This window comes from Oryzias latipes, chromosome 17 (assembly GCF_053564925.1).
Source record: "Oryzias latipes strain Hd-rR chromosome 17, Olatipes_Hd-rR_3.1".
NCBI lineage: Eukaryota > Metazoa > Chordata > Actinopteri > Beloniformes > Adrianichthyidae > Oryzias > Oryzias latipes.
The window spans coordinates 13,711,347-13,783,435 of NC_136253.1; the positions used below are offsets into that span (position 1 = coordinate 13,711,347).

Genomic DNA, 72,089 nt, shown 5'->3' on the forward strand with positions numbered 1-72,089 from the left:
CATGGAATGCATTGCCTGCATGCTTCCTGGCCCCACCCCAACTGTTCTGGCTGTGGTTTATCGCCCTCCCAAGAAAAACTCTGACTTTTTAAATGAACTTGGAACTCTTCTCTCCCATCTCTCATCCCTTTCACCCAATGTCATAATGATGGGTGATTTTAATGTTCACTTTGATAATAGCCTTCTTCCTCTCACCAGAGACTTCAACTCATGTTTGGACAGCCTTAACTTTACCCAGCACTTCAGTTCTCCTACCCATTCTAAAGGGCATATTTTAGATTTAGTCTGCTGCTCTGGATTAACCCCCTCTTACTTCTCTCCTGATGAAATTCATGTAACTGATCATTTTCTTGTGTCATTTAACATCTCCATCACTTTATCTGTCACTAAACCCTCCCGTCTCATCTCTTTTCTTAATGTCAAAAATATCAATGTGAACGCACTTTCCTCACTCATACATGATATTCCGATCCCTAACACACCAAACCCTGATGAATTCGTCTCCTCTTACAACAATCTTCTTTCTGATTCTCTCAACCATCTCGCTCCTGTCAAAACTCGCCCTGTCTCCTTCTCCAAATCTGCTCCCTGGTTCACCCCTGAGCTCCGTCACATGAAAGCCAAAGGTCGCCAGCTAGAGTGACTCTATAAAAGAACTGGCTTAACTGTTCACAAAGAAATCTATAAATCACATCTCACTCAGTATAAGGACCTGGTTTCTACCACAAAAACAAACTATTTTTCTGAACTCATCTCCACAAACAAAGGCAACTCAAAAACTCTCTTCTCTCTGATGAACACTATTTTCAACCCCCCTGACTCTCTCCGTCCCCATTTCTTTTCCACTGAAACCTGTAACTCCCTCGTGTCATTTTTTAACCATAAAATTCATGTCATCCATCAACAGCTTAGCTCTTCTCTCCTCCCTCCCATCCCTGACTCTTTTCCCCTCAATCATATGTTTTCCTCCTTTCAACTGCCTGACCACGAGGACATTTCCTCTCTCATCCTTAAATCCAAACCGACCACCTGTTCCCTCGATCCCCTCCCAACATCTTTAGTTATAGCCGGCCTCCCATCTCTCCTTCCGCTCATTACTGCCATTATTCACTCCTCACTCTCATCTGGTACTGTCCCATCACTTTTTAAAATGGCAGCTGTTAAACCCATCCTGAAAAAACCTGGTTCAGATCCCAACTTATTCAATAATCTCCGTCCAATTTCCAACCTTCCCTTCATTTCCAAAATTCTATAGAAAATAGTCGCCTCTCAACTTTATGATCATCTGAAACACAATAATCTTCTGGAACCTTTTCAGTCTGGTCTCCGCCCCTCACACAGCACTGAGACTGCTCTCCTGAAGATCACCAATGATCTTCTTATTGCAGCTGATTCTGGCCTCCTCACCATCCTCATCCTCCTTGACCTGAGTGCAGCCTTTGATACCATTTCTCACTCCATCCTCCTCCAAAGGCTCTCCTCCCTCGGTAGCACCTCCACCCCCCTCCGTTGGTTTCAATCCTACCTCTCAGACCGAACCCAATTCATTCATCTTAAATCATTTAAATCTCAGCCTTCCTCTGTCTCTTCTGGTGTCCCCCAAGGTTCTGTCCTTGGTCCTCTTCTTTTCATTACTTATCTTCTTCCCCTTGGCAATATCTTCCATAAATTTAATGTTAATTTTCACTGTTTTGCGGATGACACCCAGCTCTATGTATCAAGCAAACCTGACTCCTCTCTTCCACCCTCCTCCCTCCACTCCGGTCTATCTGAAATCAAAAACTGGTTCACCTCCAAACTTCTCAAACTCAACAGTGATAAAACTGAGCTACTTCTCGTCAGTTCCAAATCCACCCTCTCCAAAGCCTCAAGTCTAACTCTTTCCATTGATTCATCTTCTGTCTCCCCCTCTCCTCAGGTGAAGAGTCTGGGTGTCATCCTTGATAGCTCACTATCTTTTCAGTCCCACATCAATAACATAACTCGGTCAGCCCACTTCCATCTACGTAACATTAATCGTCTACGCCCCTCCCTCACTGTCCCCTCTGCTTCTATCCTGGTTCACAGTCTGGTCACTTCCCGTTTAGATTATTGTAATTCTCTCCTCTTTGGTCTCCCCCAAAAAACCCTCAATATGCTCCAATTGGTCCAGAACTCAGCTGCCCGCATCATCTCCAGAACCCCCTCCTTCAGTCACATCCCAGCCAGCAAAGCCAAGTGGGCCCCATATGGTTTAAAAATGGGCAGAAAATGTGGGCCCCGAATGGTTTTGTCCGCAGTTTCCGTGGTGGCCCCAACTGTGTATGCCCAAATAGGCTTGAAGTGGGTGCTGAGTGGGTGTCAGATAGGCCCGAGGTTGGTAAATAATATTAGAACCCATGTAGGGCCCATATTTTTGCCCATGTGGGCTGGAAGTGGGATTGAAACAGGGCCCATGTGGGTCCCAACTGGGTAAACTACCCAAGACCCACTTTGGCCCCACTAATGTGTCTATCAGTATCTTATATGGGTTTTATGTGGGACCTAAATGAGCTATAATGTGGGCTATAAGTGGGTTTGTCCGCAGTTTCCGTGGTGGCCCCAACTGTGTATGCCCAAATAGGCTTGAAGTGGGTGCTGAGTGGGTGTCAGATAGGCCAGAGGTTGGTAACTAATATTAGAACCCATGTAGGGCCCATATTTTTGCCCATGTGGACTGGAAGTGGGATTGAAACAGGGCCCATGTGGGTCCCAACTGGGTAAACTACCCAAGACCCACTTTGGCCCCACTAATGTGTCTATCAGTATCTTATATGGGTTTTATGTGGGACCTTAATGGGCTATAATGTGGGCTATAAGTGGGTTTGTCCGCAGTTTCCGTGGTGGCCCCAACTGTGTATGCCCACATAGGCTTGAAGTGGGGGCTGAGTGTGTTTCCTGTAGGTCACAAGTGGGTAAGTAGCATTAAAACTGACATTGGGCCCATATTTTCACCCATGTGGGTTAGAAGTGGGATTAAAACAGGACCCATATGGGTCCCAACAAGAAAAGTACCCAAGACCCATTTTGGCCCCACTTATGCATCAATTAGTATTGCATGTTGGGTTAATGTGGGACCTAAATAACCCCCCATGTGGGCCATGAGTGGGTTTGTGCAGTGTTGCTATGGAGGTCCCAGCTGTGTTTCCCTACAGTGCTATATACCAGTGAACCATTATAGGGTCTTCTTTTCCATCTAGCTTTCCTAAAACCCAAATGAGAAGATTCTGTAAAATCCCACTGTTTCACAACATCATTTTCCAAATGCCATCAACAAAATGCTTTTTAAAATGCTTCAATTTAATAAAAGAAAATAAATTATCCTGATCCTGCATTATGAAAACGATATACAAGACCATGGCAAGGTCACCCAAAGGTTTAACAGATAACACACAGGATCTAACATACTACAGTTACTTAATAAAATAAAGAACAACTTCACTTGGTACAGTACAATATCAACAACCTTAATGTGTGCCAATTATGTGACGAAAAAAATAAATAAATCCAGTAAAACAAAATACTCATGGCATCCTTGACGGTTCCTGAGAACAAGCTCCATCGGCTTGTTATTCAAGCTCTCTTTGAGTCCTTATAGCTCGGTTTCCTCCACTGTCACGAGCTCCAACAAACCATTTGGAAAGGCCCTTCTCCACTTCCTTTAGTGGGACTGGTTGGGTGCCGGCATTTTTCTTCACTGCCCCTAAAAAGAAATCACAAAAAACAAAGTATTCATTTTAGCCTGGGATTAAACTTACTAAATCATTTGTCAGTGATGAATATAGATTGATAAATTCAAATCCAATTACCATAGAAGACATCAAAAAGACACAGCTAGCAGAACTTATTCTCTCCATGACGTCCAAACAGGTTATATTGCAGAGCCAACTCATTGGACATGAGGAAGCCCATCATTCTCCTGGTTGCATCGTCCAAGAGTCCCCAATTACTCCAACCACAGCAACCTTTTTAAATAGAGAAAATATCACAAGATAGAAAGATGTAGTTAAACGTTAACAGCTTAATTACATATATAAATAATAAAACGTTACTTTAAGAATAAACTTACAACTGCTGACATGAAATCTACATCGGCGAGTCTGTCACGACAACTTGAGTGAAGCTGCAGGTGACCTGACCGACACAAGGGACAAAATAACTAAACTCTGAAATAACCATCCCCTGAAGTAAGTGTTCAAGTAACTCTAGGATGATAAATAAAATTAAGTTTACTCTAAAAATTATATATATATATATATATATATATATATATATATATATATATATATTAAGCATAATTACAACTATTAAATACTTCCAGAAACTCAATAAAGGGGCCTATACCCTGTTATTTTTAATCACTTAATAGTAAGCAACTGCCATATGATAATATTACCTTTGGCACTGTCACGGTGCCTGGCGGTCTCCTCCCCCCTCCAGCTCTGCCCTAATGTTCCTGATTGCCACCAGCTGCCATCACTCTCCTCATCATCTTCTGTGGATTCAAAAGGAGATCAACGCCACTACTCAACGCCAGTTTGTTACCCCTTATGGTGACTGCTCTGGTTCTAGCCTCGTTACAGCTTTGTTCCAAGTCTCTGACTCTAACTAATTCTTTACTCCCTGTCTCAGGATCCTACCGCTCACGAGTGACGGCAGCACGGACCTTCCATTCTACGCCTCAGGAGCACGGAAACTCTCGGCAGCCGCTAACCGCTTCAAGACCCTCCAGCCACGCCACAGCCATGTCTAACCTGGACACTCCTCAAACCAGCCATCTTCACATCTGGAGCAAACAATAAATCCATTCTCATCCTCCACTTACCTGTCTTCCTTCTGGGTTGCAGCATCTGGGTTCCTCATCCTTGTGAAATCATGACAGAACAAACTGGCCAACTTCCGGACCCAGCTGATCCAGAGGGACTTCGTTTTGCCGTCAGCCAGCAAGGCATCGCCCTGGGCCGCCAAGCCGACGCTCTGTCGCAAGTATCCTCTGCCCAACAGGAACTTTTTCGGCGCCTGGATGGTCTAACCCAAACTTTGATGAATTTAACTGTCCAGGGGGCTACCCCCGCACCATCACCTCCCACTTCCAGCATCGCCGCAGTTTCCGCTTCCGGTCCGTCACCTGAAAACTACCGACTGCAGCCGGAACCATTCTTCGGCGACGTCGAAGCTTGTGGAGGGTTCCTGCTGCAATGTAGTCTCCTGTTCCAGCAAGCCCCGAGGTATTATGACTCCGACCTCAGCAAGATTACCCTGATCATAAACTCACTCCGCAATAAAGCGCTGCAGTGGGCTCAGGCTTTCCTGGCCGCCAATCCTGTCACCCACCTATCGTACGAGCACTTCATTAATGAATTCAGGCTGGTTTTTGACCAACCCCGTAAGCGGGAGGAAGCCTCACGAAAGCTTCTGGCTCTTAAGCAGCGAAGTCGCTCAGTGAGCGACCACGTCATAGACTTCAGAATCCTGGCGGTGGAAGCCGGCTGGACGGATCCAGCATTGAGAGGGGTCTTCTATCAGTCTTTAAATGAAGTCATTAAGGACCACCTGTGTTCGCAACCAGAAACCCACTCTTTTGAGGAGCTCGTCACGGCGGCTCTCCGTTCGGACACCCGCTTACGTGAACGACAGCATGAAAGACCTCAGCCTCCACGCAGAAGTCCTGCTAATCCACCACAAGGTACGGCGGCACACATTTCTCCTATAACCCAGTCTGAAACCTCTCGCAGTCAGACCGTGCGTAGATTATCGAGAACTAAATCAGATCACGGTAAAAGACAAGTATTCCCTTCCGCTCATCAGCTCTGTCTTTGACTCGATTCAGGAGACCCGTATCTTTTCCAAGCTTGACCTACGAAATGCTTATCATCTCGTACGGGTCAAGGAGGGTGATGAATGGAAAACCGCTTTCAAAACTCCTCTCGGTCATTATGAGTATCTCGTCATGCCATTCGGGTTAACAAACGCTCCTGCCGTGTTCCAGCGCCTCATAAACGACGTTCTACGGGACTTTATCGACCGCTTCGTTTTTGTCTACCTTGAAGACATACTGATCTACTCTAAACATCCTAATCAGCACAGAAACCACGTTCGTCAGGTACTCCAACGATTGTCTGAAAATCAGCTTTTTGTCAAAGCCGAAAAATGTCTGTTTCATTCCACCGTCGTCCCCTTCTTAGGGTACATCTTCGAGGCAGGTAGCATTCGACCCGACCCCGCTAAAATCGAGGCTGTCTCCAAGTGGGAACCCCCTACCACGCGTAAGAAACTTCAGCAATTTTTAGGGTTCGCTAATTTCTATAGGCGGTTTATTAGAAATTACAGCTCCATCGCGGCTCCCCTCACGCGACTCACTTCCACTGTTCGGGCCTACCAATGGAACTCGGATGCCCAAGAAGCTTTTGACACTCTCAAGAACCTCTTCGTTACAGCCCCCATACTAATACAACCCGACCCAGCTAGACAATTCGTGGTCGAGGTTGACGCCTCCGACTCAGGCGTCGGGGCAGTATTATCTCAGCGGGAAGAGTCCTCCAACAAATTGAAGCCCTGCGCTTTCTTTTCTAAGAAACTGACCCCTGCTGAGCGCAACTATGATGTGGGCAACCGTGAACTTCTCGCTATTAAATTAGCATTGGAAGAATGGCGACACTGGCTGGAGGGTGCGGTTCATCCATTTATTGTCTGGACTGATCACAGGAACCTTTCAGATCTTCGCTCCGCCAAGAGACTGAATTCCCGTCAAGCCCGCTGGTGCCTGTTCTTTGACCGTTTCAATTTCACTATAACCTACAGACCAGGAAGCCGCAATATTAAGCCCGACGCCCTCTCACGGAAGTACTGCTCCTCTGATGACCAGGACGGCACCACGAACCCCATCATTCCCTCCACCTGCATCGTTGGAAACGTTACCTGGGACATTGAGAATAAAGTGATGCAAGCTCAAGGTGAGGAACCCAATCACCCAGAACCTCCTGACGGAACACTTTATGTACCCCGATCTCTCAGGTCCGACGTCATCACGTGGGCCCACGCCTCACGTCTTGCCTGTCACGGCGGGGTCACCAGGACTCTCTGCCTCCTCCGTCGGCGTTTTTTCTGGCCCTCCATGACTAAGGACGTTAAGGAGTATGTGGCTGCCTGTACCACCTGCGCCCGCTCCAAGACCTCCAACTCACCACCGTCTGGTCTCCTCCATCCGCTGTCCACTCCCGGGCGTCCTTGGTCCCACATTGCCCTGGACTTTGTAACCGGTCTCCCTCCTTCTCAGGGAAACACGGTCGTCCTCACCGTCATAGACCGCTTCTCTAAATTTGTCCTTTTCATCCCGCTCCCACAGTTGCCCACGGCCACCGAAACCACGGAGATCCTGGTCCAGCATGTATTCCGTCACCATGGTATTCCTGTGGACATTGTCTCGGATCGGGGCCCCCAGTTTGTCTCCCAGGTTTGGAAGGCTTTCTGTGGGGCCTTGGGGGCCGCAGTCAGCCTGTCCTCAGGCTATCATCCCCAATCTAACGGCCAAGCTGAAAGAGCTAACCAGGAGCTCGAAACATCACTGCGTTGTCTCGCCGACCGGAATTCCTCTGACTGGTCCAGGTATCTGGTTTGGGCCGAATATGCGCACAACACTCACCCCTCTTCTGCCACAGGCCTGTCCCCGTTCGAGGCTGCTCTGGGGTTCCCGCCTCCGCTGTTTCCTTCCCACGAGTTAGACCTCGCTGTCCCCTCTGTTCAGGACCATCTCCGCCGATGCCAGAGCATCTGGCATCAGACCAAGGCTGCTCTGCTCCAGACTAAGGAGACCAATCGCCGTACGGCCAACCGTCATCGTGTGGTGGGTCCTACATATCACCCTGGTCAGAAAGTCTGGTTGTCATCCCGTAATATTCCTCTTCAGGCCACCTCCCGCAAGCTCGCCCCCCGCTTCATCGGTCCCTATACTGTGGAAAAGGTCGTCAATCCCACCTGTGTCCGCCTCCGCCTCCCAGCGGCTCTCAAAGTCCATCCCACCTTTCATGTCTCTCAGGTCAAGCCTGTCGTTGACAGCGCGCTTTGCCCGCCATCCGCCTCCCCTCCACCCGCCCGGCTCATCGATGGTGCCCCGGCTTATACGGTCAGTCGGATTTTGGATGTCCGCCGCCGGGGTCGCGGCCACCAGTTCCTCGTGGATTGGGAGGGTTACAGTCCGGAGGAACGCTCTTGGGTCTCCCGTTCCCTGATCCTGGACCGTGCCCTCCTTGCTGACTTTTTCCGTGCCCACCCGGATCGGCGTCCCGGACCGCCTGGAGGCGGTCGTTGAGGGGGGGGTACTGTCACGATGCCTGGCGGTCTCCTCCCCCCTCCAGCTCTGCCCTAATGTTCCTGATTGCCACCAGCTGCCATCACTCTCCTCATCATCTTCTGTGGATTCAAAAGGAGATCAACGCCACTACTCGACGCCAGTTTGTTACCCCTTATGGTGACTGCTCTGGTTCTAGCCTCGTTACTGCTTTGTTCCAAGTCTCTGACTCTAACTAATTCTTTACTCCCTGTCTCAGGATCCTACCGCTCACGAGTGACGGCAGCACGGACCTTCCATTCTACGCCTCAGGAGCACGGAAACTCTCGGCAGCCGCTAACCGCTTCAAGACCCTCCAGCCACGCCACAGCCACGTCTAACCTGGACACTCCTCAAACCAGCCATCTTCACATCTGGAGCAAACAATAAATCCATTCTCATCCTCCACTTACCTGTCTTCCTTCTGGGTTGCAGCATCTGGGTTCCTCATCCTTGTGAAATCATGACAGGCACACACACAAAATGATTTTTTTAATTAAATATCGGTTATTATCCTGAGTTTCTTTCCAAACTGGAAATAACAGGACTCATCCTCTGAGTCACCGGCTTTCGCTCTGTGTGTGTGACGTCAATCTCGGCAGATGGAGCCGGCCTCAGCAGCGTATCTGCGTTTCTCCCAGGAAAACAAAAACACATTCAAACTTCTGCAAAGATGGATGTGCATATTGTGCATATTAAAAATAAATCGCTTTTGACAAACATTCTTGCTCTGCGGAGAAAGTGGGTGTGTGTCTGTGGGCGGTGCCGGCAGCGAAGACTCTTCATGAACGGGACCTTTCTCAATGTGTCCGTCACGTCAGCTCATGAGAACCCGCTCGATTTCAGAGGAATACTCAAATGCTTGAATGGATCGAAATACCGCTTGGGTGTCTTTTTGTGAGGAATAAACATTATAATACACTAAAAAGCAAAAACAAAAAAGATTTTGCATTTTATGGATCTAAACTCGCCGCTGGACTGATTAGCATTCATTCATTTTTACCGAGAAATTCCGGTCATTTTTCAAAATAAGATCATTCAGACTCATAATCAAACGAACTAAAAAACATTTCACACAAAACCTGGCCAAATTATATCTGACCAAAACAAGTTATCCCCGCAAGATCCAAATCAAAACCACTAAATTGGACGGAAACCCGCCGAATCTGGCAACTCTGTTACTAGGATGCGCTCTTAGTTTGACGGCTCGGTGAAACGCCGACACACACACACTGGCTGGATGATCGGTGACGCGACCCACCACTACTTGTCATCATGTCTGCAAATAAACCTGCTGCACGTGGAAACTAGTCGTCTGCCCGTTTGTGACACCGGCTTCTTTCAAATGCAAAAGCCGCTGTAACGTGGATAGATTCAACTGCAGAACAGAACAACACTCCCGAGCTGCTCATGTTTTTATGAACCACATTTATCATTGCCAGTTAGAGCTGTAAGCGAAACACAAAACCAGAAAGGTATCTTACCTTGATATCAATAAATGGCCTGGATGAATGGTGCGACAGAAGTGCAGAATCTCCTTACGTTGACGGACCAGGACGACTGACTGAATCCGTATCAGGAAATGAGCGGGAGATTCAAAACGCAGCAACCATCCAATCAGCAACGCCTGCTTACCACTTTGAACTCCTTAAACCACCCTGCTTGCCCTTCGAGAAAAAATTAAAACGTTCATTCTATTTTTTTTTTTACTTTTCGACAGTCAAAATAGGTTTTTGTAATAAGGCAGGTTTCTACTCCAATATAAAAGTCATTTATTTACATATTAAAATTTTCTATAAAAACAAGACTAAACCAATCCAGCATATGAACACATATTATTTCAGTAGTAGTAAAAGAAAAAATAGCAAATTGCTCTTTATGCTGTTGGAAAATATAATCTGTCGCTTTGAGATTACTTTCCTTGTTGCATGTTCAATAAAGTCGAGAAGGAGAAAACCACGGGATTCCACCGGATTAAGTTTAACAAATTTATTCCCTAACAATATTTCTAAATACAGAGTAAAACAAAATAAAACAGATCATCTGGGTTCCCAAAGTTTCAGAGCTTACAGAGCGCCGAATTACAAACGTCTTAACGTGTCAGCCTGTTGGGAACAAAGAAAGGTTCCCCCGTCCAGCTGTTTTAACATATCGGTTTCAGCCGCCTCCTTCGTAACACAGCATGGCGTCCAGACTCCTCCTCTGGACGCTCGGATTGGCTGGCAGGGAGCCTGCCTACTTCTGTCAGTCCATATGAGGAGTCAGCATCCGTTCCCCGCGTCTGAAGTCACCTCCCAGACTGACATGGTCCCGCAACCAAATGGCTCCCTAGGTGGCCCCCCCATGTGGCCGGATCTTCTTAACATACAGTAGACAATACACCTTTGTTCCCCACACGGGAGCAGATGCCTGTGGCGATTCCCAGGGATGGAAATCAGTCTCAGAGATGATTGATTTATGATCCAAGTCAGACCTACAACCAAATGGCCTCAGAAGATCAAAGACCGTTTTCTCCTGAAGGGGGTTGGAGGTTGGAGCTGCATTCCTGAGACCTCTCACATATAAAAACTTAAAGAAGCTTCTTCAAGGTTTTAAGGATGTAAAAGCACACACTTCAGCAAATGACTTATCTTCAACGTAGTAAAATTTAAGACTGAAAACCCTAATGAATTTACCAAAAAATATAAATTCCTTCAATGCTCATTGTGATTAAATGGTAAATGGTGTATACTTAGCGCTTTCTACCTTCTTTCAAAGGCCCAAAGCGCTTTACAGTCACAGTCCCATTCACCCATGCACACACTGATGGCGGCTCCGCTGCAGCACACTGGCGCCAACCTCCCACCAGAGGCAAGGTGGGATTCAGTGTCTTGCCCAAGGACACTTCGACACATGGGCGTGCAAGGCGGGAATCATACCTGCAATCTTACGATCATGGGTCGACCGCCCTACCGCTGCACCACGGCCGCCCCATATTAGTGCAAAGGTGTTACTACAAAGGGGAATATTCTGCTGTGTTCCAACCAATTTCACATTTAACACTTTAAACAGAATTCCAAAAAAATTAATTAAAATTGCACACACTAAATTAGATGAACTAAGGGAATTATTAGATATTCACCAGACCCAGCTCACTCTGTTAAGACAGAAACACTGTAAAGCGTGATACACAGCGCAGAGGACAGCATCATGACACATTCACCTTTTCCACAGCTAGCCTGCCACAGTTAAACTAATATCAAAAATTAATAACTGAAATGCAACCAAAGACCACCATCCAAATAAATGTCTAATGTCTTGTAATCTGCAATGTAATTGCTTGCAATTCTTATTCAGCTGGCCTGAGCCCACTGATGAGTTGCAAGTGCCCTTCTGCAGGGCCCTGAGATTAAATCTGTGTTGTTTGTTGATTGCAAGTTACAGGGAATAAAAGTCTTGGTTCATTTTGTATGCACTAAAACTGGGTGGATTAAAAAAGGTTAAAAACTGCTATGTTTCACAAAACATACTGTATATAGCATTAGTTTTCTGTGTTTTAGAATTTAAGGTAGGATTTAGTAGGTGTAGGTACCAAAACTATTCAGCCTGCAATTACCGTTTGAGGTCCTTCAGGGTCCTGGGACTAATGCTGACGTCACATTTTTTGATTGGCTGTCCGTTGGTCCGGTGACGTGTCAGAATGTGATAGGACAAATTAAAATACTGGTAAATGGTAAATGTCGTACACGGATACAGAGCTTTTCTACCTTCCTTGAAGGCCCAAAGTGCTTTACAGTCACAGTTCCATTCACCCTTTCACACACACATTCACAGACTGGTGGTGGCTCCGCTGCCGAACACTGGCGTCAACCTTAAAAAACAGAGTTAAGGTGGGGTTCAGTGTCTTGCCCAAGGACACTTCGACACATGAGCGGGGCAAGGCGAGAATTGAATCTGCAATCTTCCGATCAGAGGTCAACCAACCTATCGCTGCACCACGGCCGCCCCATACTACCATAGAAGAAGATATTATGAGGGGCCCTGTGAACATACAGAGATCTGACAGCGCAACATTATCTTTTAAACTTGCACCTTCCCTGCCTGCAAAAACAAAGTTATGAGACTCCAGCTGCTCTGCACAGAGACACGGTTCTCTCTGTGGAGCAGCAAGTTCATTCTAACAGCCACAGATCTTTTTACAAAGTGGGTTGTGGCAAAATCTCTCTATAAACATTACAAAGAATAATAGGTTACAAAAGGAAACATAAAATGAATATTATAGAGCTTGAGCAGATTTTGACGCAATGTAGTTTGTCCAAGTGGGGTTACCGTAGTGTGACGTTAACCTCAGTTGAAAGGACCCCAAAGGGTAATTGCAGGCCGAATAGTTTTGGTACCTACACTGGAGTGCTGTCATTAAAAAATGTGCTCCAAATTAGTGTATATCTCCCTCTATTCTTTTGTTCTTGCACTCTCCAGCTCTCTTGTATGCTTATGTACATTTACCAGATTGAACATTTCTTTGATCTTATTGTTTAAACTTTTACAATGATTCTTCTTTTTCAAAACGTTACCTTGAGACCTTTGCACCCCTAAGTATTGACTGCACATACATACATGGCCAATAAAAAAATCTTGAACCTTGAGGCCAGGCTTGTTCTGAATAGGACAGCAACACAACAAATGTGTTATGTTCAAACAAAGTTACCACTTCATTTTAAACTGTGTCGATAAAAACTTGAATCTGTGTTGGATCCACTGAGCACCACTGAAAAAAGTAAATATTTTTAATAAATAGGAAAGCCAGACAGAAGACTAGATGGCTGTATGGTGCCAAAAGTGGGACCAGTGGTCACCCTACTTGTATATAATTGCTTAATGCTACATCCTCAAAATCTCAGCACTTCCTCTACAAACTACCAAAACTCTGGACAGGAAAAAATAAATGTCATAATTGCCCAATATTGCAAATGCAGGTTGCTCTGGGTAAAACATGGTAAAATATTAAAATGTATGTCTATTTGTGGTTCATCAATTTAGCCAATGTTAACAGCCGGACTTATCAGAATTAGAAAAGCTGTGATTCATATTCAATTTGGAAAGAGTCTTCAGGGGTTCTGTCATTTTACTCATCTTCTTGGATTTTAAGCATATGTCTAGTAACAGAATACAAAAATAACCTTTTAAAATACCTGCCTAAATGGTTAACCCATTAGCACTCTTAATGTGGTACTCATTTGTAGCAAACCATGTGGGTCCTACATACAGTGGCCCAGTTACAGACCAGGTCTTCTTCGCCCACCTAGACCCTTTATTGGGCCTATATGGTTAGCCCATGAGGGCTCCTCATGTGGGACCAATGTAAGTTATACCACATCGGTCCTACATACAGTGGCCCAGTTACAGACCAGGTCTTCTTCGCCCACCTAGATCCTTTATTGAGCCTATTTGGTTAGCCCATGAGGGCTCCTCATGTGGGACCCATGTAAGTTATACCACATGGGTCCCACATACAGTGTCTCAGTTACAGACAAGGTCTTCTTCACCCATCTAGATCCTTTATCGGGCCTATATGGTTAGCCCATGAGGGCTCCACACGTGGGACTCATGTGGGCCAAACCATATGGGTCCCACATACAGTGTCCCAGTTGCAGACCAGGTCTTCTTTGCCCACCCGGGCTCTTTATCAGGCCTATATGGTTAGCCCATGAGGGCTCCTCATGTGGGACCAATGTAAGTTATACCACATGGGTCCCACATACAGTGTCTCAGTTACAGACACGTGGGACTCATGTGGGCCAAACCATATGGGTCCCACATACAAAAAAAGAAGTAGTTAAAGTCTTCACTTAAGTGAAGACTTTAACTACTTCTTTTTTTTTTTTTTTCAACTTGTCCTGTCCAACAGCTAGGCAGGCAGATGAGAGCTGAGGGCCTCTTGTGTTGGACATATTTTACTTTAACAAGAGGGGTTATTAATCTTCAGACAAACCAAAGGTATGACTGAATAAACCCCTTTTGTAATTGAGGCCAAACTTTATTAATTTCAACCATGTTTGAAAATCTTTGGTGTTGGACCGGACGGAAAAGGAAAGAAGGGAAGAAGAGAGAGGGACGTTAGAGAGGGGGGGGGGGGTGATAGTGAGAGGGGGGGTAAGACCATGAAGCAACATAGAGCAGACAGGTTTACTGGTTGTTTATCATTACGGTACGGTTCAAATGTAGTACAAAAAGGGTGGGGCCTGTCCACACACACTCAAATGTTATCAACACACCTGCTAGCTGCAAAAATGTCCACATGTCAACATGTACACAAAACAGATAGTGTTCACGAACGCATACCTATGCCTTTAAACCAACTAGTGTGAAATCTTTCATTCATTAAATCATGCAAACTATTAGTGCAAAGGTGAGCTAACACCTGTGTTCAGGTGAGTGTTTATGTTCTTCTAAAATGGATGGTGGAATGTGAAAAGAAGGAGGAGGAGCGCCCAGCCACCCCCACACCCAGACCCCCGACGCAACAGCAGCGGCAGCCGGAGTCCCCCCAACGCCACACGGGAACAGGCAGGGAACAACCGCCCCCCGGGCGACCAAGACCACCACCCAGTCCAGGGCCAGCAGGACCGCCGCGAGACCCCCAGAGCCAGAGAGCAGGGAGGCGCGGAGGGAAAGAGAGCGCCACCCCAGCCCAACCAGGAAAGCAGCCCCCCCGCCGCGCCGGGAGAGCCCAACGCAGGGCCCCACCAGAGAAGGACGCCCACAGCCCCAGATGAGCACCCCACCACCACCCAGGAGTTCCGGGCATCCCCCCGCCCCAACCCCAGGTACGAGCCAGGACCCCCCAAGGGAGACCCGCTCCGCACTCCAGGCAGCCACCCACCCGGCCCACGGTTGGTCCAGGGAGGAGCAAGGCAGGGGCCCGCCGCCCCCGCCCAGGAGGGGGGAACTGCGGGGGAAAAAGGGGGCGCACAAGGGGTGTTGTTAATATGGCCCGACCATGCTCGGCCACTGTTGGAAGTTTGGCGGGGCCCAGCGCTCAGGGGCAAGGACCAGGACCCACCCCCCAGGGACACGAACACCCCCGGCTCAGGTGTAATGTGAACCCCCCCACCGTGCGGAGAGAGCACCGCCGGCCCCAGGAAGCCGGCACCCAGGGGACACGGCCGCCGTCGCCAAGGGGCCAGCACCCCCCACCAGGGAAGGGGTAGGGGACAGATGGACCCAGGTCCCACCTTCCTTGCAAAATGTGTGTGCGTGTATGTGTGTTTGACAGGGTGTGTGCGTGCATGTGTGTGTGTTTATGTTGGAATGTATATATTGAAGGGGGAGGGGTGTGTGTACTAAGGGGGGTGCAGTTAAAATTGGCGAGTAGAGCACTTAGGGGACATGTCCTGATTACTCACAGTGATGTCCCCTCACCCTCCCCACCAAGGGGCCCTAAATGTCTAAGGTGCGGTTAAAATTGGTGGGTAGGGTGCTAGGAGGACATCTGCTGCTTGCTGGCAGTGATGTCCAAGCACCCCACCCTACCAAGGACCCTACATGTCTAAGGTGCAAATAAAACCGAAAGAGAGGGGGCCCACTCCATACGGCAACCATAGGAGGGGGGCCACTGCCAAGTAGCTCCCCCCCAAGGCGCATCGCAGGCTAGACCCCCCACCCCCTCACCTTAATATGAGGTTATATGAGGAAGGGGGTAAGTTGGGGACAGCTGGTATACTGTCCCCCGGTGGTCAAACAGCTGTCCCCCAGCTCCCCCCCCCCAGCAAACGGGCCAGGCCCACCCAGCCCAGGGGCCCCACCCCCGGAGGCGCCAACACCCCAGGCCCAGCACCACCCACCCCACACAGAGAGAGAGGAGCCAGAAAGCGTCCCCCCCCGGAGCAAGCCCAGGCCCCCACCCCCAAACGACGGCCCTAGAAGAGCGCTGGTCAGGCCTTGACGGGACCGAGGGAGCCAACTGGCCGAGGCAACCACCGATTGCCTCAGCGGAGACCCCGACCCGTCAGCCCCCCCGCCCCGTACCCATAATGGGCCCCCCCTCCCCCCCAGAACGCCCCCCCACAGGACAGGGCCGACAAGCCCCCCGCCCCACCCCAGACCCCGCAGCCGAAGCGGATGACACCCAGAGCGACCGGAGGCCCCGAGAGGGTTGTCCCGTCCCGTCCCAGAGCCAGGGAAGGGCCGATCCCGGCCCCAGGCGCAGATGGGCAGCCCGTCCAGCGCCGCTGGGCCCCCCCCCCCGAGCAGTTTCCCCGGCCAACCCCCCCCAGCACAGGTAAAGGGACCACCCCCCCAAGCCAAGCCAGACCACCCCCCCACCCCCCCACCACGTACACGCAAGCCCAGAGGACCACGCAGAGCCCCAGCCCGCCACACCCAGGCACCAGACCCGACACCCCGACAAACGGAGCCCCCACCGCCCCCGCCAGGCACCGGAGGCCCCGACCCCCACCCCAAACCACGGCAGAAGGGCAAGGAGCTGCGACGACCAAGCACCCCACCCCCTAAGTCATGGAATCAACCACAGGAGACCAGAGAGACTGAATTCTTTCAAAGTTACTTGAACTTTGGGCTGACATTTTTTCTAAGCTGATATGATCAAACAGCAGATTTCTGTGTTGACTTATGTTTATATTTTTCTTGTATTTCCAATTTATTAAAATAGTTTTTTTGGCAATACAAAGAGTTATGAAAATGATAGATGCTAATCCTTCTTCTACATCGATGGCACTCATGTCACCAAGCACACAAAGTGACGGTGAGGCCGTGATTGAAACCTTAAGCCAGACTGATAAATCGGCACATACCTGCTGCCAGAGAGCCTGGACAGGAGTGCAGAACCACAGTGCGTGCATGTAGCTGTTGGGTAGATTACTATCACAGTGCTCGCAAATGTCTGAGTTATTGAGACCCATCTTGAACATCCTCTGTCCAGTGTAGTAAATTCTGTGAAGAGTTTTGATGGACTTTTTGTCAGTTTAAAGGTGTTTAGACAGAGTTCTGACCAGAAGCTTTCATCTGTGCTTTAACTACTTCTGATTGGTCAGACTGATGATGTGTGATTAAGCCTCCAAGAATGATTGGTGGAGACGGTTAAAGGGGCGGGACTTTTCCAAAACAGCTGACGCTGTGGCTAAATCGCGGTACCATCATTGTTATCAAAATGTCTTTTATAGAATCAAATAAACACCAAGAAAAATATTTCTGTTTGGATGAACACAGAGCTGATATCCTGGAGATGGAAAATGTTTTTATATCAGTGAAAATGGGTGATTTCCCACGGCACACCTGACCATCTCCCACTAGATTTAGGGAAAAGCCAACAAACTTAATAAAGAAGGAGGCGACAGAATATGCGCCAGAGAGGAGAGAGACTGTTGCTGGGTATTATCTCTGTCTGTTCTCCTCGTAAAAAGGTACCTTTGGTCTGTTGTCTTTCTTTCCTTATTGTTATTCTGATGTGCTTCTCAAATAGTGGGGGGCACGATGCGATGCCAGGGGGGCCGCGCAGCAGTAGTGAAACATTTTCTTATTCCTAGGGGGGAGGGGCCTTGCAAAAAATTATTGAGAAGCACTGTTTTAACCCAACAGTGGTAGTTTTTCCTCCTGATTGTAAAAACATACGTGATCCTAAAGACATGAAACACATGAACACTCAAGATTCTGGCAAAGGTTCCATTTCTTTGTCATTTTTAATAGTCATTGTTTTATCAGGGATTTTTACTTGACATTAGAACAGCTTTGTGTCTCAATTCTGATTAATTTGACATCAAGACTTTTAGCTTGAGACAAATATAATGTTTGTTATTTTCCTGCTGAACTTCACTAAACTGAAAGAATTTCCTGATCAGACTTAAGGTCACAAAACAGCATCCAGATGTTTGGAGCAAAGAGCTTGAAGCTGAGTTTCTGCACAAACTTTGGGTCTTTTTAACAAACACAACCTGTTTATAGTTGAATCAATCAAAGTTTACGAACACAATGTTTACAAACACAACAACAACAACAGCTTGACTCTCACTAACAGACTGATGAAGACTTTGACATCTTCATCACTGTTTCTTCAACTTGAATAAACACAGAAATCTGTCTGCAGTTCAACTGGTTCAAGATTCTGACAAACAATTAGATTTTTCTGGATTTAACATTTCAATCATTAAAAGCAATTCTCAATAGAACGCCGATTTCCAGAGTGCTATACTTCAGTGAGACGGAGTCTGAGATTTTAATGACGGCGTATGAAGATTATCCGACCATCAAAAAGTAACACGAATGCATCATCATCAAAAGAAAGAGTTTCTGCTTGGAGAAAAAGAACAGACAAAGTAAACGCACAAGTTTCTATCTCATTTCTATTTTCATTGTGACGCATATAAATATAACTTATCCAACTTAAATGAATTACTTCTATTGGTAACAAGTAATTGAGTTAAATTTATTCAACCTAATTTCTTACGTCTATAAAACTCAATAATTGTTTATCCAACTCAAATTTACATATTTATCTAACTAAATGTCATATTACTCCCATTCAATTAAACGCTTTCCATCTTAATTTATTGTACTTCTTGGACTCTCATATGGTGGGTATGCAGCATATGCGTCACTTTGGGGCGCCGGCCAAACAGGGGGCCAAACTGAAGATGTGAGAATTATTTGATAGTCCGTATTTTTTAATTTCCCTGCTGTTTTTGCACATATATTTACATGATATGATCAGAAACAGAAGCACATTGTAACTGATTGGGCGCTCCTGCTGCAGCCGCTCCTCCCTCCCTCAGGTCTTGAACAGAGAGCGCAATCCAGCACGAGTCTGCTGTTAGAAATCTGGAGGTTCTCTTTGACAGCTCAAAATCAGTGTCTCCCCATAGATGGAACATTACAAATTGACCTTGACTTTAGTTTAGATGCAGAAAGTTGTTCTACATTCATGTGGTTTTGGAAGATTTGTTGTTTTTCTGACGTTCATGTGTGTTTTCTGAGTCTGATAGTCATTTTTCTGATCATTCCAACATCACATGAACGCAGCATTTCTCTAAGTTTGTCTTATACATGTTCATTTCCAATCAACATTAAAACTTCTTTTCATCCACATTCTATCTTCTTTCTTCCTCTTATCAGGTGGATTACCAAAACACTCCCCACATCTGCTCCTGGACCGGCCCTTCTGTCAAACTTTAGAAGCATCTGTTGCTCATGAGTCAGAAAGTTTGTCCACCACTGCTCTAGGGCGTCCCTACTATCAAGTCAACAGAACAGATAGTCTGACTCTGAGAGGGAAAGCAGGCAGAAGGACGAGGAAAGAGAGGATGAGACTCACCGCTTCTGATTCCAGACCCACAGCACACTGCTGCTTCCAAACAAGGAAATGAATCATTTTTCATTCAGAAAATGAGTATATTTTATTGACTGTACTGGATCATGTCAAACAATGAAAATGTAATTAATAAACTAGAAGGAGCTGCATTTCCAGAAGAAAATGCAGGGTTGAATGCTGTATTGCTGAAAGAAAGCTTAATTTGTAAAAGAAATGGCTGAACTGAGCTGAAAGAGCTTAACATTTTAAAAGTAAAATGGTTAAAATAGGTGAAAACCTGTAAAAGAGGTTAAGCACAGTGATTCCCTATGTATTTTAATGGAGCAAAAAATCCTGGAACATCTTAAAAAGTTCAATGATTTGAATGACCAAAAGTAATAACTGTAATAAGTTGAAAGATTTGAATATTTTCAAAGTTGAAAGGTAGAAAATTTTGAAGCGTCCGAACCGGATGTCGAACCGCGAACCTCATGTACCATAAGTTCCCAATGCATTTTAATAGGGCAAAAATTCCCGGAAAAACTGGAATATCTTAAAAAGTACAAGGATTTGAAAAACCAAAAGTCATAGCTGGAATAAGCTGAAGGAGCTGAACATTTTAAAAGTTGAATGGTTAAAATAGGTTAAAAATTGTAGAAGTAGTTAAGTGTCAAAAAACGGCGGAAGATAGTGTAAATAATAACTAGAAGGAGCTGCATTTCCAGAAGAAAATGCAGGGTTGAATGCTGTACTGCTGAATGAAAGCTGAATTAGCTGAAGAAATGGATGAACTGTACTGGAAGAACCATGAAAAGTTAAAGGTGCAAAAGTCCTAGCAGGAATAAGCTGAAAAAGTTGAACATTGTAATAGTAGAATGGCTGAAATAGGTCAAAATTTGTAGGACTTAAGCATGAAAGCTGAAATTGTTGAAAAAATGGCTGAATTGTTGAAAATTTGAAGATGTTGCTAAAATGGCTAAAAGTACTACCATTGGAATCAGCATCATCAACTGACTCCAAAAAACATGTTGTTTGAGAGTATTATATTGGTAAAAGCTACATGTTATAAGTTGACAGAAAATCCACTTTTTTCAAAATGGCGGCTTTTCTATTGATTTTATCTCCATAGCAACCATTTTATGTTTGGGTCGCCTGGAGATGAGGAACAAATCAACGTCGGTTTCAGATGAATCGGAAAAAGTAAACTTTTGGACGTCCTTAGCAACGAGCTTTGTTTGCTAACCACGCCCACATTCCTTATATGTCCAGATCCAGTGATTTCAATATGTTCAGTTCCAGCCATGGATGAAGTTTATTGCAATATTTGCTTCAGATTTTGTCAAAAAATGCCCACCAAACAGTAGGTTGTGTTGCCATCCCATAATAATTTCAAAACGTATGTTGAAGTCCAAAGCCTTGTGAGCATTTCAATGTTTGAACGGTGCCTCTAGCTGAAAGCATGTTAAAGTTATAATGCTTGAAAGCAACAAAGGTTTTCAAGGATTCTCCATGTATTTAAATGAAGCAAAAATCTTGGAAAATCCTGGAAAATCTTGGAATATCTTGAAAAGTTCAAAGATTTGAAAGACTAAAAGTCGTAGCTGAAAGGAATAAGCTGAAAGGGTTGAACATTGTAATAGTAGAAGGATTAAAATACGTGAAAGTTTGAAGAAGTTTAAAATTGCCTCACATTTTGGCACAAAATGGCCGCCAAACTGTAGGTGGTGTTGCCATCCCATAATAATTTTGAACCTTAAGTCCAAAACCTTGTGAACATTTCAATATTTGAATGGTGTCTCTAGCCAAAAGATTGTTAAAGTTACAATTGTTTAAAGAAGCAAAGGTGTGGCCAATGGAGCAAAAACATTGGAAAATCTGGGAATATCCGGGAATATCTGGAAAAGTTCAAAGATTTGAAGGACCAAAAGTCATAGCTGAAAGGAATAAGATGAAAGGGTTGAACATTGTAATAGTAGAATGGTAAAAATAGGTGAAAGTTTGAAGAAGCTTAAAATTGCCTCACATTTTGGCACAAAATGGCCGCCAAACTGTAGGTGGTGTTGCCATCCCATAATAATTTTTAAACCTTATGTTGAAGTCCAAAACCTTGTGAACATTTCAATATTTGAATGGTGTCTCTAGCCAAAAGAATGTTAAAGTTACAATTGTTTAAAGAAGCAAAGGTGTGGCCAATGGAGCAAAAAGATTGGAAAATCTGGGAATATCCGGGAATATCTGGAAAAGTTCAAGGATTTGAAGGACCAAAAGTCATAGCTGAAAGGAATAAGATGAAAGGGTTGAACATTGTAATAGTAGAATGGTGAAAATAGGTGAAAGTTTGAAGAAGTTAAAAATTGCCTCACATTTTGGCACAAAATGGCCGCCAAACTGTAGGTGGTGTTGCCATCCCATAATAATTTTGAGCCTTATGTTGAAGTCCAAAACCTTGTGAACATTTCAATGTTTGAACGGTGTCTCTAGCCAAAAGAATGTTAAAGTTACAATTGTTTAAAGAAGCAAAGGTGTGGCCAATGGAGCAAAAAGATTGGAAAATCCGGGAATAACCGGGACTATCTGGAAAAGTTTAAGGATTTGAAGGACAAAATGTCATAGCTGGAATAAGATGAAAAAGCTGAACATTTTAATAGTTGAATGGTTAAAATAGGTGAAAAATTGTAGAAGAAGTTTAACTGTGAACTTCTGCACGAAAAATTCTCCATGTATTTCAATGGAGAAAAAATCATGGAAAATCCTGGAATATCTTAAAAAGTTCAAGGATTTGAAAAACCAAAAGTCATAGCAGTAATAAGCTGAAAGAGCTGAACAGTTTAATAGTTGAATGGTTAAAATAGGTTGAAAATTGTAGAAGGAGTTAAGTGCCGAAAAACGGCGGAAGATAGCGTAAGAGGAAAACAAAGGGTTGAATGCTATGCAGCATTCAACCAACTAGAAGGAGCTGCATTTCCAGAAGAAAATGCAGGGTTGAATGCTGTACTGCTGAATGAAAGCTTAATTAGCTGAAGAAATGGCTTAACTGTACTGGAAAAACCTTGAAAAGTTAAAGGTGCAAAAGTCCTAGCAGGAATAAGATGAAAAAGTTGAACATTGTAATAGTAAAATGGCTAAAATAGGTCAAAGTTTGTAGAAGGAGTTAAGCATTAAAGCTGAAATTGTTGAAAAAATGGCTGAACTGTTGAAAATGTGAAGATGTTGCTAAAATGGCTACAAGTGCTAGCATTGGAATCATCATCATCAACTTACTCAAAAAAACACATTGTTTGAGAGTATCACATTGGTAAAAGCTACATGTTATAAGTTGATATAAAATCCACTTTTTTCAAAATGGCGGCTTCTTTATTGATTTTATCTCCATAGCAACCATTTTATGTTTGGGTCGCCTGGGGATGACGAACAAATCGACGTCAGTTTCAGACAAATCGGAAAAAGTATACCTTTGGACGTCCTTAGCAACGAAGTTTGTTTGCTAACCACGCCCACATTCCATATATGTCCAGATCCAGTGAATTTCAATATGTTCAGTTCCAGGCATGGATGAAGTTTATTGAAATATTTGCTTCAGATTTTGTCATAAAATGGCCACCAAACAGTAGGTTGTGTCGACATCCCATAATGATTTCTAACCGTATTTTATAGCCCAAAGCTGAAAGAGTTGAACATTGAAATAGTAGAGTGGTTAAAATAGGTGAAAGTTTGAAGGAGTTTAAAATTGCCTCACATTTTGGCACAAAATGGCATTTAAACCGTAGGTAGTGTTGCCATCCCATAATAAGTTCAAAACCAATGCTGAAATCAAAAGCCTTGTGAAAATTTCAATGTTTGAACGGTGTCTCTAGCTGAAAGCATGTTGAAGTTACAATGGTTAAAGTAAACAAAGGTTTTCAAGGATTATGCTTGTATTTAAATGGAGCATAGCTCCTGTAAAATCCTGGAATTTCCTGGAATATCTTGAAAATTTCAAGGATATGAAAGACCAAAATTCATAACTTAAAGGAATAAGCTATAAGAGTTGAACATTTCAATAGTAAAATGGTTAAAAACTGAAGTTTAAAAACGCCTCACGTTTAGGCACAAAATGGCCGCCAAACAGTAGGTTGTGTTGCCATCCCATAATAATTTCAAAACGTATGTTGAAGTCCAAAGCCTTGTGAGCATTTCAATGTTTGAACGGTGCCTCTAGCTGAAAGCATGTTAAAGTTATAATGCTTGAAAGCAACAAAGGTTTTCAAGGATTCTCCATGTATTTAAATGAAGCATAAATCTTGGAAAATCCTGGAAAATCTTGGAATATCTTGAAAAGTTCAAAGATTTGAAAGACTAAAAGTCGTAGCTGAAAGGAATAAGCTGAAAGGGTTGAACATTGTAATAGTAAAAGGATTAAAATACGTGAAAGTTTGAAGAAGTTTAAAATTGCCTCACATTTTGGCACAAAATGGCCGCCAAACTGTAGGTGGTGTTGCCATCCCATAATAATTTTGAACCTAATGTTGAAGTCCAAAACCTTGTGAACATTTCAATATTTGAACAGTGTCTCTAGCCAAAAAAATGTTAAATTTACAATTGTTTAAAGAAGCAAAGGTGTGGCCAATGGAGCAAAAACATTGGAAAATCTGGGAATATCCGGGAATATCTGGAAAAGTTCAAAGATTTGAAGGACCAAAAGTCATAGCTGAAAGGAATAAGATGAAAGGGTAGAACATTGTAATAGTAGAATGGTAAAAATAGGTGAAAGTTTGAAGAAGTTTAAAATTGCCTCACATTTTGGCACAAAATGGACGCCAAACTGTAGGTGGTGTTGCCATCCCATAATAATTTTTAAACCTTATGTTGAAGTCCAAAACCTTGTGAACATTTCAATATTTGAACGGTGTCTCTAGCCAAAAGAATGTTAAAGTTACAATTGTTTAAAGAAGCAAAGGTGTGGCCAATGGAGCAAAAAGATTGGAAAATCTGGGAATATCCAGGAATATCTGGAAAAGTTCAAGGATTTGAAGGACCAAAAGTCATAGCTGAAAGGAATAAGCTGAAAAGGTTGAACATTGTAATAGTAGAATGGTAAAAATAGCTGAAAGTTTGAAGAAGTTTAAAATTGCCTCAAATTTTGGCACAAAATGGCCGCCAAACTGTAGGTGGTGTTGCCATCCCATAATAATTTTGAACCTTATGTTGAAGTCCAAAACCTTGTGAACATTTCAATATTTGAACGGTGTCTCTAGCCAAAAGAATGTTAAAGTTACAATTGTTTAAAGAAGCAAAGGTCTGGCCAATGGAGCAAAAAGATTGGAAAATCTGGGAATATCCGGGAATATCTGGAAAAGTTCAAAGATTTGAAGGACAAAATGTCATAGCTAGAATAAAATGAAAGAGCTGAACATTTTCATAGTCGAACGGTTAAAATAGGTGAAAAATTGTAGAAGGAGTTTAACTGTGAACTTCTGAACGAAAAATTCTCCATGTATTTCAATGGAGCAAAAATTCCCGGAAAACCTGGAATATCTTAAAAAGTAAAAGGATTTGAAAAACCAAAAGTCATAGCAGTAATAAGCTGAAAGAGCTGAACAGTTTAATAGTTGAATGATTAAAATAGGTTGAAAATTGTAGAAGGAGTTAAGTGCCGAAAAACGGTGGAAGATAGCGTAAGAGGAAAACAAAGGGTTGAATGCTATACAGCATTCAACCAATAATAAATAAAGAGAAACAGGAAAACAAAGGGTTGAATGCTTTATAGCATTCAACCAATAAAGAAATAAAGAGAAACAGGAAAACAAAGGGTTGAATGCTTTACAGCATTCAACCAATTAAAGCCGCAAACAGCGTTGTATGGTTGTCTTTGCCGAAATTTCATTTCACATTTATCCCAGGTGTGTGCCAATTTTGGTGAGTTTTCTGGTATGTGGCGGGGGTCAAATTTGATGTCAAAGACGCCGTTAGAAAGAAGAATAAAAAAACATTTGAAAAACATTATTGAAGTTTTTGCTGTTAGGATTTCTTTTTTCAATACAGCCTGTCTTTTAAAATAGGCTGGACATGTCTTTTTGGCTTTATGTCCTTCCTTTGAGGGCTTTTTGTGTTTTTCTTGTCATTTTTGCGATGACAATTTTGATGTTTTTGCGGTGATGTTGTGCGCGTGTGTGTGTATTTTTGTTGCGTTACACAATTGCCATGTCGTTTTGTGCTTTGGGTGACTTTTGACCTGATTTTTTGGCATTTTTACATTTTTTTTTACGTTTGAACCTTTTTGATTGTTTACAGTTACAATATGGTCCTTACAGTCTGTGAATGCTGCGGACCATAATAAATGATAATCTTTGTCAAAATGATTTTATATCCATCACTTCACCCGTCTTGTTTGATGGACAGAAAAGTCTATTAAAGGTTGTCAGGTTGTGGACAAAGAACAAAATATTTAAAAAAGTTGAAAAACACTGGTTTAGACAGAAAAGATGAAAAAAAGCTCCACAGAAAAAGATAAGCAGACATTTTCTGAAATTAACACTCAGTAAACACCAAATGCTACCTGATGATTTAAGGACCATTTGCCAAATGGCTAATAAATATTTGCACCTAAATAGACTAGTATTGTTATTTAGCTTATTGCTGGATTTATTTCTGTGTTTTTCTGCTGTTCTGATGTGATTTTTACCAGAAATCTTTAAAAAGAAAACAAACAGCTTCAAGTTAAGAGTGAACTAACTGACATACTGTATCTTAGTTGGGAATTCAGTATATAACTAAATTTATTTTAATAGTTAATAAAGTAACATAAATTCTATACTTTGTATTTTTATGTATGTAGGCTTTGAATTCTTTGGGGGCGGGGCTAGGGGGGTCCAGTTTATCATCCAGGGCACCAGACTGACTAGAACCGCCTCTGAAAATAAGAATTGAGAACCAAACAGACAAAACTTAAAGCTCAGATTAGAAAAGACAAGAAGGTTTTTGCTAAAAGCTGGAATGTAAACATTTGTAGAATAATGTCTGCAGACTGATGATGACAATATTTAACAGGAGAATCAATCAGATGAAGTTCAGACAGGACTGAGTTACCCTCTAAAAACAAACACACTGATAACAATGTGTGATTTAGATTTAATTAATGTAATCATCTGACATGATTCTCTAAAGGCTGACTAAGCATTGACAGCTATGTGGACTTTTCTGGAGGTTTAGCAGGTGGACAAAAGGACAGAAGATGGTGAGCAGTCCATCAAGGAATCATCTGGAAAAAACAGATTGTCAGAACTTTGCCAGATCCACAGTCTTCTTTGTTTTGCGTGTTTCTCTGAGCAGCTGCTAATCACTGCATTGAAAGCAGACTGAAAGCTCAGCTTTTTCAGACTCACTGATTTCTGAGTTTCTGTGTCTGCAGAAGCTGTCACTCTGGTTTCTGCATTCATGAAACTCAGAAAGAGATCATTTATTCTCCACACATTTGGACAAAGGAACAAAGGAATTAGAACAGGTTCATGATTTCAGGATTTCATTTCATTTCCTGCAGAGTCAAGCCATGAGTTTCTTTTAGAACTACAGTCATGATTTCATGTCTGTGTTCATTGTGTGTGGGGTCATGGGGTCAATGTGTCAATGGAGGGGAAGGGGGGGCAATGTGGTGGCTTTTACTTTTAATGTTTTACACAGTTTGTGAGTCTGTGTGAGATGGAGGTGAAACATGTGAACCTGGCTGTGGTTTCCTGCTCTCTTTCTGTCACAAACACTAACATCTGTTCATCTGCAGGTTTTTGTTCAGCCTGCAGGGATCATTTCTCACTGTGGAGATCTACCTTCTCGCAGCTGCAGTAGTAGGAGGCTGAATGATCCACTTTGACTTGATTGATCTTCAATTCACATCCACTCTGGGTTTTTTTAGCTGTGAAATCATCTTGTTGAGGATGACCATAACCTTTCCTTATTTCACCATCTCTTTCATCAAACACAAGAATCAGTCTGAATGTTTCATTTTCTTTCTTCTGGTACCAGTATATGTATTCATAAAAACACTTCTGAATTCCTCCACAGCTGAAAGAAACTCTTTCACCAACTCTCCTGGTCAATGTTAAATCCTCCTGAATCAGCTCTGCTGCCATGGCAACCAGTGCTGCAGAGACACAGACAGACAGACAGGTGAAGGTCAGGATGACAGTGTTTGTTCCAGGTAGACCTGGTTGGCTCCTGATTGGCTGCAAACACTCACCTGAACACAGACAGCACAGAGCAGCAGCTGGGAGGAAAAGCATTTTGTTCAGCCGGGTTTCCTCTGCTCAACCTGAGGAGAAGTGGTGTTCTGATGCAGCTGAGGACAAAGAAGGACCTGAGAGCTGTGAGATGAGAGCAGGACCACGTTCTTTGGGACTCCTCCTCCAAGCTCCCATCAGCCCCTGCAGCTCACAGAGAAGACTGCTGCTGCAGACGGACAGCTCAGCTGAAGCTGCTGTGTGGTTTCATCTTCCTGATTTGAATCTGACAGCAGATGAAGAGAATCTGGGTCACATGATGCACAAACACTCCAACACATTCATGTTCCACAAACACACTCAGCTTGATGCTGAACTCACAAACACACACTGTTATCTGCTGTTTAACAGCTGTGGAGAAAATACACAAGTATCAATTCATGTTCTGTTTCTTGATGAATCTCTGTGATCCATGATGAACTCATGTTGATGCTGGAAGCTGCTTGAAATGTTTTCTACACTGTTTATGTCTAGAGAAAAATATCAATGATTCTCATCTGTTAACACAGGGAAGTTCCTAAACAGCCATGTGGGGGCGCTCTCCAGCTGCTGTAAATTAAAGTAATGGTTTCAGAGATATTTCAGTTACTTTTAATGGAAGATTCTAAACCATGAAGTCTGTTTTCCTCCAATAGAAACATTTCAGGAGATCTTTGAGTGAAAACTTTTGACCTGATCGTCACAAAGACAAGATTCCAGTTTTTTCTTTGGTTCTCATTGATCTACTGAAGATTTCTCTCTGATGTTTTCAATGTCCTCATTAGGACAAAATAATAAGATGTTTGAGTGAAACTTTTTGTTTCAGGAACTTCACATGTTGTAAAAAACAAAACTGTTTTTTTTGTTTGAATAAAAGGTTGGTTTGTAAAATTCTAATTCTGTACTTTTACCTGATATTACCCCTTGTTAACTAAGCAGAAAATGTCCACACCAAACACACAGATTTTACTCTAAACAAACACAAAAATGGTCTCACTGCTCTCATGGACGCACACTTAAGCTTAGAAACCCAAACCGCTCTTTAAAATATTGTGTTTGCTGCTCTGTTTACTTCTGTTTACAATTTATTATTGGATGTACTCAAACAACGAGGGCGCCCTCTAGTGGTGAACCTTAGAACAACGCCTCAGTCCTCTTAAGAACAGCATTAATAATGTTAAGTTTCAAACAACTTTAGTTGTTTATTTTTAGATTTTCTTTCTTCTGGCTCGTGATTTTGTTTTTATCCTCTCCATCTTCCCCTCTTTACCCTCTCTCCTCTACCCATGATTAGAGACAATGGAAGTGATGATTCATTTAAAGCTCTGAATTCAGAATCCTCATGAAGAAATAAATATGAATACACATATTTTGGGATTTGTGATTCTATAATTACTGAAACCAATTTCTAAAACAGAAAACAGGAGAATATTTGTCAGAATCAGAAAAACAAAAATGATGTTTGTGTATTTCCTTTGTGTTTGTTTTTAATTGTGTAGCCAGAGTTCAGGGTGTGAAGGCTGCAGAGCACAAACACACACATCTGCAGGCAGTTTGATTGTCTGTCAGCAGCATTTCCTGTAATCCAAACCACTGAGAGCAGATTCATATCTGCTGCTGTTCACTCATCAACCTCCCTCCTCTCTGCTCTCTGTCTTTATTCTGCTGCATGGAAACTTTTGATTTGTTGATGTTCTTGAAAGAATCACAAACTTACAGTTAAATGTCTGAAAACAAGAAAATTGTTTTTAAGTTTATTGAGAATATTGTTGCAAATAAAATGTAAGAATATGGATCAATGTGTATAAACAGAAAATGTAAATGAAAAATCAGAAAACTGCAAAGTTCTATCTCTACAACACAGCTGACACAGTTTGATGAAGGATCTACAGCAAGTCATGAAGAACATTTGAGAACTGTGATCAAAGTGATGAATGAGATGAAAGGAGGAGATTTGATGGAGAAAAAAGACCAGCAGAAAACAGTCATTCAGCATGTCTGGAGTTGGTGGATGCTCCCTTGTTTCTGAGGATCATCAGCAGAGAGAGTCCACAGCAGTACACCAGACTCTTCACTATCAGCACTGAGTACAGCAGGCAGAGCAGCTTCACCCTGCACTCAGACTGGAAGGACAGCTCCACCAGGTCCAGAGGAGGAACAGAGGCTGTTCCTTCTGCTAGAATGCTGGAAGATGCTGGATGGGATGTTGGAGCTGCTGGATGGGATGTTGGAGCTGCTGGATGGGATGTTGGAGCTGCTGTGGAACCTGCAGCTGGAAGTGCAGGAACCTCTGAAACAGAGAAAGAGTCAGAAAGAGTCAGCATGAAGCTGAATCTGTGTTGAACACAGTCACCAAGCCTTCATTACCTTGTTGTGTTTGGGCCTCCACTGTGCCCCCCTCATGTTTGACGGAGCAGATGTATTTATAGGAGCTGTCCTCTTGCTGATGGAGCAGCAGGATGGAGGCGCTGCGTCCCGACTCTCTGAGATCCAGCTGCTCTTCAGAGGTCAGGTCCTCCAGTGGTCCGTTGTTCTTCTGTCTTTTCCAGGAGAACTGGACCACAGGAGGAAACATGGCTGAGGCCAGACACAGCAGGGAGCTGCTCCCCTCCACATGGACTCTGGATGCTGCTGGGTACACGCTCACCACGGGCTTCACTACGGACTCATCTGAAGTTTGACAGCAGCAACAAGCAGCACAGACACACACTCACACAGTCAACAGCAGCTTCCAGAAGTGCATTCAGTCTGATCCTGGAAACTCCATGAACTCTGATCACTAAACTCCTCATCAATGCAGCACAAAGTTCACTTCACTCACTGGATTCAGCTTCACATCAAACCGTCATCAGGAGACACGACGGCTGCAAATCATTTCTACACTCAGACTAACTCATTTGGAAGAAAAAGATCTTTAGAAATTTGGAAATTAAACATTAAATCTGTGATTGAAAATATTAAAAATGCTGAATTTGAAGTTTGTTAATCGATTTACTTGTCACTCTATGATAACATTTTTATATTTTTTAACATTTAAAAAAATCTTTTTCATACCATGGTCCGGGTGAATACTTGATTCTGATTGGCTGCTGGATGTGCGTTAAAACCTGATAACCGCACGGTGAAAAAAGAAGTTCCGGTCATCTAGCTTAAATGTTTTTTATCACTGTGCCGGCTTCTTTAAATCCACCTTTTGCTTCATCATTTGGACAAAAACAAGCGTTAAGGGGTGAACTTTCTCTCTGAACTAATGCTTTATTCAGCCCATTGGAAAGATCAGCATATATATATCAAATCTTGACTGCAGCGGTGGTGCTGGGCGACGCAAACTATTTATAAATACTTCGCTTTTTGTGAGAAAAGTGATCCAAGTTGGAATAAAAAAAAACAAGAATTAAGGACTAAAAATTGGTTACTCTTTATTTCTTTTGTGACCATGGTATAAGCGGGTTAATGGCCTTCAAAGTGTGCATTATTACTTTTTAACGCACTTCGCGGAAGCAACTATCCTCCGTTTCACGTCGGACGGTTTAGGCTTCCACAGCGTGGGTTTAAAAGTGATACTGCATACTTTGTCGGCCATTAACCCTTACATATCATCCAGAACTTTAGTCATTTTATTAAAAAAAACAAATGATCTTCTTTTGGTTTGCTGGTCTAAATTTTTATTTTATTTTACTTTGAATCTATGAAACAGCTTATAACCTAACCTCACATTTTTGAAAACATTCAAGAAAGAAAAAAGAGACCAAAAAACATATCAAGTTTGTCAAATAAGCCGTTTCATCTCACATTAAAGACTTTCTTGATTGTCAGACATTTTAGATTCTAAATATTTCACAAAGAAACGCTAATAAAATGTTATGATCATTAATTAATCTGAAAAATCAATTTTTAAATGATTATTACTTTAGTAAACACTCGAACTTAAATTGTGCAAAGTGCTTTGTATTTTTCAAATTTATGTATAATTTATCATTTCAATTTAGTTTAAACAAGTTAAAAGTCAAGATCAATTTATACAACTTTTTGTGAATCTTGATTTACTTCAACATGATCATTTTCCTCCGTTTTGTTTCCAAACTTCAGTTCAATTCAGTTGAAGCTCAGATCTGATCTTGTTCTCAGAAACCAGCAGATGTTCCAGAATCAGTGAGACCATCAAACTCTAAATATTTGCAACATCACTCAGATTTGCAGAAATCAAGAATCAGTTTAGTTGTTCAGTGAGATTTCAACATGTTTGCAGAAATGATTCAGCTTTTCTTCTGGAACAATGGCTGCTTGATGAATTCTCTGCTAATGATGAACAAACTAACATGTGAAGCTGAAGCAGCAGAAACTGACTTGAAACACATTTTCTACAATCAAACAGCTGAAGGAGCAGAAATGGTTCTTCTTACCCGTTAAAAACAGTCCAGTTCCAGACCCAAAGATGAAGTAGTAATAGCTCGACCCACACAGTGAGAAAGTGTGTTACAAAAACCTGTGTGCTGTTAAAGTGTCATCTGAGTGAATCAGGATCATATTTCAGCTCCATGATGAGTTTCTCTAATGTTCAGATCAACATGACTGTCTCTGTCTGCAGTGGAGGAACTTGGTGAACTGCTGTGTGAAATGAGAGAAGAAAATGACAAATATTCCTGCAGTTATTAGATGAAAGATTCATGCAGGAAGTGACAGCATGAAAGAGGAAATGTAGAGTTGTGCACGTGTTCAGTTATCCTGAAGTCCATCAGTCTGTTTTCTTCTGCTCCTCCTGAAACCACAGGAACATGAGAGAGCAGCACAGTTCTGCTGGGAGTCCAAACACAGACACATTCAGCATTCAGAGCTCACTTCCACTCTCAGAGTTTCTGTCTCACTTCTGGTCTCTGCTGCTTTCATGCAGTCAAACAGAAGCAGAAAGATCTCTGCTCCTCTGAGAAAACCACACTTTGGTTTTCAATCCCATTCTGTCTGAACAGAACATTTCTCTGAACCAGAGCAGTTTGTGTTTCTGAAACTAGAGAAGCTGATTCAATGAAAACTGCAGATGTAGACCATGAAGAAGCTCAAATCCACATTCACATTCTGGAAGGATCAGTACCTAAAAGTCCAGGACAGAGACTCTGGAACATTTAGAAAAATGCTTCTTTCTGAAGCTCAGGGATGTCGTTGGTGGAGAGATAGTTAAGTTCAGATGGGAGAGTTAAAGATGAACAACTCTGGTAAAAACATGGATGGAACAACACAGAAAGACTACTTAGTGAGAAGCAACACATTTAAACAGAGACAGAGATCCATAGTGTGACTCTTCCTCTCTGAGGATGAGGAGTCTCTGGAATGAACAGAAACCTTCAGGAGAGCAGCAGCTGTAGAGATGAACCAGCAGCTCCATGAAGTCCTTCTTCAGCACAGAACAGAGTTCTCCATTGGAGAAAAAAAAGCTTCAAAGCATTTTGGACCTTAAAGCAAAGTACAGAAAAGTTATATAAATATAAACCATTTACCAGAGAAGATGAAACATGAAAGTTTGATCTGTTTGATTATTTTGTCTCTAAATAATTCAGATTTCTGACTGAGGTTTGGATTTCTTGGAGCTGAAACAGCTTGAAACTGTTCAAACAGTTGGACTGACATGGATCTACTGAAGAAAAGAGAAGCTTTTTGGATGTTTATGTAAAGCAGTAGCCTAAATGAGTCAGCAGGTGGTGCTATTGTGGCGCATGAGCTCTCTGGGTTCAGGTTTGTTTTCTATTTTATCCCTCGCGGGACACCGTATTTAGAGTTCTTGACTACTCTGTGTGGCGCGAATTCCCTCAGTGTTCGTTTATGGTTTGGAAGGTAAGCACTCTAGATTGCACCCTCTGCATCTTAGTTAAATAACTTGACCATAAGCAATTGTTATGAGGTTTATGCAAAAATATATTTGTGTTGAGATGTTCAGTTGCCACCTGAAAGGGTTTTTTTGGAGTTTATTTCATTGTTTAATATGAGCTTGTCAGCTTTTTATTGTAAGCTATGTAGTTAGCTATGCACTTTATTTCTATGTTTAGCAGCTAATGAAACACAGCACTTAGTTTTTTTTTTTAGTTCTGTTTAATTCCTTATTTTAAATTTGCATCTACAGTTTTGTAAATGACCAACTGAGACTGAGTGTTCGTTTATGGTTTGGAAGGTGGAATTGTCAGCATCAATACCAAATAAACGGCACGGTCTGAGCCACGACCTTGATCACCGTGTGTCCGACTCCTGCCTCACTGGGTACCCCTAATCAACTACAAATAACACAACGCAGAGTCTTCGGGGTAGAGAGGTGTGGATCCTGCACGGAGTGGGTTACATTTAGATGCAGAGAAACAGGAGTCAGAGAATCTCTTCCTTTAGTCAACAACTAACTGCATCTGCTGGTTTGGTTGCTGAGGGTCTAGTTGAGCATCAGCCTTCAGGTGGAGATCCATTCAAACAGTAGAGACTCACTGAATAGTTTCTCAAGTGGACAAGATTCATTTTTCATTGTTTGTGGGTTTAAAGTAACTGTTCATGTTCAGTTTGAAAGACTTTATTAAAGATCACTGTTCTGATTTCAGTGTTTTCTGATTATCAGAGTTTTCACCTTCAAGAAATTACCACCTCTTTCCTGGACACAGGAATGTTGGACAAAGACAACTAAGACTCTGAAGATTCCTCTGCAATGTGGCTTCATCTATGAATTCCAGCCTTTTCATGAAGGCAGTAGCAACAAATACAATTATTTATGACTCTGTCAGTAAATCCTGGGACTCAGGATCAAATAAGCAAAGATGATGGATGGATTTTAGTTTTGATCAGATTTGATTTTTTGGTCTTTTTGGTATCAAAAGATTGAGTCATTTTTGTGTGAAGGCAGGTTCCACCCTGGATAGGTCCCATTTTAAAATCAGGTAATGTTTTTTTTCTTCCTCTGTAGTTGTTGGAATAATGTATATAAGTTATGTCATATTTGCTTTTATGCATTACTTAGCTATAAAGGTGATATAATCATGTTTGCAGAAGTGTCCACGTTCTGTTTCACAGGAAGGTGGAGGTGAAACTCTTGGGGGAAAACCAACTATCTTAGCGTCCTACCAGCATCAGCATGAGAACTTGCGTGTTATTTGTGTCTAGAATTAATCGAAGGACGCTCTGTGTTAGTTATCCGTGAGAAAAGACTTTGCAGGTCCAGAGATGATGTGGGAAGACTGTGGAAAGACAGACATGTTGCAAATAATGTTTTCTGATCGTGCTGCAAATGTGCTTTATCTGTTTCCCCTCCTTAGAGCTCAGCGCATGTGTAATTGAGATCAGTGTTTTTCAACCTTTTTTGAGCCACGGCACACTTTAACCTTGACAAACATCTCTCAGCACACCAGCACCAGCGCCACGGCCACCAGTGGCCAGCCCACTAGCCAAAAAAAAAAAAAAAAGCAACACAGGTTGTCACAGAAATAATAAGGGGAGTGGGAAAGAGGGACAGTGCACTGTGAACCCGAACAGTCCCATGAGCTCAAAAGTTTTATAAGCACAGAACTCAAAAATAACAACCACGTCGAGTCAGCTTAAAACCTATAAGCCGATTAAACTTTGACCACAGTTATATCTTTATTGGACTAAAACATTTTGAGTAAATGAAACCTTGGTGTCAAAACTTATGAGTAATGAGACGTGATGGCGTCATAACGTACGCCCATGAACGTGAACTCAGCCACAGAAGTCTTCAAGATGGTGGAGGTCTGAAGCGAGCCCAAGTTGATAACTCACATACGTCTAGGTAAGTCGTATTATTTTCCTTTTTATTTTATTGTATGAATTTCGTCTCTGTATTAAATATTTGTTGCTTCTTTTGATGTCCCTTGTAGTATATCCTTTGTATTCATGACGTCCTCCACAATTTTCTATCTTCGAATATTGTTCTGAACAAAACAATTATGTATGTTTTGCAGTATCATGTCATTACAGAATTATTGCATGTGGTTAAAATAAGGTGTTGGGGCAAAGTTTTAAGTTTTACGTTTTCTGAGTTGGTTGGCGCACATTTTAAATTAGCTAACCGTTACTACTAGCTAACCGCTATCTCTGGCAGAGCGGCTGCCACAGGCACATACGAGTCAGTGGGAATTGCCTTTTTTTTTTTACTACTTTTCACCGCAGGCTCTGTGATTTGGTAATCGTAATGTTTTCACGTAACTTGTATTTCATGTAGTAACCTCATAAATGCAAATGTGGGCTAAGTTAGCTGCCTTATGCTAACGTGTTCTCATATATTCTTTTAGTGAACCGGTCCGTTTGAAAAATAAGAGTTCCAGCTAAGAGCTGAGGTAAGTTTAAATTGTAATTTAACTACATGGTTTCAATATTTAAGACACGTGAGCAGCTCCCAGTCCAATGAATCCTTCGGCTATGGAGAACATTTGACCTTATTGACAAATTAAATTAATTGTAAAAAACTAAAAATGTTCAACTTAAGCTATCTTAATATGAAGTTTTGTAGAAGTTATAACTTTGTCCTGAATTGGGCTCGGGTTCAAGTACTAAATGTATCATATAGTTTGCTTAATACTCAAAAACTATTTTTGGTCCATGGTGTGGTTGTGATTTGTGTATCACAATGTCAAACATTTTAAAATAACTGTTTTGTCTACGGTTTGTTCTTGTTAAAACATATCTTCTGAAATATGTAATTCTAGCTAATGCACGTGTAGTGTTTCTCCTTTAAATTCACTCTGAATGATTCACTGGACTCTGGATAGCAGTCACCATGCTTTTTATTTCTCTCTCGTACTTTCTACAACTCCTTGATGACGTCATCACAAATAGCCCGTCTGTTGCTATCCACTACATCCACTACATGCCCCATCCTTTACTCAGATGACTTGTGCTACAAACAGTAACAGAAAATGAGTTAGCCTCTTATACTAAACTTGTAAACATCGGTCGTAAAATGAAATGAAATACTCCCAATAAACACAACTTGTCTCAAGACTTTGACTTCACAAAATAATTTCCGTTTTACATCCGAAATGCAATCTTTAGTACTTAACTTGAAATATGCTTTACCACTTAACTTCCATTTAGAACAATGAACATTCTACTTAAAACAACCTGCTTAAACATTTTTTTTTTTTTTTTTATAAATGGAGAGGGGTGGACTACCCTTCCATTAAACAACGCCAGGGTTTATTCTGCCCCTTTTGTGGCTTTGTTTGTTTATGTGACAAAGTCCTTCAGATGTGTCGGAGCTTTCTTGACCCTCTGAGGTCGACCTTCCTGCTGCTGCGGTGGATCAGGCATTGATGTAATAGGTTCAGCCCCATCATAAAGCATAGAAGTGTCCTGTTCAGGCTCAATCCATAACTTCACGTGTGATACATGTCTCATATTCTTTTTCCCGTCTTTCTCCAGCCATACTGATGGACCTTTTCAGCTGATGACAGTGTAGGGTTCAGGTTCAAATGGTGTTGACAGTTTGTTCTGCTTTTGCTGACATAACAGTACTCTAAATAATAACATGTTTATACAAAAGAAAGCATCTTGATCTTTGACATCAAAGCTATGAAAACCAAATAGTAGGTTTTTATAACAAAGTTGTAAATCAGCAAAAATAGAGTCGGTGATAAATTTGTTAAAGTTTTTCCAAAATCTGTATGTAAATTCACAAGACCAGAATAAATGAGAGCAGGTTTCAGGTTGTTTCTGGCAAAAAGTACAGTTGGTGTTTGTCAGCCTTAAATTTAGTTAAATAATGCTTTGTTGGATAAAATCTGTGTAGAAGTTTAAAAGAGATTTCTTTGACTTTATTTGTTAAGAAGTATTTTTGTGGTAAAGACCAGACTTTTTTCCATTCAATGTTCGAGGTGAAATTAGCCCAATAAGAGGTAGCCGATGGAACAGAAACTAAATTATCTTGAAACAAATTTTTTGAGTTGATTTTTGAGTTCAACTGTTTAGCAGAAGTGAAGCAGAAATTACCCAGAGGGGATTTGAGCACATCAGGAGGATTTAGAGTCAGAGGATGAGCGCTGTAGAAACCCCTGAATAACATGCAAAGCCCAGACATCAAACAGCATCAAACACTACTGCAAATTCTTTGGGAGTTATTGGTATTTTATACTGCATTGTGAAATCTGAGTAGTTATATAATAATCCAGGTTCTTTGAATAATTGATTGAGGAAAATTATACCATTATTAAACCAGTTACTTAAAAACAGAGTTTTCCTTTTATAGACAACATTACAGTTATTCCAAATAATACAACTCTGTGGAGAAAAGTTGTGTTTGTAGATCAGAGCCCAGGCTAAGAGAACCTGTTGATGAAAATTTGACAGTTTCAAAGGGATTTTTGGAATACTATAGTTACAGCATAGCAGGAAGTTAAGGCCTCCTAACTTTGAAAATACAAAATGTGGAATAAAGTTCCAGATAGATGTGGGGTTATTGAGATATTTCTTAATCCAGATTACCTTGAGTGTATTGTTAAGGGCAGTGAAATCAATACAATTTAAACCGCCTTTGTCAGAGGTATTTAAAATAACTGATTTTCTGATATAGTGGGTTTTATTTTTCCATAGAAAGTTATACAACATTCTATTAATTGCATTGCAGACTGTGTTATTAACCTGTAGAGACGTTAAACGAGAAATCCCTTCTGCTTTTGTAAGCAGAACTCTGCCTTTCAAAGATAGATCTCTTTGCAGCCATTGGTTTAGGCTTTTTTGGGTTTTATCTAATATTGGAGAGAAATTTGTACATCTGGATTGCATATCTTTAGTGATTTGAATACCAAGGTACGTTACAGACGTTTTTACAGGAATACTTTGGATAGATGTAAGCGAACAGTTTTTAACAGGCAGAATTTCACATTTATTTAAATTAAGGGTGAGTCTAATATCAATCGCCACAGCTACTTGTGAAGCGTCTCGGAGAAAGAGAGCAGTGTCATCTGCTAGTTGACTTATGAATATTTCCCTTTCAGCCACAATTAAACCTTTTAATGGGCTGAGTTTGGTATGTAGGTTGAGGAGTTGAACAGAAAGAAGAAAACAGATACACTGATAAGGGGCATCCCTGCCTTACCCCACCTTTCAAGAAGAATCTAGGAGAAGTTCCGCTGGCGAGTTTTATAGAACTATTACTATTGACATATAAAGTTTGGACAGCATTGCAGAACAATTGACCAAAACTAAATTTAATGAAAGCAGCAATAATAAAATTGTGTTCTAAAGAATCAAAGGCTTTATAAAAGTCTAGAAAAAGAATGAGACTGTCATCCTGTACGAATTCTGAGTAATCTAGTATGTCTAAAATTAATCTAATATTGTTTTAAATATGACGATTCTGCATAAATCCAGACTGATTTTCATCAAAACTTGTATCTAAGAGAGGCTTTATTCTATTTGCAAGAATCAAAGCCAATATCTTATAATCACAATTCATTAAGGTGATTGGTCGCCAGTTATCTAAGGAAAGAGGATCCTTTCTCGGTTTAGGGATCAAGGTAATCAGTCCTTGAGATAACGTGGGTGGGAGTGCACCCTTGTTAATGCTTTCTTCAAAAACCTTTAGTAAAAATGGGGCTTAGTTGTCAGAAAACTGTTTATAGAACTCGGCAGTAAGGCCGTCTGTTCCAGGAGATTTATTTACTTTCAGATATTTTATAGCATCTGTGACCTCATTCAAAGAAATGACATCATCACAACAGACTCTTTCCGCTTCACTCACTTGAGTAATATTATTGACAGTGTTAAGAAAGGTAAGGGCAGATGTTGAACAATAGTTGAAAGAATAAAGTTTACTACAAAAATCAGAACAATATTTCGCTATGGTACTTCTATCATCAGAAATGACCCCATTAATATTTAATTGTGAAATAGAATTGCTATTAGACTGGTATTTCTCTAGCCTGAAAAAATAGGCAGAGTTCTGCTCTCCTTTTTCAATCCACCTTCTCCTAGATCGGATAAACGCTCCTTCAGCTTTACGTTTATAAATGTCATCTAACTTGTGTTGTAATTCTATTAAGCTGTTTTATCCGTTTCATCTAGGACCTCTGTTGGTTTAGATGTAAGAAGAGCAATCTTCTGTATTACCTCTGTCTCATCAGCTCTTCTTTTTTTTTGTTAAGTCAGAGCTAAAAAATTTACCAAGTTCGTATTTCAAAAGTTCCCAATTATTACAGGATGAGTGTACAGCTAGTGCTTTGTTCCAATAAAGTTTTATTAAGCGATGAGTTTCAGAAATCACCTCCAGATGCTCAAGAATGGTGCTGTTTAACTTCCAGTATGAAGCTTTAGTGCCAGAGGAGCTCGACAAAGGGACAGTTAGATGAATTGTTTTATGGTCTTAAAGCGGTGTGGCATGAATATCTGTTTTAACATTTTTTAAGTCTTTAGAAGTAAGCCAGAAATCAATGCGCGAGTGTCTGGTCTGTGATTTGTTACACCATGTATAAGCTCTTTGGTTTGGATGAGAATCTCTCCAAGAATCAATTAAATCTAATTTTTGTGCAAGCAACTTTATAGGAGAGTTAGAGTCTAGACTCCTAGGAGGCCATCTATCAACAGAATCATCAAAAACTGTGTTAAAATCCCCTCCAAATATTATAAAAGACTTTGGGTATTTAGCCAGTGCAATAAACGTGTTTCTAGTCTATTGAAGAGAAGATTATTTTCTGATTGGGTGTTGAACCCGTACACGTTGACTAGAATAAAGACGGAATGGGCTACTTCAAGTATTATAAAAATGTAATGACCATCTTTATCTGTTTTTCAGTATGCAGACACCAGCAGCTCGCTCTGTACCATGTGACATCCACACATCATTTCCCCACTGTGACCTCCAGAAGGATTTTTCTTGTTCAGTTGAGTGGGACTCTTGGATAAAACAAAAATCTGAATTAAACTTCTTACAAAACAAAAAAATGGCTTTACGTTTAACATTGTTTCTTAAACCTCTCGCACTTAAAGAAATAATGGATAAAGACATGAAATTGAAAGAGGAAAAAAGAACAAAAACAAAAGATATTTAGACCAAAGAAGAAGAAAAAAGAAGTTGAGTTAAGGATTTTTGGTCACTTAGGAACAGAAACAAGATATAATGTTGTACCAAAAACAATATTAATGCAAAATAATAAGAATTAAAATAAAAAGTAGCAGCTTGAATGCAATAAGCTTATGAGCTCAAATAAAATCAAATTTTGAGCAACAGTATCATTTTGGACAAATGGGAAAAATAGCAAAAAACGTTCAACTCCAGCTTTCACATCTGCAGCCTTCGTTAAGGTGGCAGGATTTCTTTACCATTAACAAAGGCACGTCCTCCAACAAAAAACGGCAGCTTGTTCTCCCTCCTGGCTTTCTCAATGGCCGGCCACAGTCGTTTTCTCCGTTCGCGGTCTTCAGCACACAGATCCTCCGCCATTTTCAGGTTGTGTTCTTTCAGAAAGGCAAACTTCTTTGCGGCGCGCCAGACAGCATCGGGGTGAATCCTCGCAGTAAACTGAATGATGATCCCTCTCGGTTGGTTGTGTTGGGACTCGTGACCGAAGGAACCCAAACGCAGGAAGGAATTACTCGAAACTCAAAGTAGACTGTCACAGGTTTACTAGAATTCTCAAGGAAGTCAAACATCCAGTTGTACAAACAAACAGGACTCTGCGACACTGAAAACAACAAGGAGAGAAACTTAAATACCTAGCCACATAATCAGGAAACTAAAAACAGCTGAGAGAAACACGTGAACACATTAAAGGGGGAGGAGGAGGGTGCAGCTGCCAGCTGAACCATGACATAACCCCCCTCACAAAGTCCGGCTCCCAGACGGTACCCGACGAGGCTGATCAGGGTGGTCACGGTGGAAACGGGCAATCAAGCTTGGGTCTAGGACGTGGCGCTCCGGCACACACTGACGATCAGCAGGGCCATACCCCTCCCAGTCCACCAGAAACTGGACGCCTCGACCAACCCTCCTGGAGGCGAGGAGTTCTCGAATGGTGTAGACAGGGCCTCCATCCACAGAACGAGGTGCAGGAGGGGGCACGGGGGGAGGCTGAAGGGGTGAGTCCTTTGCAGGCTTGAGTTGGCTGACGTGGAACACTGGATGAACCCTGAGAGTACGGGGCAGACCAAGCCTGACTGCCACAGGGTTGATGATTCCAACTATGGGGTAAGGACCAATGTAGCGAGGCATCAGCTTCCTAGAGCCCCCCTTGAGAGGAATGTCTGTGGAAGAGAGCCACACACGATCTCCCAACTTGTAGTCAGGGGCAGCCGTCATCCGACGGTTGCAACAGCGGTAAACCTCTCTTGGTTTCTCAGCAACCGGTGTCGGAAGCCCTCCCAAAAACGCAGACAACGTCTCACAAATGCAGCAGGACCCGAAACAGAGGCCGCCTGCTCCTGGTGTGGGAAGAGAGGCGGTTGGTAGCCGTAAGCTGCTTGGAAAGAGGAAAAAACCGGTGGTATTGATGAGAGAGTTTTGTAAATATTCTGCCCAGGGGAGATGAGATGACCAGGTGTTTGGGTTCTTTGAGCACATAGCTCGTAGAGTGGTATTAAGACCTTGGTTGAAGGCCTTGAGGGAGAAGAAAAAGATGAAATACAGCTCACCAGTTCCCTCCTTGCTGATGAGCCCTGTCGTTTCCCGGGCAGTCGCGCACAAAATGTCTTGACCGTCCACAGTACAAACAAAGTCCAGCTCCCATATGGCGCCGCCACTCAGCGGGAGACAGACGTCCTGCACCCAGTTGCATGGGCTACGGGGAAGGGAGGAACGCCCTGGCGCGGAGTGCTGGAACGGAGCGGAGGATCACTCACAGGAGGAAGCGGGCGAGGACGGGGGCTGGTGTTGCGGCATCGCTCACGACCCCGTTCCCGCATCCTCCGAGCAATACGGACTGCCAGATCAATCAGCTCCTCTAGGTCCTCAGGAATCTCCCTCGCCGCCAGCTCATCCTTAAGGAGGCTGGAGATACCCTGGAGAAACACGTCCACTAGTGCCTCATCCGCCCAGCGGGTGCTGGCAGCCAGGGTTCGGAACTCCACGGCGTAGTCTGAGGCGCTGCGCGGTCCCTGCTGGAGCCGAAGAAGCTCAGATGCGGCTGCTCGTTGGGGTGTCGTAGGGTCGAACACAGTGAGGAGCTGGGTTGAAAATGCTCGGAAAGAGCGGCAAAGCTCGGCTCCGCGCTCCCACTCTGCCAAACCCCATCGTTTGGGCTCTACCCGTCAAAAAGCTCAAAGCAAAAGCAACCTTGCTCTGCTCGGAGGGGAACTCGTCAGGGTTGAAATCAAAGTGGAGGCGACAGGAGGTGATGAACGCCCGGCAGTCTTCAGCTGTTCCATCGAACGGCTCGGGATGACCCAGTCTGGTTTGGCGGGTCGAAGGTGAAGGAACATGCTCCAGCCTGGAGAGACGATCGTGGAGCTGTTGCATCCCGGACATGAACCCACGCATCTCCTGAGCCAGAGCCAACAGCTCCTCACTGGCGGTGGAGCCTCCTTCAGCCGATGATCCAGGTAAGTCCCTCAGCTGAGAACCTCCTGCTGGGTTGGTCATGGTCGCAGAGTAATGTTACGACTCGTGACCGTAGGAACGCAAACGCAGGAAGGAATTACTCGAAACTCAAAGTAGACTGTCACAGGTTTACTAGAATTCTCAAGGAAGTCAAACATCCAGTTGTACAAACAAACAGGACTCTGCGACACTGAAAACAACACGGAGAGAAACTTAAATACCTAACCACATAACCAGCAAACTGAAAACAGCTGAGAGAAACAGGTGAACACATTAAAGGGGGAGGAGGAGGGTGCAGCTGCCAGCTGAACCATGACAGGTTGTTTTTCGGTCTCGTCGGACCGAGTCTGTGTACGGTATCCACAACATCGGGGAATTTATCTTTCGCCTCCGGTAGAACAGACTGACAGATCTGGATCACTTCTTGCCGCACGTTCTGATTTTCTTTCTCATCCAAACCGCGAAGTTTCAGTTTCCAGCGGCGGGAGTAGCTTTCCATCTGGGAGATCCTTTTTTCCTGTGTTTCCACGATTGTTTTATATTTCTCCAGTTGTGCCTCAGCGTGGACCACTCTGTTCTTCATGTCACTAATCTCAGTGCAAACGACATCAACGGAGTCATTTACAGCTGAGATTTGCATGGAGTTCTCCTGCACTGCTTTTTTCATTTCAGAGTTTTCTCTGGAGTAGCCACTAATTAACCTTTCCAGAATGTCTGACCTCGAGTTTATCAATTGTGTAAGTGACGAGAGTTGAGAAAGAAACGCAGGATGGACGGGGCTCCGTGCACCACCAACACCAGCTCTGCAGTGGAGGCCAGGAGTCGACAGGACCTCCATGAAGACCAGGCCGAGGCCGGGCCCAGGGCTCCAGCCCTCTGCTCTACGCCCAAGCAGTCGTGGGCTGAGGTGACACGTCGCGGCCGGAGGATCTGTGGACCCGAACCCGAAACTGCCAGCTCGGGGAATCTAGCGCTGACCAACCACTTTGCCCCGCTGGCTGAAGACCTCACCGCGGCGTCAGCGACCCGAGCGGGCCCACCAGAACCGACCTCGGGCGGAGCTCCTACCGAGGCATCCAGCTCTGCTGCTGGTCTCAGCCAGGCGACGACTCCCATGTCCACCTCTACAGGTCCAACGGCGTCTGCTGCTTCGGGGCCCGCTTTGCTGGAACCTGACCGGCTCGCGCTTCTTCCGGGAGCCGCGGCACTGGCCCCAGCCGCCTGGATCCTCCGCTGGCGCCCGCCACGAGAGGGAAACGCCGTCGTCGTCTACTGAAAGAGGCGGTGGCCCGACGCTCAGGCGAGCTTTCCCAGGGCTCGCGCGCTGCATCCTGCGTTTCAGCGGCTTCAGGGGATCCACTTTCCACATCAAAACCAGGTTTTCACGCTGGAATACTGTCTGCCCAGAAACATCGCTATGGAGCTCCCATTTCTCCACCTGAGCCCGCTGGAGCGGAGGCCGCTGCTCATCACCCCGCTGCTGTCGCGGGGAGACCCGCTGGGAGACCCGGACCTATGCAGCAGCCCGTGCTCATCGTGGGAGACTCCGTTGTCCGGGATGTCCGGGTCAGAAGGTGCCACACACACTCACTATCTGGAACGGTCGTCAATGGCATTAAAAACTCTGCCCACCAACTCTCTGTGAAACACCCCTCTGCGGAGACTTTTATCATACATGCAGGCACCAACAACCTGAAACTGCAGCGATCAGAGACTCTGAAAATTGACTTCATCCATCTGATTCACACCATCTAACAGTTAAACATAAACTGCATCATATCTGGACCACTACCTGCACCCCGTTATGGAGACATCATGTTCTCACGCGTCCATCAGCTTTACATTTGGTTAAAAACATATTGTCATTCAGAAGCATTCCATACGTTGATAATTTCACAACTTTTTACAACCGACCAAATCTCTTCAAATCAGACGGTTTACACCCCAACAATAGTGGTTCCCGTCTTCTCAGCATGAACATTGATCTCTCCCTCCGTTCTTTCAAAACTATTCCCAGCTGACGGTTGAACCAGGACACCCACACCCCTGGCTCATCATTTTCTGCCATAGAGCATCATCTACCAGTCCGCATCACCAATAGACATTCAAATCATTTGCAGTCATATCCACGTGCCTCGCATGTTAGATGTCTCCAACCAATTCACTCATCAGTCACAAAACCCATGACATGCACACATCAGATTGTACCCACAACCATGAAGATGGCTCTTTTAAATGTCGGGTCACTTTTAAATAAGTCTTTTCTCATTAATGATCTGATTTTAGACCATGATTTAACCTGTTTGTTTTTAACTGAGACCTGGCTTGCCACTGATGCACCAGCTATTCTCACTGAGGCTTCTCCACTTAATTTTAACTTTTTATTTTCAATCAGGGGAGGAAAGAAAGGTGGAGGTACAGCATCGATTGCTCACAAAACAATATCATCTGAAAATATTTTACTTAGTAAATATTGTTCATTTGAGCATCATGCTTTTCTTTTTGGAGACCCACCTGTTTTAACTGTCACAGTATACAGACCACCAACCCCTCCTTCCTGTTTTATCGAATAATTTTCTGGATTTTTATCATCTCTTCATCTTAGGTACAATAGGATTTTATTAACTGGTGATTTTAATTTGCATGTTGATAGACGATATCTATGCCTGTGAGTTTTTAAATCTTCTGAGTAGCATGGATTTTCAGCAGCATGTCACACAGCCAACTCACAACAGACGACACACCCTGGACCTTGTCATTACCTACGGTCTGTCCAACGGGGTGTCCTCTGTTGTTGACTTGGTCATATCGGACCATTATTGTGTGTTTTTTTAATGTCACCAGTGAAATCCAGCAGGAAGCCTCAGTGAGAACTCTGAGGAAGCGGTATTTAACTCCTGAAGTGGCTGCAAGTTTTATTGATATTTTTAAGCAAACTCCTGCTCAGATTTTACCTGCACCCTGTGATTTTATTGTTGATCATTTTAATAACAGACTTCAGTCTTCCATAGATGCAGTGGCTCCATTCAAAACAAAAACATTAAGAGCCACTCCTAAAATCCCATGGAAGACTGATGACATTAAGGGTCTGAAGCAGAACTGCAGGAGGTCAGAGAGGAGATACAGGAAGACGAAATTGATAATTCATAAAGACATTTGAAAAGAACAACTCAAAATCTACAATAACTCAGTTAAACGGGCCAGAACCTCTTAGTTTTCTAAAATCATTTCAGAAAATAAAAATAAAATTTTTTAAAACCATTGATATTTTATTAAATAAAAACTTCAACAAGTCCTCCATGCCATCATCTAATGCTGCATGTGAGGACTTCGCAGACCACTTCATGGGTAAACTCAATGCTATGAGATCAAACATTTCATCCATGCAATACACTGATCTTAACAGACCACCAGCATTGTTTTTACCAGAAGAAACACTGGGGAGTTTTGTCATGGGGCCTGTTGCACAAAAGTAGGATAAGGGATTAAGCCAGGATATCTTGGTGCTCTTGGCTCAATTAATCCCCAATCCGGTTGCACTAAAGCTGGATAGGGGGCAGGAGGATATGTTATGGTATAAATTACCATAGAGATTTATTCTGTGGAGCTAGCCTGCTCCAGACCATGCTAAATTCCAGGATCTATTTAATCTCATCCCTAATGTCAGTCAGCAGTCGCCACAAATGGAAACCAATAGTTATGTCACTGCTCACTATACATTGTTATCACATATAACTAGACCCACTGTCATTATTTAAACGTTTGTGATCATTAATTTCAATCATTTTGGATAAATAATGAGTTTTAGATGATGTTGCTATCATTAGATAATTTACAGTTTCCCATAGACTATAAGGCTATATATAAAATGATAGAATATTGGGCCACAGAGGGGAAAAAAAGACAAGTCATAATATTGTAACCAGTTGTTTTAAAGGAGGACAGTTGTTAAAATGACAGATGTGGGGCATTTCGTGAAATTGTACTTCAGTATGGTTTCATAAACGAAGACATGCTGATGTGCCAGAATATGAAGTATCACATTGTCATAACTATCAAAACTGTAAAACGAATATGTTGCTTTTCTGCAGAAAGAACCAGCCTCATAAATTTATGACTTTATCCTTTTTCCTCAGTGGGGCCCTAGTACTCTTGTCATATAAACAAGTACACATTCCATATAAATATAAAAACACAATGTGTAACATTATGTTCCTTTATTGAATAAGGACAAAACAAAGCAGGTAAACCATCAGCTCCTTTCGAAACTGAAGTCAAAGTGACTCTACAAGATGGAAAGCACAGAATCAAAGCATATTATACAAAATGATACGTACACATTCAAAGGTCTGTATATAACACACCCTGCATGTCTGCACACTAAAAGAAATGCAGGACAAATCCATGCACATAAACTGAACAGACAAATGAATGGATGCAGTAGCCTCCCTGCAGCCTTGTATTACACACAGTATACCGCACAAACATCATAAGAGGCCAAATTCGTACAAAAAAACAGACCAAAAAAAACTCATTTCCTCTGCCACAGCAGGACATTTTTTACCTAAATTGAAAGCACACATACTAACTAAAATAACTCAACACATATTGGTCCCTCAGCAGCCGACCACTGTCGTCATCAGGGAAGATGGCCGGATTGTCCCAGTCCATGGCTGGTGGCACTCTGGGGGCCCTCTCCTTCCTCAGGCAGGCAACATTGGGGAGGATAGCACAAGCCGCAGTAATATCACATGCCCTAACAGGGTTGACCCTTAATTTGTGAAGGCAGTGAAAGCGTGCCTTCAGGAGGCCAAAGGTCATTTCAACTCTGGCCCTGGTCCTGGCATGGGCATGGTTGTAGGCCTGCTGTGCTTCCTGGGGGTCTGTGAAAGGTGTCAGGAGAAAAGGCTGGCAGCCATACCCCCTGTCTCCCAGCAACACACCAGAGAATTCACCTGTCAACACAAAATCTCATTACTACCTCATAAACACAGTGATATTCTTGACACAGCCATGATGGTTATAAATAGGGGTTGTGTGGCTTACCTTGTGATAGGCACTGATAGATTTCAGAGGCCCGAAAGATTCTGGAGTATGGACTGTGCCAGGCCATTTTGCCACAACATTGCTGATCAATGCACATCATTGGCAATGCAGAGTGTTTGTCAATGGACAATATCAAAAAGTTATGTTCACCTGAACATTAATGCTGTGAAAGGATTTCCTATTCACAAAATCGGCCTCATGGGCACCTGAGGGGGCTTTTATCCTTATGTGTGTGCGGTCCACTGCACCAATGACATTGGGGAAACCTGTCACACAGAGTAATGAGTATCCTACTATGTGTTAACAGTTGTCCTGTAATTTGTAGATCCTCTTACCTGCAATCCAATAGAACTCCTCTTTCATGTCACAGAGTCTTCTGTGGCCAGGGAAGGAGATGAAGACATCTGCTAATGCTTTGATAGCCAGACACACACTCCTTGTTGTGCGGCAAATTGTGGCCTTGTTCAGCTGTTCTCCATCCCCCACTGAGTACAGGAAGGCTCCACTAGCAAAAAAGTCCAAGGCCACACAAACCATTTGCTCCACACTCAGTGCATGGCTCCGTGCAGTGCGGTGCTTAATCCTGGGACCCAGTAGTCTGCATAGATACCTGATGCCATCTGCAGAAAACCTGTATCTTTCATATAGATGGTTATCAGGGAAGGCCAGTGTGTCCAACCGGTCCCTGAAGACCACTTCTCGCCTGAAGGCTCTCCTCAGCACAAGTGCTTCTTCATCCACCACATCTTGAAAGAATGGGCATGCCATTGTCAGAGCAGAAAGGATCACACAATTTTGGGCCTTCGTATAGGCTAGTGGCCACACCTGGTGCTGGGGGGGTGGGCAGAAGAGGCCGGTGCCTTATAACGATGACTTGGTTGTACTGATTGCTGTGAAAATAAGAAATACCTTAGAAAGATGCCACCGTCCTGTGGTTGCCATACAACTTTCTGATAGCTTGTGAGCTCTGTGAACACAATACAATTAGCGCAGCTGGAATTTGGCAGGATGTGGTGTCCTTTTATTAATACGCACTATGTTGCCAGGCTGGTTTTCCCACTGTATAGCATCTGGGTCCTGTTAAAGAAATTAGATTTTTTGATTTGGATGAGGACTATGTCATGATTTCACAAGGATGAGGAACCCAGATTCTGCAACCCAGAAGGAAGACAGGTAAGTGGATGATGAGAATGGATTTATTGTTTACTCCAGATGTGAAGATGGCTGGTTTGAAGAGTGTCCAGATTAGACGTGGCTGTGGCGAGGCTGGAGGGTCTTGAAGCCTTGAAGGGTTTCCGTTCTCCTGAGGCGTAGAATGGACGGTCCGTGCTGCCGTCACTCGTGAGCGGTAGGATCCTGAGACAGGGAACATAGAATTAGTCAGATCCAGAGACTTGGAACAAAGCAGTAACGAGGCTTAGAACCAGAACAGTCACCATAAGGGGTAACAAACTGGCGTCGAGTAGTGGCGTTGGATCTCCTTTTGAATCCACAGAAGATGATGAGGAGAGTGATGGCAGCTGGTGGCAATCAGGAACATCAGGGCAGAGCTGGAGGGGGGAGGAGACTGCCAGGCACCGTGACAGACTCCTCACCATTGTAGAGTGAATAGTACTTTCACAGTCTTAACATGATACCTCATGGCTTCTGGAATCCAGAGAGATGGTCTCCTCCTCCTCATCGTCTCCATCATGTGCTGTTGCTGCTGCACTGGGGCTTTCACCCTATCACATGAAGCTAGTAGACAAGACATGCCAGGCCTACAGCATGCCTTTGATGGAGTACTCACTGGATCAGCATAGTCTGGTGCTTGTGCTGGTGGCTCTAACAGGAACACAGTGCTGCCAGACACTGCAAGGCAATGGGTAAACCAAAGTCAGACAGTCCAATTTGATTCAATATGAATGTGGTTGTATTCCATGTAGAGATGGAAGGACATACCTTGAATGAAGCGGGTGGCATCTTGGGAGGAACCTCTGCTCGTCTCTTTCCCCCCAGGGATCCCCTCAAAGACGGGCCTGCCTTTATTTAGCTCCAAGGCCATGTCCTCTGCTGGGGAAAGGTCAGCCTTTGGTGACCCACCACCCGTGCCTTGTCTGTGGGTATTTTCACTGCTAAAACAGTACAGACAATGTGTGAGCAGGCACCTTCTGGGTACAAAATATGCTTGTGCTTCGTTAAATATTAGTAAGGGACCATACCATTCTGCAGGATGTTCTTGTATTTGATTTTGACCTGCTGCCATGTCCGTTTTGGCCCGTTCATGTTTAATCTTCATCACACACACACACACACACACACATTCTTTATCACAAGAACATTTAATGGAGTCACACTGACAAAAATGACTTGGTATTTTTGTATTGTATTCAGTAGAAATATAAAAACAAAAACACTAAGGATGTATTTTCTTGATTTTCTAAATGACCTAGCAAAATAAGTATAGGTTTAGACCAAAAATATAAACTTCAAGTAAATGTGTGCTTAAAACAAGCAAAAGAATTTAAATATCTGTCAATATAATAAGGAAAATTGTCTTGAAATAAGTTTACTTTTTCCATAGACACTTACTTTTAGCAAAGTCATTTTGTTTCACTGGCAGAGTTTTTTGCTTATTTTCCTAGGTTATTTTGCTCTATGAAATATTTAAGATTTTTTTTAGATATTTTTTTTGACTGAAAACAAGACAAAAATACTAAATAAGAAAGACATTTTTGCAGTGCAGTGAGCAACGGACCTTGGGTCCTTTGAAAGGCACTATATAAATTAAAGTGATTATTATTATGGCTCATCTATGAATTCAAGAACATTTTATTTACATCGCACTTTTCACAATTGTTTCATTCTGTCAAAGCTGCTTTACATTAATAAAAGCAGGGGAAACACAAAAAGAACCAGTGGACAACATAATAATCAGAGTCCAACGGCTAAGATTAAACCGTACTGAGAGTAGAAACATAAAATAATAATGTGAGGCTTTAATGATAATATATCATAGCTTAATATAAAATTTAACCGTTTCATAATTATAATACAACTGCGTTTTTGGAGATGTGAATTAAATATTTGATCTGTAATTGTGATGTTTCAGCGGAGCGGTGAGTGTGTAATTGTGTACTACTTTCGCATTCAGGCGGTCTGCAATACTTTGCCACGCCTTTTCTCTTTGCTTTATCACTGTGGCGGTGTTGCCTTTCTTCTTATTTATATCTTTTACCTCCTCGTATGCCTCAATGAGGATTTGTGCTTCGACGGGGAAAAGTACGTGGCTCTAGTTGCCATTGTAAATCAGTTAATCTGTGATCTGTGGCGGGGTCTATTTGAGTGAGCCGTGAGCGCGCACCTATCCAGGATTGGTTTCACCTGGCTTAATGAATCCATGTCCGCTCATCCTGGTTTGGTCTTTGTGCAACCAATTAAGCCTGGACGCACATGTTTTGGCTTTATTGAGCTCAGCTGATTCTACTTTTGTGCAACAGGCCTCTGGTTGATGCGGAGATGCTTGGTCGAGTTGTATCCCAAGTAAACATTACAACCTGCCTTTTAGATCCCATTCCCACTTCACTCTTTAAAACATTTTAAGGATTCTTTGAGTCAGAGCTTTTAAATATAGTAAACTGCTCTCTTCAGACGGGGGTCTTCCCCTCTGACTGTAAGACAGCGGTGGTGAGGCCCCTTCTGAAGAAGAGTCAATTAGATCCAAAAAATCTGGATAACTATGGACCCGTATCCAACTTACCATTTTTAAGTTAAATTATAGAAACAAGTGTCGCTACTCAACTGCATGAGTTTTTAAATGGCCAAAAATTTTTAGAAAAATATCAGTCTGGTTTTAGGAAAAGCCATAGTACAGAGACGGCACTTTTAAAGATGGTTAATGATCTTAGAATAAACCACGACTCACAGAAACTTTCTGTTCTGGTGCTAATGGATCTTAGTGCCGCTTTTGATAAAGTAGATCAACAGATTTTATTAGACAGACTTAGGAGTCTAGTGGGCCTCTCTGGAAATGTTCTTCTATGGTTTTACTCTTACCTTACAGGGCGACACTTTTATGTAAGTATAGATACGTGGGTAACACTTTATATTAAGATTCATTAACAAGCTTTGTTAACACATTTACAAGCATTATAAATGAATTTATAGGGTGTTAGTAAGACATTTATTAGTACAATAAGTCTAATAAGATTTATTAAATTACTTAGTTAACACATTTACAAGCATTATTATTAGGATGTTTTCAAGATGCTAATGATGCATTTATTGAAATGATAGGTGCCTAACAAATGTTTCAGTGTTAATAAGCTTAATAAGATTTATTAACAACCTTTGTTAACAAATTAAGAAGTATTATTGTTTGGGGTTCTAGTAAGATATTTATTAGCATTATAGATGCCTGACACAAGCCTAAGCGTTCATAAACTTAATACTTTTTATTGATTAACTTAAAAAATTAATAGGCTTTATTAATGTGTCAGATGCTAGTAAGATATTTATTAGCATTATAGATGTCTTGTAAATACCTGAAAGTGTTAATAAGATTTATTAACATCTTAAGTCAGACCACTGTCTTCTAAATCCATATTACTAAACTGCTTATAAGCTTAACAAATGTATTAGTTAACTTTGTTAATAGTTTATTAATTGTTTTGCAGCACCTCATCTAAAGTGAGGACGGTTTAGCACAAACAACCACAAAGCATAAAGCTTGTGGTTTTGACGAGGACCAGAGGGCGGGAACACATTACACCGATTTTGAAATCGCTGCATTGGCTCCCTGTGTGTTTCAGGATTGATTTTAAAGTTATTTTAATGGTTTATACATCGTTTTATGGTCTTGGGCCTTCTTATTTAAATTATATTATTTTAAAATATGAACCCTTGCGGACCCTGAGGTCCTCCAGTGCTGGCCTCTTAGTTGTTCCCAAGGTGAGGACTAAAACTTATGGTGAGGCTTCGTTCTGCCATTACGGTCCTCGCCTGTGGAACAGCCATCCGGAGAACCTCAGGGCCGCAGAGACTGTAGAGGTTTTTAAGAAGAGGCTCAAGACCCACCTTTTTAATTTAGCTTTTAGTTGATTTAACTGCTAATTTATTCTGTTTTTAGTATAGGCTATTTTAGGTATTTATTTTCATTTTATGTGTAACCGGATCACTTCTGCATTGTGTTTAGGAAGTCAAAAGATCTCGGGACACAGCAGCACCCTTGGAGACCACCTTCGTTTATTGCGCATCTGACAATTTTCCAAAAAGAAAATAGAAATCACGGTGTTAGCATCCCGTTAGCTCCTACATGAGGGTGAGAGGTAGAGGGAGCACAGAACATGAACAGGAAATTCTTATTCTGAAATAAACAGTTAACATCTACAAAGGTTTTTATGTTTTTCATAACAGATTCCAAATAATAACAGTATATGGGACAATAATTAACATAAAATGAGGATTCATATGGCTAACATTACAGGACACCCACCTCTCCCGCTGGACAGTAAAACAAAAAGGAGAGAGGGAAAGCAAGCGCCAACCTTATAAAGAGAAAACCAGCGAAGAAGAACACGTTAAGGAGGGGCTACAAAACCCAACACAGAATACAAGGGAGGAAAGAAACTTAGAGACAGTCAATATTTTGTGTAATTAAAATGAACAGATAACGTCCTGTTACATATGCATCTTATTCTCAATTTTATGTTTTTATATACATCTTATGTCTTTAATTTTGGTATCTTATCAAGATCTGATTGGAAGGCTTTTTAAAGGAGGGGAATGAGCGTGTTAGCACTGAGTGAGACAAAGATGAAAGGGAAGGGTGAGTGTGTGTTTGGAAGTGTGAGTGGGAGAATGTCTGGTGTAGAGAGCGGGAGAGCAAGAGAAGGTGTGGCTTTGCTGGTGAGCTGTGAGGTGAAACGATTTGTGGTTGAATGGAAGGAGGTTTCACCAAGACTGATATGGGTGAAAGCGAAATTTCGGAAGGAGCTGTGGGTGTTCGTGAGTGCATATGGTCCTGGCAGTGAGAGGAATGAAGAGGAGAGAGTGACCTTCTGGAACGACTTGGATGAGTGCTTGCAAGGATTTGGAGCAAATGTGAATGTAGTGCTGATGGGAGATCTGAATGCTAGAGTGGGTGATGAGAAAATTGAGGGTGTTGTTGGCGTGCATGGTGTTCCTGGAAAGAATGATAATGGTGAGAGACTGATAGGAATGTGCACTGAAAGAGAGATGGTGATTGGGAATACATGGTTCAGAAAGAAAGAGATCCATAAGTATACGTGGGTGAGGCAGAGTGGTGGAAGAGTGATTGACAAAGCACTGATGGATTATGTGGTGGTTTCAAAGGTTGCATGTAGTAGATTGCTGGATGTAAGTGTGAGGAGGGGAGAGTGTGGAGGTATGTCTGATCACTTTTTGGTGGAAGGAAGGTTGCGTGTGGGTATGCCATGGGTGAGATCGAGAAAGAGTGGGGAGGCAAGAAAAGTTCTGAGAGTGAGTGTTTTGAAGAACAGAGAGAAAATGTGTGAGTATCAGAAGGAATTAGGTGGCAAGTGGAATATGGTGAAGGAGCAAATGGTTGTTGGAGTGGAGGAAGAATGGCAACAGTTCAAAAGTGCAGTGGTTGGAAGTGCAGAGGAAGTGTGTGGTGTGAGACGTGTTGGGGGTGGTCTAAGAAAGGGAAGTGAATGGTGGTGCGAGGATGTAAGGTTGGCTGTAGTTGAGAAGAGATGTGCGTACGAAGTATGGCTGCAGAGAAAGGACAGGGAGTCATATGAGTGTTATAAGGAGAAGAAAAGGGATGCTAAGAGAGCTGTGCGTGAGGCAAGAGCGGCTGCGGACGAAAGGTGGGGCAGACAGTTGACTGATAATTTTCGAGAGAACAAGAAAATGTTTTGGAAGGAGGTGAAGAGGGTGCGAAAGAGAGTGTCGGGGAGGGAGGAGAAAGTGAAAACAGAGGATGGAAGGATGTTGAATGAGGGGAATGCAGTAAGAAAAAGATGGGCAGAGTATTTCGAGAGGCTGCTGAATGTGGAGGAAGATCGGGATGCTGTGATTGGGATGGATGGAAGGGAAAGTAGACTGAATGTATTAGAAGAGTTGAATGAAGCGTTGATTACAGGAGAGGAAGTTGTGCAAGCTGTGGGAAAGTTGAAAGTAGGAAAGGCTGCAGGTGTGGATGGCTGTGCTGTGGAATGCCTGAAGTGTGGTGGAGCGATCGTGATTGAGTGGTTAGTGAGATTGTTGAATGTGTGTTTTGCAAATGGGCAGGTGCCGCTTGATTGGATGAGTGCGTGTGTGGTTCCCCTGTACAAGGGTATAAGGGTGATAAGTATGAATGTGGTAGTTTTAGGGGTATTAGTCTGTTGAGTGTTGTAGGCAAAGTATATGGGAGAGTGCTGATTAATAGGGTAGTGGAGGGAACTGAGTGTATGATTGGTGAAGAGCAGTGTGGTTTCAGGAGAGGTAGAGGGTGTGTGGATCAGGTGTTTGTTGTGAGACAGGTGTGTGAAAAGTTTTTGGCTAAGGGGAGGGAGGTGTTTTGGGCATTCATGGATTTAGAGAAGGCGTATGATAGGATTGATAGAGAGGCGTTGTGGGTGGTGTTGAGTATGTATGGTATTGATGGTAGATTGTTGGAAGGTGTGAAGAGTTTTTATAGACACAGTAGAGCGTGTGTGAGAGTGGGAAATAGCATGAGTGAGTGGTTTCCTGTGAGGGTTGGTCTGCGTCAGGGATGCGTGATGTCTCCGTGGTTGTTTAACGTGTATATGGATGGTGTGGTAAAAGAGGTGAATGAAAGGGTGTCGGGTACGGGTGTGAGCATGATAAATACTGACGGCAGCGAATGGAGTGTGAATCAGCTGCTGTTTGCAGATGATACTGCACTAGTGGCTGACTCAGAAGAGAACTTGGGACGTCTGGTTGAGGAGTTTGGAAGGGTGTGCGACAGAAGGAAGTTGAGAGTGAATGTGGAAAAGAGTAAGGTGATGAGGTGTACGAGGTTAAAGGGTGAACGCAGATTGAATGTGGCATTAAATGGGGGGTTGTTGGAAGAGGTAGAGTGTTTTCAGTATTTGGGGTTAGAGTTTAGAATGAATGAAGTACGAAAGATATGGGGGGGAATGAAGAGAGTGTTTGAATGTAGGTCACTGGGAAAGGATGCAAAAAGGAGATTGTATGAGGGTGTGGTGGTTCCTGCAGCGTTATATGGGGCTGAAACATGGAGTCTGAAAGTGGCGGAAAAGAGGAAGCTGAATGTAGTTGAGATGAGATGTTTGAGGAGTATGTGTGGTGTGACGCGTATGGATCGTGTGAGAAATGAAGTTATCCGAGAGAGAACTGGTGTGACGCGAGAGTTGGCTGAAAGAGCAGAGCAAAAGGCACTGGGATGGTTTGGACATGTTGAAAGAATGGAAAGGGAGCGATTGGTGAAAAAGGTATATGAATCTGATGTGAGTAGAGTGAGAATGAGAGGAAGACCGCGAATGGGATGGACAGAGGGTGTAAAAAGAGCGTTGAATGCAAGAGGGATGACTGTGGTGCAGGGGAGAGAGGCTGCTCAGGACAGGGATGGGTGGAGAGAGTTTGTGTATGGATGAATGGATGGGTGTGGTAGAGGTCTGGTCTTGGGATGAAGCGGCAAGGGGAAACCAGCCTTGGCTGAGGCCCTGCAGTGGAGGTGCCCACACTGGGCTGTGCAGCTGACCCTGGTGCAGTGTGGTGTGGCTTAGACCAGATCCCAGACCAGTCGCAGGCACATACGCACACACGCACTGAAGGAGGAGGGTTTGGGGAAGAGACAGAGGGAGCTAAAATTGTGTGCCTTGTCTAGGCTACCCCACCTTGGTGGGACACAGCCTTGGTAAATAATAATAATAATAATAAAATCTTATCATGATTTTAGCCTCAGTGTTTCCTGTGGGGATCTTTTCCTCCAGGGCTTGCCGGCTTGGTCAGCGGTCGTTGCCGCAGTTGTCGTCCTTGCTGGGGCAGCTGGGGTCTAACTTTGCAGCTTCACGGCTGTGAAGTGGACCCCAGTGTCGTCCCGGTCTGGGTGGGCGCTGTGGCGAGGCTCCCGTGGCCGGGCTGGCTCCTGGTATGAAAGGATTCCCAAAAACTGTTTCCTCACAGCAGAGCCAAGCCATACTTGTTTGTTTGTTTGCTTATTTATTTATTTATTTATTTGTTTATGTAAGCTACATAGTCATCATTCTTTGTACGTGGGGGCCATGGGTCAAATGTTTTAACGGAAGGGAGTGGGGAGGGTGAAGGGTGGGTTGGGCTTTTACTTTAATATTATGTGTTTTCTGTTTTTAATGTTAAAGCGCTTTGAGCTGCACAAAATGCATGAGAAGCGCTATTTTATAAATAAAGTTTGATTTGATTTGATTTGACAAAAAACCCACACTTAAACCTTGTGGTATCTTAGATGACTCCACCCTTACATTGACGTGTTCTCCCTACCATGACAAAGGTGGATAAAGGTGGAAAGATTTCATGTAATTCATGGAGACCAGTGAAGATCACAAATCATTGAAGAAAAAAGGTTCAGAGCACTGTCTAGTGGGTCTACATGACCCCACTCCCAAAGTTAAAGTGCCTAGGATAGCACAAGGGTTAAACCCAAATTCCCTTTGCCTGTCCAGGCAGACAAAGGGAATGGTATCCCACAATTCCTTGCGGTGCCGATCTAACAGCAGCACCAAAGTTACACCTACTTAATTGAATTAATTTAAATCAAAGTAAAATAAATGTCTAATAACTACGTGTAATTTTTAAGCTGACTTAACAAAAAAATGATTTATCTTAACTGAAGCAAATAATTAAGTTAGATCAAAGTAAAAAAGTTTATCTTTCCAACATCCATACGTGGTCTTATCACCCTCTCATGGTGGTAAAAGTATTATCAGAGCTTTTTTCATCCACTAAATCATCTTCAAATGGACACGCCATGCTGCTTCACCGCTCTGAAAACAAACTAACCTTCAACTAAACCTGCTCCAGACCAGGTTATGTTCAGAGCATGAGTTGCCATGGCAACTACACATACCCTAAAACATACCTCTGTTTTTGGAACAGGAAGCTGAGGTTATCCACTTCCTTAGCCTCAAACTTACCGTGGGAGCTAGCATAACCTGCTTTCTGGAATACCCCCCTGCTTTACAGCTGACACTACTGGGGGGATTCCAGGAAGCATGTCAGAATCAGAATCAGAAAGCCTTTATTGTCATTGTAACACAAGAAACTTGTGACAACGAAATTTCTGGTGCTCTCCAGCTGCTTAAACAATAAAATAGATAATCTTCTAAAGAACAATAAAATTGAGTTTAACTGAAAATATACATATGTACAAAGCTACATAACTATTCTAAATTGCATTATATTGCACTGGGAATTGTTAATATTGCACATTGGCTTCAGATATTGCACGAGTTACAGTTTTTGAGGGATTCGCATTTATTTAGGAGGTTGACTGCTCTGGGGAAAAAACTGTTCTTTAGTCTATTTGTGCGAGCCTTGTGGGATCTGTACCGTCGGCCTGACGGTAGCAGTTGGAACAGGTGGTGGTTGGGATGGTGGGAGTCCTTGATGATTTGCCTGGCTCTGCTCGTGTAGCTAGAGCTAGCAATGTCCTCTAGGCTGGGCAGGGGGGAGCCGGTGATTTTCTGGGCCGTGTTGATCACCCTCTGCAGCGCCTTCCTGTCTGCGGCCGAGCATCCTGCATACCAGGCTGTGATGCAGTACGTTAGGATGCTCTCGATGGTGGCTCTGTAGAAGGTCACCAGCAGCTTCTTGTCCAGGTTGTTCCTCCTGAGTATTCTCAGAAAGTGGAGACGCTGCTGGGCCTTCCCTACTGCCGCAGTGGTGTTTGCAGTCCAGGAGAGGTCCTCTGTGATCAGCACCCCTAGGTAGCGGATGGAGTGAACCCTGTCCACGCTGACCCCATTTATATAAAGTGTGGGCGGGTCCACTTTCCCCTTTCTGAAGTCCAGGATTATTTCTTTCGTTTTGGTGGTGTTCAGGTGGAGGTTGTTTCCTGAACGCCACTTTTCCAGTCTGCTGACTTCATCCCTGTAGAAAGTCTCATCTTCCCCTGAGATGAGCCCGACCACAGCGGTGTCATCAGCAAACTTGATGATGGTGTTGCAGGGGTGGGTTGGCGTGCAGTCCGATGTGTAGAGCGTGAAGAGGAGAGGGCTCAGTACACATCCTTGTGGTGATCCTGTGCTGATGGTGATGGTGGATGAAAGGTGGGGTCCAAGTTTAACAGATTGTGGTCGTTCTGACAGAAAGTCTTTAATCCATGAGCAGATGGGGGAAGAAAGGCCCAGGTGAAGCAGTTTCTCTGTCAGGATGTCTGGGATGATGTTGTTAAAGGCTGAGCTGAAGTCCAGAAAGAGCAGCCTAACGTAGTTCCCTGGGTGGTCCAGGTGGCTCAGGGCAGAGTGAAGAGTGGTGGAAATAGCATCATCTGTTGAGCGATTTGGTTTGTAGGCAAACTGAAGCGGGTCGAGGGTGGGTGGGAGATTATCTTTGATGTGTTTTGCTATCAGTCTTTCAAAACACTTCATGATTACAGGCGTGAGGGCGACTGGCCTGTAGTCGTTGAGGCTGTCTGCTGCTGGCTTTTTGAGAACCGGAATTATGGTGGAGGTTTTGAGGCAGGCTGGGATACTGCACTGTTGTAGGGACTGATTAAAGATACTGGTGAAGACGTCCGCTAATTGGTCGGCGCATGCGCTGAGTACTTTGCCTGGTACTCCATCTGGTCCCGTTGCCTTCCTGGGGTTGGCTGATTTAAGCACCCGTCGTACTTCCTGCTCCTGGAGTACTAGGGTGCTGTTGATGTGGGGTGGTGATGATTGTGGCGTGTCTGCTGGGGGCCTCTGCGTGTCAAACCTGGCAAAGAAATGGTTTAGCTCCCTTGCCAAGGAGGCATCCGCTCCAGTGGACGCTGTGTTGCTGCTCCTTTGATTTGTGATGTGGTTTATCCCCTGCCACATCTTCCTGGGGTTGTTGTCAGCGAAGTGCTCTTCAATCTCCTTTTTGTAGGCCATTTTGGCCTTATTTATGCCTTTTTTTAGGGCAGATCTGGCTGCGCTGTATTGGAGCCAGTCACTGGCTTTAAACTAGCCTGACTTTAATCCTGAACTCTGGCTGAAATCCGCCTGAACTTGCTTACTCTAGTTAGCGTAATTACGCTTGACTTGGTAACCCTGGGTTTATGCGGGTGCACAGCGAGTACATAAAGACATTCTGAATAGATCGCCGATTTCCGGAGTCACCATGGAAACGCGTGGTGGAAAAAAAAAAGAAAGCGCTATACTTCAGTGAGACAGAGTCTGAGATTTTAATGACGGCGTATGAAGATTATCCGACCATCAAAAAGTAACACGAATGCATCATCATCAAAAGAAAGAGTTTCTGCTTGGAGAAAAAGAACAGACAAAGTAAACGCACGAGTTTCTATCTCATTTCTATTTTCATTGTGACGCATATAAATATAACTTATCCAACTTAAATGAATTACTTCTATTGGTAACAAGTAATGGAGTTAAATTTATTCAACCTAATTTCTTACGTCTATAAAACTCAATCATTGTTTATACAACTCAAATTTATGTTTTTATCTAACTAAATATCATATCACTCACATTCAATTAAATGCTTTTCCATCTTAATGTATTGTACTTCTTGGACTCTCATATGGTGGGTATGCAGCATATGCCTCACATTGGGGCGGCGGCCAAACAGGGGGCCAAACTTTCCCTGCTGTTTGTGCACATATATTTACATGATATGATCAGAAACAGAAGCACATTGTAACTGATTGGGCGCTCCTGCTGCAGCCGCTCCTCCCTTCCTCGGGTCTTGAACAGAGAGCGCAATCCAGCACGAGTCTGCTGTTAGAAATCTGGAGGTTCTCTTTGACAGCTCAAAATCAGTGTCTCCCCATAGATGGAACATTACAAATTGACCTTGACTTTAGTTTAGATGCAGAAAGTTGTTCTGCATTCATGTGGTTTTGGAAGATTTGTTGTTTTTCTGACGTTCATGTGTGTTTTCTGAGTCTGATAGTCATTTTCTGATCATTCCAACACCACATGAATGCAGCATTACTATAAGTTTGTCTTATACATGTTCATTTCCAATCAACATTAAAACTTCTTTTCATCCACATTCTATCTTCTTTCTTTCTCTTATCAGGTGGATTACCAAAACACTCCCCAATTCTAACCTAAATTCCTAACTTCTCAGTGTTTTATCAGGACCTGTTTGGATGAACACAGAGCTGATATCCTGGAGATGGAAAATGTTTTTATATCAGTGAAAATGGGTGATTTCCCACGGCACACCTGACCATCTCCCACTAGATTTCAGTCAGACAACTCTTGCAGTAAGAAATATTTATTTGACATTTTTTCCACATTCTTTAAGTTGGCATTCACATATTTTCGTTTGGCATAAGGCTCCGTTCAATTCCATAAAACTTCCATAAAATTTCCATAAAACTTTCGGGTAACAAAACCCCCCTTTACGGAGCCCACAGGTGGAAGCCGGGGAGGAGGGTGGGGCGAAGAATGAGCGCTGAAGGTAAGAAAGAATGAACAACTGCGCACCTGGCTTAAATAGGACGCTGAGCAGGTGAGTTAATTAACTGAACCGCCCTAGGGTATTTACCTGAAAAACACTGCAGCGAGTATCTGCCCGAAATACGATAAATCGTCATTTCAGTCAGACAACTCTTGCAGTAAGAAATATTTATTTGACATTTTTTCCACATTCTTTAAGTTGGCATTCACATATTTTCGTTTGGCATAAGGCTCCGTTCAATTCCATAAAACTTCCATAAAATTTCCATAAAACTTTCGGGTAACAAAACCCCCAACACTAAAATCATCCAGAAGAGAAAATGTGAATGTATAATCAGTGTGTAATAAAATGGGGTGTGTTTTCGGCAGCATTCCATTTTCATTTCATTTCCCAGTATGACTGCTATGTGTGACCCGGCACCATTGACCGTTTGGGCCGCCCCCGTTCGAGTACAGCGCCACGAAGGGAACATGCTATCTAGTGGATCTGCTATGTGTGACCCGGCACCATTGACCGTTTGGGCCGCCCCCGTTCGAGTACAGCGCCACGAAGGGAACATGCTATCTAGTGGATCTGCTATGTGTGACCCGGCACCATTGACCGTTTGGGCCGCCCCCGTTCGAGTACAGCGCCACGAAGGGAACATGCTATCTAGTGGATTTGCTATGTGTGACCCGGCACCATTGACCGTTGGGCCGCCCCCGTTCGAGTACAGCGCCACGAAGGGGACATGTTATCTAGTGGATCTGCTATGTGTGACCCGGCACCATTGACCGTTGGGCCGCCCCGTTCGAGTACAGCGCCACGAAGGGGACATGCTATCTAGTGGATCTGCTATGTGTGACCCGGCACCATTGACCGTAGGGTCGGTCCCGTTCGTGGAAACCACTAGAGGAACATACTATCTGAAAGAGAGAGGGAAAGAAATAAAAGGGGAGCCAACATAAAATTACTTATACCTGATCTTAGAACGTAAGCTCACTTCCGCAAAACGCTGTGCAGAACTATAATTTAAACCGCCAAACAACCCGTATGATACACTAACTTAACATCCAATCCAAAGCTTCCGATGGCGTATGACATGCTTAACAGCCATTATTCAAACTTCTATTAAACTAAGAACAAGTTTGATGGCCATAAACTCTTCCATTTTGGCAACTATATATATATACACGCGCTTAAGTAACATCCATTATTTCGAAGCTCCCAACGACAGTACCACGAACGAGCTTAATAGCCATAATTTTCTCCATTTGGCATACCAATTATAAGCGCTCAAGGAACATCCATATAAATGAGGTTCCATCCCAATATTAAGAACGAGTTCAATGCCCATATATACTATGCTTCATTGGCATACTACAAACAAATGAGCTTAAGAACCAGATTCGAGCTCCGCGCATACTATGATACAACTTAGAGCAACCTAAATTTTTGAGGCTTCCACCTGGCTATAATTTTCTTTTAACATCTATAATCGAAGAATTTACATTCATTCTGCGGTTGACATTGATTAATTAATTCAGTCAGAAGTGTCATTGGAATGCAGTGGAGGTCCAACGCCCCGTCACTTTCAGTGCAGCAATAGGTACGTCGAGCAGTCATCGTTGCAGCACCAGATCAAGGAATGCATGGGTGACGTCATTTCCTGGAAACGGAGAAGCTGATCGGGGCGTAGGGGTTCGCAGGCTCAGGATGCGATGCATAGATAAAACAAAGCAGTGTTAGTCTTGAAAAGAATATATAAATAACCCAGAAACTGATCAGTTTCAAAATGATTGAGATAAATTAAATAACAGTGCTTTTAAAAAACAAATCTGAGAAAGTGAAATTTAGTAGATAGTTAAGGTAAAGACCCATTGTGGATTTATCGCACCCTAGAAACCACCATAATTACAAATTCCAACAGTGAAATGATAGTGAAATATATGACCTGCACGAAATCTTAACACCAATTTTTTATATAATCCAATGATGAGAAAAGTAACCTTTGACAGTTTCAGAGGGACGCACCTTCAGGAGGCCATCGAGGAGTGGTAGATGGGAAGAGTAGCCAAGGAGATTTGTAGATGAGGAAGGTCAACATCCCACGTAGCAGAGGATTACAGCTCGGCTGGATTTGATGCCTTGTATTTGATATTAGTGGTTCTCAAATTTTTTATTTAGCCAAGGGCGACTGGATACTGCAAAAGAGAACTTGAGAGCCATGAGGGATCATAGGTTTTGATAGTATTTTTGCTAGACTGAACCTTAAGCATTTAGAGGCGGAGTATAACAAGCCTCTAAATGGGGATGCATCTAGCAGAGTGTCATCTGCTTAGAAAAGGCAGATAGAAGACTGACTTGTGGACACAAGATTTAACTCTTGAACTAAGCTTGAGAGCGCAAGTGATACATTTCCTACGGTCAGGGTAGAAGTTGCTCAAGGTGTTATTTAAACATTAACCAAGTCAACCTATGACACAATACTATCATTCAATATTGAAACAGCCTTAATATAATCTCCAAGGATGAAATAACCTGACGACCCCTTAAGAACCATCAGAGCTGTAGATTCTGGCGGCCGGACAAACACAAACCACTCCTCTTAAATCCTTTTCCCCCAAACCAGAAGGCGCAGACTCAGGAGAACAAGTGGAGGGAGCCTGAAGACACAACAGGTATCACAAAACCACTCCAGGCATAGAGAGGGAAAGATCAAACGCAAAACACGAAAATCCAGAACAGGAACACGTGGCCCAGGATCGAACTACCCAGGACAAGAACGCAAGATGAACGGATGACCATAGGACCAAAGCTACAGCAAATGTCAGGTGGGCCAATCATTGACGAATCATAACCAACCAAAATTTGAATAAACGACATGCTGCACAAAAGCTAGAGATGACATAATGGGGAGAGACAAGCATCAATGAACCACCCAAATCTATAGAAGAAAAATAAATCCGGACGGGTGGAGGACCGTACATTATAGATAACGTGGAAACCCAATTTTGAAAATAAAGTTTTTCCACAGAGATTCAAAAGACCAAGGATACAAAGGAAAGTTGGCCACCAAGAAATCATCAATAACATGCAAAATGAAGGGCACCAAGCGCCTACAAATATCCAGTACAGGGCGATAATAAAGTCGATTTTATGAGGACTGCCACGACAACGGAAAGGCAAACCGGCAAACACCTCGAGCGCCAACTGAAGGCCAATAGACGCCACTGAGAGGCATAGAGGCAGAACAGGGAGACCATCAGTGACAGTCATCCTCAGCCTTATATCGCGCTCGGAGGAAAATCGTGGAGACAGCATGGGGAGCTGAAGAAAATGTATACTAATCCTGAAGGCGCATGGGGAACCAGGCCACTGATGCCCAGAAGATTAACTGCGAGGCGCTAACAGGTCCAGATCAAGTCACGTCAACCTGAACACTTCCTAGGGGCCACCCTCAGTGGCGGCTTTGAAAACGATGCCCCGGAAGAATCCATCACATAGCCCCCACAAACCTCCAACCAAACTAGAGAGAGAACAACAAATTAACTGTCCAGCCGGGAAAACAAGGCCGCGACGAGACCGACACACTCACTAATGCGGCCGACGCAAGTCCCTGAGGACAGGGCAGGACCCACTGGGGTACACAGAGCGGGGAAAAACAGGCGAAGCAGAACCAGATGCAGAATGTGCGGGGGCAATGAACGACGATCGCTGAGTGAATAAAATGAGCCATAGACGCTGCATAAGAGAGACCAATCATAGGGAAAAATGTCCACAGAGCAGAGACGGGTCCAAGAGACACTGATTCACATTCTAACTAACCAGCAGCTACAACAACGAGGAAAACAAACAGAAGAATCGCCATAATAATAATAAAGCCAGCATCAAATTAAAGATAAGATTTACACACAGCTCCCAAAGAACAAAACAGCAACAGAAAACAAATGCTAAAAGCCACGATAAATTCAGCCAGCATGAGAAACCTGTCCAAACGAGGACTGCCAGCCTTCACAACCACAGAAAGGACCCCACAACCCCTGAAAAAACAACCGGACGACGCAGAACTACGCAGCAGAAAAGGAATCAGAAGTGCATCATGAAGGACCCGGAGTCAAAACTACAATTCCCAGGGTCCTTAGGGGCGTGACGTCACCGAAGTAAACAGGAAGTGAGACGCAGCCATAGAAAACTACACGGGAAAAGTACCGCACGACGCTCACCGTGGATAATTGGGGTGACCACGGCAGACGAGAAGACCCGGACTACTCCTGATCGGGGGGCACGGACATCCCGAACATCGCGGAAAGCACACCCCTTGCAGATGCACGCGACCGCGGCGAAACGAACGCGCTGCGCGCCGTCAGCCGCCCGCGGATCGGAGGAGAAATTAAGGAGAGCAGACGCGGCGAAATGAAAACCCCACATCAGAAAGATGGGGATCATCCATCCGAAGGACGGGGGAACACAGCAAGATGCCGAAAGAGACGGAGACCCGCGGCCTCGGAGACCGGCGAAGAATGAGCGCTGAAGGTAAGAAAGAATGAACAACTGCGCACCTGGCTTAAATAGGACGCTGAGCAGGTGAGTTAATTAACTGAACCGCCCTAGGGTATTTACCTGAAAAACACTGCAGTGAGTATCTGCCCGAAATACGATAAATCGTCATTTAGGGAAAAGCCAACAAACTTAATAAAGAAGGAGGCGACAGAATATGCACCAGAGAGGAGAGAGACTGTTGCTGGGTATTATCTCTGTCTGTTCTCCTCGTAAAAAGGTACCTTTGGTCTGTTGTCTTTCTTTCCTTATTGTTATTCTGATGTGCTTCTCAAATAGTGGGGGGCACGATGCGATGCCAGGGGGGCCGCGCAGTAGTAGTGAAACATTTTCTTATTCCTAGGGGGGAGGGGCCTTGCAAAAAATAATTGAGAAGCACTGTTTTAACCCAACAGTGGTGGTTTTTCCTCCTGATTGTAAAAAAATACGTGATCCTAAAGACATGAAACACATGAACACTCAAGATTCTGACAAAAGTTCCATTTCTTTGTCATTTTTTATAGTCATTGTTTTATCAGGGATTTTTACTTGACGTTAGAACAGCTTTGTGTCTCAATTCTGATTAATTTGACATCAAGACTTTTAGCTTGAGACAAATATAATGTTTGTTATTTTCCTGCTAAACTTCACTAAACTGAAAGAATTTCCTGATCAGACTTAAGGTCACAAAACAGCATCCAGATGTTTGGAGCAAAGAGCTGGAAGCTGAGTTTCTGCACAAACTTTGGGTCTTTTTAACAAACACAACCTGTTTAGAGTTGAATCAATGAATGTTACAAACACAACAACAACAACAGCTTGACTCTCACTAACAGATTGATGAAGACTTTGACAGCTTCATCACTGTTTCTTCAACTCTGTAGACTTCAACTTGAAGTCAACAGAACAGATAGTCTCACTCTGAGAGGGAAAGCAGGTAGAAGGACGAGGAAAGAGAGGATGAGACTCACCGCTTCTGATTCCAGACCCACAGCACACTGCTGCTTCCAAACAAGGAAATGAATCATTTTTCATTCAGAAAATGAGTGTATTTTATTGACTGTACTGGATCATGTAAAACAATGAAAATGTAATTAATAAATTAAAGCCACAAGGTGTGTTGTATGTTTGTCTATGCCGAAAATTCATTTCACGTTTATCCCAGGTGTGTGCCAATTTTGGTGAGTTTTCTGGTATGTGGCGGGGGTCAAATTTGATGTCAAAGACGCCGTTAGAAAGAAGAATAAAAAAACATTTGAAAAACACTATTGAAGTTTTTGCGGTTAGGATTTCTTATTTCAATGCGGCTTGTCTTTTACTATGGCTGGACATGTCTTTTTGGCTTTATGTCCTTCCTTTGAGGGCTTTTTGTGTTTTTGTCGTCATTTTTGCGATGACAATTTTGACGTTTTTGCAGTGATGTTTTGTTGCATTACACAATTGCCATGTAGTTTGTGCTTTGAGCGACTTTGGACGTGTTTTTTTTTGATGTTTTGAACCTTTTTGAGTGTTTTTTCAGTTACAATATGGTCCTTACAGTCTGTGAATGCTACGGACCATAATAAATGATAATCTTTGTCAAAATGATTTTATATCCATCACTTCACTCGTCTTATTTGATGGACAGAAAAGTCTATTAAAGGTTGTCAGGTTGTGGACAAAGAAAAAAAGATTTAAGAAAACATCAGGTGTTCAGTTTAGACCAGTGTTTTTCAACCAGTGTGCCGCGGCACACTAGTGTGCCGTGGGAGATGGTCAAGTGTGCCGTGGGAATTTGCCCTCATTAACTGATCTAAAAACATTTCCCATCTCCAGGAAATCAGCTCTTTGTTCATCCAAACAGGCCCTGATAAAACACTGAGAAGTTAGGAATATAAAAGATCATAATATACTTTTTCTTTGCATTTATTTTATTTTATTAAAGACATTTTGATAAGAATGACAAACCGCGATTCAGCTGCACCTTCGGCTGTATTTTGGAAAAGTCCCGTCCCTTTACTGTCTCCACCAATCATCCCTGGGGGGCTTAATCACATGTCATCAGTATGACCAATCAGAAGTGGTTAAAGTCTTCACTTCCTTGTCCCGATTTAGCTCGTAAAGTCGCTCAGTTCTAACAAAAATACCAGCTAAAGCTCGTCTTTAGCGGTGTAGCTTTCCACAGAATCCGGTGTCAGACCGTGGAACAAGTGAACAAAACAATGAAGCTCCGAAAAGCGATCTTTTGCCGTTTTATGCACTACATCTCCCATGATGCATTGGGTTGTGAGAGTGACAGCGCACAAGGAGATCTATTGTTAAACGTCTTGAAACCAACAAACACACAACAAACTGTTTTTAAATCTTCTAACTTAACTTTTATTGCATCTTTTAGAAAAAAACAGCTGCAGTTTCCAGCTTTTTCTGCAACAATTATCTCAAAAATGCATGTGAGATTGTGGAGGGAGGGGCTGTAGATCAATACAGACAATGAGTTTCTCCTTTTTTTTTTTAATTTTTGGATGCTGGTGTGCCGCGGGATATTTTTTAAGGTTAAAGTGTGCCGTGGCTCAGAAAAGGTTGAAAAACACTGGTTTAGACAGAAAAGATGAAAAAAAGCTCCACAGAAAAAGATAAGCAGACATTTTCTGAAATTAACACTCAGTAAACACCAAATGCAACCTGATGATTTAAGGACCATTTGCCAAATGGCTAATAAATATTTGCACCTAAATAGACTAGTATTGTTATTTAGCTTATTGCTGGATTTATTTCTGTGTTTTTCTGCTGTTCTGATGTGATTTTTACCAGAAATCTTTAAAAAGAAAACAAACAGCTTCAAGTTAAGAGTGAACTAACTGACATACTGTATCTTAGTTGGGAATTCAGTATATAACTAAATTTATTTTAATAGTTAATAAAGTAACATAAATTCTATACTTTGTATTTTTATGTATGTAGGCTTTGAATTCTTTGGGGGCGGGGCTAGGGGGGTCCAGTTTATCATCCAGGGCACCAGACTGACTAGAACCGCCTCTGAAAATAAGAATTGAGAACCAAACAGACAAAACATAAAGCTCAGATTAGAAAAGACAAGAAGGTTTTTGCTAAAAGCTGGAATGTAAACATTTGTAGAATAATGTCTGCAGACTGATGATGACAATATTTAACAGGAGAATCAATCAGATGAAGTTCAGACAGGACTGAGTTACCCTCTAAAAATAAATCAACAAAAATGATTTAGATATAATGAACAAAACTGAATGTAATCATCTGACATGATTCTCTAAAGGCTGACTAAGCATTGACAGCTATGTGGACTTTTCTGGAGGTTTAGCAGGTGGACAAAAGGACAGAAGATGGTGACCAGTCCATCAAGGAATCATCTGGAAAAAAACAGATTGTCAGAACTTTGCCAGATCCACAGTCTTCTTTGTTTTGCGTGTTTCTCTGAGCAGCTGCTAATCACTGCATTGAAAGCAGACTGAAAGCTCAGCTTTTTCAGACTCACTGATTTCTGAGTTTCTGTGTCTGCAGAAGCTGTCACTCTGGTTTCTGCATTCAGGAAACTCAGAAAGAGATCATTTATTCTCCACACATTTGGACAAAGGAACAAAGGAATTAGAACAGGTTCATGATTTCAGGATTTCATTTCATTTCCTGCAGAGTCAAGCCATGAGTTTCTTTTAGAACTTCAGTCATGATTACATGTCTGGATTCATTGTGTGTGGGGTCATGGGGTCAATGTGTCAATGGAGGGGAAGGGGGGGGCAATGGGGTGGGTTTTACTTTTAATGTTTTAAATTTTATTTGTCGTCTTGATTTTTTAACTGTAAATCACTTTGAACTGTGTGTCATAAAAATCACTTTTTGTTTTACAAATCAAGTTTGATTTGATTTGATTGTGTTTTCATTTGGTGCCTTAATCCTCAGTTCAGTGAGTTTGTGAGTCTGTGTGAGATGGAGGTGAAACATGTGAACCTGGCTGTGGTTTCCTGCTCTCTTTCTGTCACAAACACTAACATCTGTTCATCTGCAGGTTTTTGTTCAGCCTGCAGGGATCATTTCTCACTGTGGAGATCTTTATTCACGCAGCTGCAGTAGTAGGAGGCTGAATGATCCACTTTGACTTGATTGATCTTCAATTCAGATCCACTCTGGGTTTTTTCAGCTGTGAAATCATCTTGTTGAGGATGACCAAAACCTTTCCTTATTTCGCCATCACTTTCACGAAACCAAAGAATCAGTCTGAATGTTTCTGTTTCTTTCTTCTGGTACCATAATCTGTAGCTGCTACCACACTCCTGAATTCCTCCACAGCTGAAAGAGACACTTTCACCAACTCTCCTGGTCAATGTTAAATCCTCCTGAATCAGTTCTGCTGCCATGGCAACCAGTGCTGCAGAGACACAGACAGACAGGTGAAGGTCAGGATGACAGTGTTTGTTCCAGGTAGACCTGGTTGGCTCCTGATTGGCTGCAAACACTCACCTGAACACAGACAGCACAGAGCAGCAGCTGGGAGGAAAAGCATTTTGTTCAGCCGTGTTTCCTCTGCTCAACCTGAGGAGAAGTGGTGTTCTGATGCAGCTCAGGACAAAGAAGGACCTGAGAGCTGTGAGATGAGAGCAGGACCACGTTCTTTGGGACTCCTCCTCCAAGCTCCCATCAGCCCCTGCAGCTCACAGAGAAGACTGCTGCTGCAGACGGACAGCTCAGCTGAAGCTGCTGTGTGGTTTCATCTTCCTGATTTGAATCTGACAGCAGATGAAGAGAATCTGGGTCACATGATGCACAAACACTCCAACACATTCATGTTCCACAAACACACTCAGCTTGATGCTGAACTCACAAACACACACTGTTATCTGCTGTTTAACAGCTGTGGAGAAAATACACAAGTATCAATTCATGTTCTGTTTCTTGATGAATCTCTGTGATCCATGATGAACTCATGTTGATGCTGGAAGCTGCTTGAAATGTTTTCTACACTGTTTATGTCTAGAGAAAAATATCAATGATTCTCATCTGTTAACACAGGGAAGTTCCTAAACAGCCATGTGGGGGCGCTCTCCAGCTGCTGTAAATGAAAAGTAATGGTTTCAGAGATATTTCAGTTACTTTTTAATAGAAGTGTGGTATCTTTGAATGATGAGACGTTATTTCAGGTTGTTTCTTTACTCCACCATTGATACAACTCAGCCACAAGCATCGAATGAGGCGCGTGCATACAGTTTACAATAAAATCAGACTTTAGAGTTATGAACAAGTATGCCACATTACCTTCCCTTTTCACTGGGACAAATTAACAACATAGGCCGTTATCTTAACAGTGCATAAGAAAAAAAACTAAAAATGCTGAAAATCATCAATTTCTTCAAAATAGACGGAACAGTCTTCTTACGCTCTGTCCTATCCATCCATCAATCTCAAAAAGAAACTATTAAATGTCGTGTCTGAAATCTAATGGGAGGTTTTATTTCAAAACCACTGGCTCAGGTGACTGTTTAGGGAAATCTCCCTTTTGTGGGGAACTCCCACAGCTCTTCTCCACTTCCAGATTTGCTTCTTCTGTCAAGACCACCGGGTCCGCCGCAGGTA

General features: G+C 42.9%; 1 protein-coding gene and 1 long non-coding RNA gene across 2 annotated transcripts; both read right to left on the reverse strand.

The window, feature by feature from the left end:
* Positions 1-29,638: 29,638 nt before the first annotated feature.
* Positions 29,639-30,563, reverse strand: LOC144986708 (uncharacterized; the record flags this gene model as incomplete). The annotated part of the gene is made up of 2 exons (XM_078934480.1): positions 29,639-30,068; positions 30,221-30,563. Coding segments are annotated over 2 exons (573 nt in total), but the record flags the coding sequence as incomplete, so codon positions are not given.
* Positions 30,564-49,813: 19,250 nt separating this feature from the next.
* On the reverse strand, positions 49,814-50,615 carry LOC144986709 (uncharacterized). The gene is made up of 3 exons (XR_013650562.1): positions 50,349-50,615; positions 50,197-50,258; positions 49,814-50,131 (listed from the first exon to the last, which is right to left on the reverse strand). It is a non-coding gene; the product is annotated as an uncharacterized LOC144986709 (long non-coding RNA).
* Between the last annotated feature and the right edge of the window lie 21,474 nt (positions 50,616-72,089).